Consider the following 72,089-nt stretch of genomic DNA (forward strand, 5'->3'; position numbering starts at 1 on the left):
GAGAAGTGCTTTTGTAATGCCTGGGTGATTTTGTAACTGCATGGGAAATGCTAGGGTGATTGCATGAGTTTATAGGTAAAACTTGAAAAGTTGCATTAGTGTATAAGCAGTGCCTGGGTGATTGGTGGAGTGCATGGGTAGTGCCTGCATGATTTTATAAGCGCTTGGGTAGTGTGGAGTAATTGCATGAGTTTTTGGGTACTAAGTGAATGATTGGAGGATTCCATGGGTGCTGAATGGGTGGTTGCATTAGTGCATGGGTAATGTGTGGGTTATTGCATGAGGGCATGCTTAGTGCTTAGGTGATTGGAGGAGTAAATGGGTAGTGCTTGGATGATTGCATGAGGGCATGGGTGGTGCCAAGGTGATTGCATGAGTGTATGGGTAATGGCTGGGTGTTTGGAGTAGTGCTTTTGTAATGCCTGGGTGATTTTGTAAGTGTATGGGTAATGCTTGAGTGATTGCTTGAGCTTATAGGTAATACCTGGATAACTGAATTAGTGTATAAGTAGTGCCTGGGTGATTGCATGAATGCATGAGCAGTGCCTGGGTGATTGGAGTAGTGCATGGGTAGTGCCTGGGTGATTGTTGGAGTCCATGGTTAGTGCCTGGGTAATTGAAGGAGTGAGTAAGTAGTATCTAGGTAATTAGAGAACTGTATTGGGTAGTGTACGGGTGATTGGAGCAGTGCATTGGTAGTACCTGGGTTATTGCATAAGTGCTTAAGTAGTGACTGGGTGATAGCAGGAGTACATGTGTAGTTCCTGGATGATTTTGCAACTGCATGTGTATTGCTTTGTTGATTTTACAAGTGCATGCTTAATGACTGGGTAATGGCATTAGTTTATAGGTAATGCCTGGATGTTTGCTTGAATACATGGTTAGTTCTTGGATAATTCCATGAGTACAAGGGTACTGCCTGGATTATTAGAGGACTGCAAGGATACATCATGGTGATTTTATAAGTGGATGGGTATTTGCAGAGTGATTGGATAAGTGCATGGCTAGTGGTTATGTAGTGCCTGGGTAGTGCCTGGTTCAGAGGATTAAATGATTAGTGTCCAGATGATTAGAGAGCTTCATATGTATTTGAAAAATGATTGGAGTAGTGTATGGGTAATGCCTGAGTTATTGCATGCGTGGATGACTAGATCCTGAGTGATTGCAGGAGTAGATGGGTTGTGCCTGGTTACTTGTGTAAGTGCATGGGTATTCCTTGGGGGATTTTCTAAGTGCATGGGTAATACCTGAGTATTTACATGAGTTTATAGTTAATGCATGGATCATTGCAAGAGTGTATGGTTAGTGTCCAGGTAATTGGAGGAGTACAGAGATACCGCATTGTGATTTAATAAGTGCTTGGGTATTGGCAGAGTGATTTGGTAAGTACATGATTCTGCCTGGGTGATTGTAGGAGTGCATGGGGTAGTGCATGGGTGATTGGAACATTACATGTGTGGTGCATGAGTTATTGCATAAGCGGATGAGTAGTGCCTGCGTTATTGGAGGAGTACATGGGTAGTGCTAGGGTGATTTTTTAAGTGCATGAGTATTGCTTGGATGATTGCATGAATACATGGTTACTTCTCTGGTGATTGTATAAGTGGAGAATAAATGTCATTCCTTAGAGGAGTGCATGGGAAATGCAGAAGTGATTGGAGCAGTGCATGTGTAGAGCCAGTGTTATTGCATAAGTGCATGAGTAGTGCCTGGGTGATTGCATGAGTGCATAGGTAGTGCCTGAATGATTGGAGGAGTATAACAATACTGCATGGTGATTTTAAAAATGCATGAGTAGTGCCTGTGTGATTGAAGGAGTGATTTGCTACTGGCTGGGTTTATTGAAGGAGTAAATGAGTACTGTCTGGGTGATTAGAGGAGTGAATAGGTAGTGGAAAGGTGATTGAAGCAGTGCATGGGTAGTATCTGGATTACTGCATGAGTGGTTGAGTACTGCTTAGGTGACTGCAAGATTACATGGGTACTGCCTGTATGATTTTGTAACTGCATATGTATTACTTGAGTGATTTTGTAAGTGCATGATTAATGCCTGGGTAATTACCTGAGTTTATTTGTAATGCCTGGATGATTGCATGAATGCATGATTAGTATATTGGTGTTTACATAAGTTCATAGGTACTGCCTGAGTGTTTGGAGGAGTGTAAAGATATTGTATGGTGATTTTATAAGTGCATGAGAAGTGACTGGGTGATTGTTGGAGTGCATGGGTAGTGCCTCAGTAATCAAAGGAGTGAATGAGTAGTGTCTACATGATTAGAGGAGTGCATGGGTAGTATATGGGTTATTCCAAGAGTTGATGAGTACTGCCTGAATGATTGCTGAAGTGCATCGGTACAGCCTGGGGGATTTTGTTAGTGGATATGTATTGTTTGAATGATTCTGTAAGTGTATAGGTAATGCCTCAGTGATTGCATGAGTGTATGGTTACTGCTTGAGTGACTCCATCAGTCCAAGAGTAATGTGTAGACAATTGAAGGAGTTCACAGGTGATACTTGGTTGATTACAAACCTGTAGAACTAATGTCTAGATTATTGCAGGAGTGTATACGTACTGCCTGACTGAATAAAGGTGTGGAGTAGTAATGCTTGGGTGATTTTATAGGTACATAGGTTATGCTTCAGTGATTAAAGGAGTGCATGAGTACTGCTGAAGTGATTGAGAAATGAGATGATTGAGTTTGAGAACATGAATAACTGCAATAAAAGTGATTGCAAACATTAATGTCTATTAATGTATTTATTCCATTCTTTAATCTTACCTTCTGTATTGAAGTAGACATTGTAAAATAAATGTATAATGTTTTCAAACTTTAGTTTTACTTTCTGTGAAAGAGAAGAAAATATACTGGTAATTCAAATAATATTATAGGTTTAAGAACACAACATAATTTTACAATTACACAACATATTCAGGTTTGCTTTTTTGCTGTTTTCAGATTCCATTGAATTTTACCATACATAGTGATTTCAATGTTTATCATCATAAAACAGCAGACAAAAAATACAATCAATAAGATTAGAAAAAAACAAACAAATCTATATTCAAAATATTTTCAATAAAATCAACTATCTATTTACATTTTGAAAAATAAACACTCTGTTTTACATTAAATATAATACAATGATCTAATATATGAACTCATTTTTTCAAACACAATTTTCCAAATGCAATATCAAAGAACAGAAACAATAATTGAAACACTAATTGTTGACATCTTCCCAATAGGCTGAATGATGTTTCCAAAATCATTTCCATTGAAAATATCCAAAATAAACTTGTTAATTCATGTTTAAATCTTCCCAATAGGCCAAATGATGTTTCCAGAACTTTGGCATCAAAAATATCAGATAAGAATTTGGTAATTCATAAGGCAACCGACATTTGAATTCCAAATGGGCATCATTACTAAGCATGGGCGCAAAATCCCTTCCGCTCGCGGATTTTGCGGATTTTCGGCAAATTCGCAATCCGCGAATTTGCTGAAAATCCGCGAGCGGAACGGATCCGGGGGGCAAAAGTTCAAGCTTCAAGCTTTGTAACTATTTGAGAATGGTGCTGGCAAGCTGCCAGCGCCATTCTAAAATAGTTACTAAGTTAGCTTTAACAGGAAGCACTAATAGAAGCAGGTGCTCGAGTTTAACTGACTTCGAGCACCTGCTTTATTTTATCTATTAGTGCTTCCTGATGAAGCTAACTTCGTAACTATTTTAGAATGGCGCTGGCAGCTTGCGGGCGCCTTTCTGAAATAAAACAGGAGAGGGGCAGAGGGCAGAAGGGCTCCACAACGAGTGTGGCAGAGGGCAGAAGGGCACAACAACAAGTGGGGCAGAGGGCAGAAGGGCACAACAACAAGTGGGGCAGAGGGCAGAATGGCACAAAAACGAGTGGGGCAGAGGGCAGAAGGGCACAAAAATGAGTCGGGCAGAGGGCAGAATGGCACAAAAACGAGTGGGGCAGAGGGCAGAAGGGCACAAAAACGAGTGGGGCAGAGGGCAGAATGGCACAAAAACGAGTGGGGCAGAGAGCAGAAGGGCACAAAAACGACTGGGGCAGAGGGCTGAATGGCACAAAACGAGTGGTGTGTGAAATAAAATTCCTAGGCAATCATGTATTGGAAAAACAGGTGGCAAACAATGACAGTAAGGAAGAATCCAAGAAAAATTAAAAAGGACTGAATTTTAATTAACAGGTTTAAAAATCATATAGTAGAACAAATGTAAATACTAAATGATAACAAATAAATACATATTTTTATACAAATTCATACATTTAATAAAAAGACACTTAATCATAAAATCATGGACAACCAAACCAAAAGAAATATATATAAATGCTGTCCAAAAAGGCAGTGGCGATTGAACTTTCAAAAACGAGTGGGGCAGAGGGCAGAAGGGCACAACAACGAGCGGTCTCGCACAAAAAAAACCCGTGAACACGCAAAGCGCCCCGCGAACACGCAAATCGCCCTGCGAACACTCAAATCGCCCTGCGAACACGCCCCCAAAAAAATAATACGCAAATTCGCCCAAATTCACGAATTTTGCGGATCGCGAATTTGCAAATCCGCAAATTTGCGAATCGCGAATTGGCAAAATTCGCCCATACTTAATCATTACAATGTTTTCATCCTTTATTGCATCTTAAATAAGCATGGGTGTAAATTTGTTCCGCTCGCAGATTTTGTGGATTTTTGGCAATTTTGCGATCCGCAACTCGCGCAAAATTGCCAAACAATCCGCAATTCGCGAGTTGGCGAATGTGTTTTTGCTTGGTCCCGCTTCAAAAATACAATCTCGCGTGCGGCGTTGACTTACCGTGAATCTGAGTTCGCCGGGTTGTTTTCGTCCCGGTTTGCGTGCGTTGCGCCATTTTGGATATGGCTGCATGATCGCGCAATACTTTTTTTTCGACCGCGAGTACGTCATAGCATCCCGCCATCTAGCACTGCGCAACTTTGAGAACGCGAATACGTCATAAGTGCCCGCGATCACGCATCACAGGAGTAAACAATAGCGAATACGTAGGTGCGACGCGCAGCTGACATCCGGTGGGAGATTTGAACAGCTCGCTTTCCCGAAATTGCAAAAATTGTAATTCTGCACAAGAAATCCATCGCTGGCAGCATAAACCTTCTGAAAATGATGATTTGAATCAGAATAGCTCCTCAGATTGATATTTGGCTGCACTTTTTTTGTGCAAGGAGTCCATTTCTGGGGGGGGTGGGAGGAAGTAAGTGCTCCACAGTCTCTAACTTTCTGTTCCTGTCCAGCAGGCTCCTCCCAGTGCTTTGTCCATGTCCTGGTCACTTTTCATTTGGATCTGGAGATGGAAGAATTACTCTATGTGACTGCTGCTGGATATTTGTATTTGAAGACTTTTTTTGGATCACTTTTGGATTTGAGATTTTACAATTGGGGCATTGCAGTTGCTGCAACTACAATTTATAAACTTTTTCACAACTTTTAAAAAAACATTATATTGTGGGTAGCCACAGTATCTAGTAGGCCCAGGGTTAGTCATGGGTGCATGATAAACTGTTTCTTTGAGTTTTGTTGAACTTAAATATCATTCACGGCATGGGTGGCATGTTATTCAGTAGCTCACTGTTATATGTGGAAGTTTTTTTTTCATTTTGGGGTGCGTGTTAAAGCCACACTAGCCAGAAGGCCCAGGGTTAGTTAGTGGTGCATGGACCAAGTCTTTCTGTGGGGTCTCTTGAATTTAAACATCATTTCGCGCATGGATGGCATGGGATTGAGGTGATTTTTGTATGTATTTCGATTTTTTGGATGTTGTTGTTTGGACCTAGTCCAGGGTCTGGTCATGTGGGTGGGGTGCATTTTCATGCCTGGTCCAGGGCCTGGCTATGTGGGGAGGGGGCATTTTGAGGCCTGGCCATGTGGGTGGGGGTCTAGGGGCCATTTTGAAGCCAGGCAGTGTGCTTTGTGCCTAGGCCTGCACCCAGTCTGCCTTGCTTTCATCCATTATGCCCAGGGGTACTCAGTGGTACATGGACCAAGACTTTATGTGGGTTCTCTTGAATTTAAACATCATTTAGGGGATGGATGGCATTGGATTGTGGTGATTTTTGTGTGCATTTATATTTTTTTGGGTGTTGTTGTTGGGGCCTGGTCCAGGGCCTGGCCATGTGGGGGGGGGGCATTTTGAGGCCTGGTCCAGTGCCTGGCCATGTGGGGGGGGGGGGGTTGAAGGACTGGGTTCTTTTGGACCCAGCGGTGCCAGGGCACAACACCTGAAACCTTCGTGGGTAACCTGCTCCGGCGTACAAGTCACAGAGACACGGGACACTTCCTTGGGCGTCAAAGATTCAAGGTTTATTTGCTGCAGGGAACACAGAAGTCACAGGAAGTACATCGAGTGTAGTTCGGGGAGACTGCTTCAAATTGGTTCTGTGGATCGCTCCTTTTATACAGTTTTTACCCATAGGATAACATTGAACACAAAAGTTTACAACCCGGTTCCCACATTTAGCTCCCAGAGGGGTCGCTTTGGTCACTTTGAAACACACAAGGTCCGGAACATAAGTGCGGAAACATTTGGCGGTTCCCAACTGTAAAAACCCATCTTCCCACCATTAGCAAATTCCAATCAGCAGTAAAGTAAATCGAAATAGGAACGAAGACAGGTGCAGAGGAAGACGGAGACAGTAGGGAGATCGGAAAGGGTGTAAAAGGGGAGGTAACGGAAAACACGAGATACAGGCATCAAAGGGACGTGCCTAATGAGATGCACGGCTTGAGACAATAAGCCCGTGCGGCAAGATGAGCCTCGAGCGGCGCCACCTGCCTTACAGCAGCAACCCCCTCGTCATAAAGACACTTACAAAGAACATGTGTCTTCCGCAAATATCTTGGGAGTCCCAGGGTCGCGAAGCGGACAGCGTCCGTTCGCTGGCTACTTGAGGGCAAGAGACAAAATGGATGCCGTATCTAAGATGGAACCCGTGGGTACAGATGAAAAGCCCACATAACAAACGAACGGTTTAAGTTTAGCACAGCGAAACTGCGCACACTTACTAGACTCGTCATTTGCGGTTCGTAGATACCAGACTCGACCATATTCGTGCGAGTCGAAAACACCACTTACAATTGTCACGGAACCTCAGACGCTCCTTTTGCCCTCATGTAGGCAAGCACTAGTCGGAATCATATTCGATATTCATCAGACCATCAAGATGTCGTTGTAGCATAGCTCTGTCCAATCGAGTCCCCTTGGTAACAGATGGTTGTCTCATACACGTTGTAGCACAGAGGCCACATAAGGCGGGACCACACTGCACACAAAGGCAACACGTGAACAGGAACACTACCACAACTCCGATGATCATCAGAATCTTCCAACCCCAAGTCGATATCAGGCCCCAAAACCATCCAAGTAGCGTCCAATCCCCTACATCCACGTGTATGGATTCGGAGATCTTATGCAACTTCGAGATGGCTTGATAGACAGTAGGAGCATTATCTGGAATGAAAATGCAGCAGCTCGAATGGATTGGAGGCGAGCTTTTAAGCTGCTTTTCATTAGTGAACATACTATATTCCCCTCTACTTAGGACCCTATAGGCTTGTACCTCCTCTTTAGGGATAAGAAAAGGATCATGGATCTCATCTTCCATATCCTCTATTGCCATCGATAGCAGCCTCTGATACGAGGTAGGACCAGAGTTGGGGGAACGTTGTTCTTGAATGGGGTGGAAACCCAGTGTGCTTCGAAACATCGTTTGGAATGCTCGAGCTGACCCTTGGGAACTATACGGTAACACCAGATATGGAATTCCCTTACCCGCAGTATGTGGCATCAACCCACACACCCAACAATTAGTAGTGTTAACCACTAACTGATGCTGATGGAGGAGCTGAATAAAGGAATTGTTGCGGAATTCTACACGTCTAGCCTGCTCGTGTTCCGGTAACATGTGAAAGGAATGGGGAGAAGCAGTAGTGGTAAGATTAGGGTGAGGAGTAGGAGTAGGGGTAGCAGGTAAGAAGTAAGACATAGTGTAATACACCCCACCCGCCAATAATGCAGAAGCAGTCAAAAACAACACAAACAATTGAAATATGAAACATTTGGTACGACTGAGTTGCTGCAGCTTGAATCTGTATGCCTGAGCTCCTTCCAAATCACTCAGCTTTGAAAATGCCATTCCCTACGACCGTCCGCAACGTTTCTTGACGCACTCCGTTCTGTGCAGCAATAGTCAATCCCCAGGAGTTCCTAGGAACCGACGGCCTTTAACCTAGCGTCAAGACCTACTGTCCAGAAGGAAGTACGCGCGCGGCCCTACGGCCCTTAATACACAATATGTATATATATAAGCACAATATCTCTCAGCTGTGGAAGTAAAAAGATACAAGGAAGAAGCTTGATATATGTACAAAAAAATTTCAATAATACGAATGTTCAAAACTGATCATGGGAAACGAAGATATTGCAGTTGTCAATTTCAGCAAAGCAAGAAGATTTTATTTGTCCTTAGTGTGAGATCGCAAAGAATATCGATGTTTCCCGGGACGTGTCTGCTCGTCGAACAAAGGATCCGTTGAAGAAACAGCGTCCTGCTGATCAGTTGGTTGATCTGGTCCTGAGTCTTTTGCTGACAAGTGTTCAACAGTGGCTCTCTGCTGCGCTGAGGGTTCTCCAACAAGCTGTGCGTCGCTGAAAGGTACAAACGCCGACAATGTTTCTGTTTCTGTTGACGCAATGCCTTTCCTTACCCACGGGTCTGCCGGCAAAGGAATAGGGACTCGCTTACAATGGGTAGCATGTACCCAATTTTTCCGCCCCTCAAGACGAACGGCAGTCCTCGTGGCCAGGAGCACCTGGTAAGGTCCGACAAATCGGGGGTCCAGATTGTTCTTGCGTGAGAAGTTACGAGTGACCACCCAGTCCCCGGGCTGGAGCTGGTGGCCTGGACCCTCCGTCTGCGTCGGCAAGGCGTCGTAAACCTGTTGGCGAATTAACCTCAGTTTAGCAGTCAAGTCATGTAAGTAGTCAATCAACATTGGATACTCAAGATCAGAGAATATTCCTGGCCTAGGAACCCCCCACACATTCGCAGGACGGCCGAACACTATTTCATAGGGACTAAGCCCTATTCGGGAGTGTACAGTCGCCCTAGTTGACAGTAATGCTAGAGGCAAAGCGTCAGGCCACGAAAGACCAGTCGTAGCCTGAATCTTTGCTAGTTTTAGTTTAAGGGTACCATTGTACCCCTCAACCAATCCAGCTGACTGGGGATGATTGGCGCTGTGGAATTTCTGATTTATTCCAAGGCCCTTACACACACTCTTCATTACACTTCCAACAAACTCACTTCCGTTATCTGACCACACGACTCTAGGCATTCCATACCGAGGAAAATATTCCTTCAGTAGGATTTTCGCAGTAGACAAAGCAGTATTGTCTTTGAGGGGATAGGCCTCAATCCATCGGGAGAATGCGCAAACCACAACCAGAACGTATTTCAGGTTATTGCATCGCTCCATATGGATGAAGTCCAATTGGATCACCTCAAAGGGATACGAAGGAGGAGCAAAACTGCCAGGGGGAGTTGGGGTTCCTTTGCCAGGATTGTACATTATACACACCATACAATTCTTCACCAAACGTTCAGCACATTTCGTAATTCCATCATTCTTCCACACAACAGCCAGCAACTTGCAAATGCCTTTCGCGCTAATATGTGCTAACCCATGTGCCATTGTCACAACGGCCAGCACATACGCATCAGGCAACATCCATCTTTTCTGATCCGACAAATCAATCCAACAACCATTCGCATCCAACTTTCCCGTACTTTCTTTCCACTTCGTCTTTTCAGTCTCAGTGGCCTCATTCTGAATTGCTTTCACGCTCTCTATGGTATCTTCACACATACTTGATTCTGTAGGCCACCTAACCGAACTCGTCACATACATTCGAGTGCTAAGGTTCCGGGCAGTCTCCTTAGCAATCTCATCTGCAAACGCATTACCACGACCAACATCATCCGTCACTTTACGATGCGCACTACACTTAACAATTGCAACTTGCGCAGGCAAAGTCAATGCATCCAAAAGATCGTTCACAAGCTGGCCATGCTGTATTTTCGTGCCATGCGACGTCAAGAAACCACGCTCTCGCCACAATCGTCCAAAACTATGCGCTACACCGAAAGCGTACTGGCTATCGGTGTACACATTCACACGTTTCCCTTTCGCTAACACACATGCTCTAGTGAGAGCAATCAGCTCTGCAGCTTGGGCAGAATTCTGATTCAATCTTGCAGTCTCAACAACAGTATTCAATGTTACAACAGCATAAGCAGTAGTCACATCGCCATTCGGCAACTTAAAACATGACCCATCCACATACAGAGTGCCATCCGGGTCTTCCAATGGGGTGTTTTTAAGGTCCACTCGACCTTTTGTTTCCTCTTCTGTCCGCAAGTAACAGTCATGTTCTGCTACTTCATCTGACTCTGCACTAATTGGTAGCAAAGTTGCCGGATTTAGGACATTACAACGTTTTATCTGAATGTGGCTTGCCAAGAGCGTCAATTCGTACCCAGACAACCTCGCACTCGTCAAGTGCTGAGTTTTCGTACGATTCAAAAGAGTATCGACTGCATGCGGAACCATCACCGTAAGCATATTATCCATGACCAATCCTGCTGATTGTCGGATGGAGACCGCAGCTGCCGCAGTTGCTCTCAAACAACTCGGCAATGCTCTAGCTACTGGGTCTAAGGTCGAGGAAAAATATGCACATGGACGTTGCTTACCACCAAAAGGTTGCGTTAAGACGCTCAAAGCACAACCTTCCCTCTCGTGAACATATAGCGTAAACGGCTTACTGTAATCAGGGGTACCTAACACAGGAGCCGAACACAATGAATCACGCAGTTCAGAAAAACTTTTCTGACATTCTTCCGTCCATGGTAAAGGAGTTGAAACATCCTTGCACGTAAGAGCCACCAATGGTTTCGCTAGCAATGAAAAATTAGGAATCCACTGCCTGCAGTACGACGTGATACCTAGAAAGGCACGCACATCTCTTTGGGTTTGTGGCACAGCCATTCGCGCAATTGCTGTAATTCTCTCAGGGGTCAATCTCCTTCCCTCCTTTGACAATAAGTGACCTAGATAGGTTACTTCTTGACAACAATATTGGAGTTTAGAAGGTGACACCTTGTGATTTAACTCACAGAGATGTTGCAGCAACGACACTGTAGCAATTTTGCAAATGTCCTGAGTATCAGCAGCCACCAATAAGTCGTCGACGTATTGGATTAAAGCCGCACCAACCGGCAACCGAAACGCATCCAGTTGACCCTTCAAGGCTTGACTGTAAATCGATGGACTTTCACAGTAGCCCTGAGGAGCGCGTTTGAACCGGAAGCTACGTCCACCAAGAGAGAAACCGAAAAGGTCCCGGCTCTCTTCGGCAATCGGGATGCTGAAAAATGCATTTTTCAAATCAATCACCGAGAACCATGAAGCAGTAGCTGGAATCAGAGTCAGTAGCGCCGTGATGTCAGGCACAACAGGAAATTGAGGAACTACAATTTTATTTACCTCCCGTAAATCGATAACAAAACGATAAACAGGCGGTTTGGTAGGATCAGTACGTTTAAGAATGGGCAGTACAGGGCTATTGCACACGTTTCCCCGAGTTTCTTCAATAACATCTTTCTCGATCAAGTCATAGATGATCGCTAACAAAGCTCGCTCACCATCAAGGGAGATACGATATTGGGGAATACGTGGCAATCGCACATTAGCTTTCAACTGAACAACATAAGGGGAGATATCAAGTAGGCCCACGTCATTTGGACCCGTCGCCCACAAAGACGCAGGAAGAGAACTCAATTCCGGTGGAAGCTTATCGAGAGACAAATACATGGGAGAGACTACTCTCTCTCCTAACGTAAGCTTTACACCCGCAGGAGAACAATACAAAGTTGCATACAAGCGTTTAAGCAAATCCAGGCCCAAAAGATTTTCGCCACAACCAGTAGTCAAAATCAACGGAGCTTCTAGCTCACGTGGCCCAATTTGAAGGGGCAAAGGGCGCGAAACTGGATTGCTAACGGGGGCGCCAGAGAATCCAACGGAAACATTTGTTAAGCCAGACAAAGGTGCGCCAGGGAGTTTCGAATGCATGATAGAACTTTTCGCTGCACCAGTGTCCAACAGAAAAGGCTCAACGACGCCCGATGTAGCAACTGCGACGTAAGGCCCTCTCTGATCAACCGGAACTGATACCACTCCCTCTCCTTGTCTTTGGCTGTCCTAGTAATTACTGTCGTCAGTTCCCTGATCGACGTAATAATCGTCTACATTGTACTGCGCAGATCGTCCTTGCGATGATCCACGTTGATCGAAACAATTATTAGAATTTGATGAATTGTCTGAGCGGTCGTTCTGAGCACCACGACCTCTACCACGTGATGCCTGTTGTGAACCACCACGACCTCCTTTAGATGCATTACCGCTATTACGTCCATTTAAAGCAGGACAATCAAATTTAATATGTCCCTCCTGTCTACAATAAGCACATTGATTGTACCCTAACGAGGATCTTTGGAAAGAGGAATCATTACGCGGCTGCGATCGATTCGATTGCGACTGCGATCTATTCTGTTGAGGCGCATTCTGATTAGAACGCGGCGGATACGCTTGTTGCAACAACACTTTAGTTTTTAGTTCTTTCGTCTTTTTGTCAGCACGGTCATTTTCTTCTTTTTCTCTATTCTCGTAATATTGCGCCGTAGCCAATATCTGAGCTGAGGTAGAAACGGCCCATGCACTTTCTGAATTCTTTAATTTATTGCTTAGATCGGGCAACAAGTTCGACACGAATTTATCCACAAACAACCGTTGTCCACCCTCAGTACCCATATCTTGCCCACTATGATCAATGAATGCTTCCTCAAACCTCGTAAAGAAGTCTGATACACTCTCATCTTTCTTCTGCTTACAGGCTGACAACTTGTCCCAATTGACTCTCATGGCTGGCATAAGCGTTTTCATTAATGTTATTATTCGCTGAGGAAGAGCAATAATCAATTGATCGGGTTTAGTAGCAGCCACTTGTCCAGCATCTGCCGCTGTAATGGCAGCCCAATCACCACCTAATTCATTTGCGTGATCTTGGTGACGAATCTTAGCCCATACCGGTTGCGGTACGACGTTGCCAAACAACATGTCGATATCGGCAAGATTCATTACCGTAGCATCTACGAGCTGCGATAATTCCTTATAATACCCAGTAGGATTTTTACGAGGATCGGGCAGAGATTGTTTCACCTGAAGCACTTCCGATCGTTTCCATGGGAGGTGTATCCACACTCTCTCAAAATGCGCCAATACCGGAGGTTGAGCATTAGGATCAGCTGGTATCCAAACCGGCGGAACTTCACGCATAGGATATTGGCCAGACTCGTCTTGTCTTTCAATATCCTCAACAAACAAGGCATGAGGTATGGGAGCGGGACGAAGAGATAGCAATCGCTCAATAGCACGTCGAACATTAGTATCCACTATCAGTCCAGTTGCGAACTGAAGCCGAAGTTCAGACAGGGCGGTCAGCACCTCATCAGGCGCATCGGCCGCTATCTGATCATGAAGGAACTTGCACATTTCGTCAAACACATATCTCTGAGTTGGTATGTTGAATTGACTAAATGTCTCGAGAACAACACGGGGTGGATTTCTAAGGGGGTTTACCATCCAACCCATCGCCATATTATATAGCGCAACACGTTCTCTGTTTCCAGGAAGCTGACTACGTCTCTGAGGACCATCAGAACCAGCGGACCCATGAACAGGTCCGAGCGACTGAAAGAAGCTTGTCGCAAGGGGAGAATTACGATTACGGGTAGAGGGAGAAGAGTAAGACACAGGACTAACAAGAGAAGGAGTAGAAACAGTAGCAACAACAGGGGTTAACAACACAGGAGCAGTAGCGGGAGCAGGAGTATGTGGAAGCGGAGGAGCAGTAGGAATAGAAACAGACAAAGGAGCAGGAACAGGCGGAAGAACGGGTGCAGGTTGAGGGACAGGTGGAGGAACAATAGGTGGAAGAACAGGTACGGCAGGGACCACAGGAACTGCGGTACCCTGTACGTACGGAGGAGGCGACTTCATAAGATAGGACATTAAAGGATCCTCAACTGCCTCTTCCTTCTTATCCGACTCCATAGGCAAAGCAGGATAACATTTATCTATGGTCATACGCTGTAGCCTCTCAAACACTTCCTTATCCTTATCCTCCTTATCACGCTGGAACTGCTCAGCTTTCTTCACTATGGTAGCAACAGTATCTCGCTGACTACGTTTATTTTGTCTGATCTCTTTCTGTCGGGCTTCTTTGCGCCACAACCGAAAGGCATCAAACATGGCCGGCCTTGATTTACGTTCGAACAATTTTATTTCAAGATTATCTAAGATCGACGCTTCGAAGCTACCGTGAGGTGGCCAACGAAGGTCGCCGTCTTTCTTTGTATATTTAATCCAATAATCGTTAAAAGCAATCGGGCCTAGCCCATGTTTGCTATATAAGTCATAAGTAGGAGTTCCAACCGGAGGTATCGGACACGAGTCCTCCAGCAGGGAATCCGCACCACAAGGTCTGAAACAACTGAACAAAGTACTGCGACCAGGCATCTCGCACACTAGCCGAGTTTCACAAACTTCAAGGGTTACGGGATTTACCAAGTCCCAGCAAAGAACAAAACCCTCGGTTTTTGGCGGCTGCAGTCGTCAAACAAATACAACAACAAAGTACGCTAGCAAAGTGTCACCGACAAAAACACTCACACAGCGTGAACAACAAAAACACTCGCTAAAGTGTCAACAACCAAGAACTCTGGGAGCGACCCACAAATACTTAACTCAAAGATCGATGGCGTCCTCAGGAAGGCCCGTCAATCGTCTCGCTATACCAAGGTCTACGCCAGGCGCCAAAACAGGTCTACAGTCAGGGCAGCAGTCCGTCGCAGCCGTCAGGAGGCGGGAATCTTCGCGGGAAAAGTCTTCGGGCCACTTATTTCGACAACAAGATCGATGAAGCGGGGTGCACCTTCCCTCGGAGATTTCACACGAAGTTCCTCACGATCGTCGGGCTTGGACCGGTACCACTGATGCAGCCCCACGTTGGGCGCCAACTGAAGGACTGGGTTCTTTTGGACCCAGCGGTGCCAGGGCACAACACCTGAAACCTTCGTGGGTAACCTGCTCTGGCGTACAAGTCACAGAGACACGGGACACTTCCTTGGGCGTCAAAGATTCAAGGTTTATTTGCTGCAGGGAACACAGAAGTCACAGGAAGTACATCGAGTGTAGTTCGGGGAGACTGCTTCAAATTGGTTCTGTGGATCGCTCCTTTTATACAGTTTTTACCCATAGGATAACATTGAACACAAAAGTTTACAACCCGGTTCCCACATTTAGCTCCCAGAGGGGTCGCTTTGGTCACTTTGAAACACACAAGGTCCGGAACATAAGTGCGGAAACATTTGGCGGTTCCCAACTGTAAAAACCCATCTTCCCACCATTAGCAAATTCCAATCAGCAGTAAAGTAAATCGAAATAGGAACGAAGACAGGTGCAGAGGAAGACGGAGACAGTAGGGAGATCGGAAAGGGTGTAAAAGGGGAGGTAACGGAAAACACGAGATACAGGCATCAAAGGGACGTGCCTAATGAGATGCACGGCTTGAGACAATAAGCCCGTGCGGCAAGATGAGCCTCGAGCGGCGCCACCTGCCTTACAGCAGCAACCCCCTCGTCATAAAGACACTTACAAAGAACATGTGTCTTCCGCAAATATCTTGGGAGTCCCAGGGTCGCGAAGCGGACAGCGTCCGTTCGCTGGCTACTTGAGGGCAAGAGACAAAATGGATGCCGTATCTAAGATGGAACCCGTGGGTACAGATGAAAAGCCCACATAACAAACGAACGGTTTAAGTTTAGCACAGCGAAACTGCGCACACTTACTAGACTCGTCATTTGCGGTTCGTAGATACCAGACTCGACCATATTCGTGCGAGTCGAAAACACCACTTACAATTGTCACGGAACCTCAGGGTCTAGGCCATTTTGAAGCCAGGCAGTGTGCTTTGTGCCATAGGCCTGCACCCAGTCTGCCTTGCTTTCATCCATTATGCCCAGGGGTACTCAGTGGTGCATGGACCAAGTCTTTCTGTAGGGTCTCTTGAATTTAAACAGAGGACATGGATGGCATTGGATTGGGGTGATTTTTGTGTGTATTTTGATTTTTTGGGTGTAGGGGTTGGGGCCTGATCCAGGGCCTGGCCATGTGGGGGGGCATTTTGAGGCCTGGTATAGGGACTGGCCATGTGGGTGGGGGGTCTAGGGACCATTTTGAAGCCAGGCAGTGTGCTTTGTGCCATAGGCCAGCACCCATTCTGCCCTGCTTCCACCCATTATGCCCAGGGGTACTCAGTGGTGCATGGACCCAGTCTTTCTGTGGGGTCTCTTGAATTTAAACATCATTTAGGGCATTGATGGAATTGGATTGGGGTGATTTTTATGTGGTATTTCGATGTTTTGGGTGTTGCTGTTGGGGCCTGGTCCAGGGCCTGGCCATGAGGGGGGGGTCATTGTGAGGTCTGTCCAGGGCCTGGCCATGTGGGTGGTGGTCTAAGGGCCATTTTGAAGCCAGGCAGTATGCTTTGTGCCATAGGCCTGCATCCAGTCTGCCTTGCTTTTATCATTATGCCCAGGGGTACTCATTGGTGCATGGACCCAGTCTTTCTGCGGGGTCTCTTGAATTTAAACATCATTTAGGGCATTGGATTGGGGTGATTTTTGTGTGGTATTTTGATGTTTTGGGTGTTGCAGTTGGGGCCTGGTCCAGGGCCTGGCCATGAGGGGGGGGGGGGCATTTTGAGGCCTGGTCCAGGGCCTGGCCTTGTGGGTGGGGGTCTAGGGGCCATTTTGAAGCCAGGCAGTGTGCTTTGTGCCATAGGCCTGCACCCAGTCTGCCTTGTTTTCATCCATTATGCCCAGGGGTACTCAGTGGTGCATGGACCAAGTCTTTCTGTGGGGTCTCTTGAATTTAAACATCATCTAGGGCATGGATGGCATTGAATTGGGGTGTTTTTTGTGTGTATTTCGATTTTTTGGGTTTTGTTGTTGGGGCCTGGTCCAGGGCCTGGCCATGTGGGGGGGGGGGGGGAGGGAGGGGGACATATTGAGGCCAGGCAGTTTTTGCCACAGGCCGGCAAGCTTGAGGGATAGTAGGCCTAGGGTTATGAATGGGTACATGAAACAACTCTCTCTGTGTGGTCTCTCTTCTATTAATTTAAACATCCATTTTTGATTAGAATTGCAATTTTTATTTTGGGTCTTTCCGTTTGTGGGTGTGTTGTGTTAATAATAATAAAGGCCTAGTTGCAATAGTATTAATTGAAGTACAACATATGCAACATTTATTTAACTGATGTTCCTCTGGCTTCTTTGCTTTTAGGTGCACAAAGACTGAGAACCAGGAATCATCCTCATCATCATCACTTGTTGTAGTGCCAGGAAGAAGTCCTGCTGCGGTGTGTGCACAACGTCACGTGACATCACGTGTGGCCACAGACAACTCTGCAACTCTGCAACTGTGTGCTGCTGTTCTGACATTTGAAGAAGATGGGCCCAAAGAAAGGTGGACGTAGCTCCTCTACCAAGAAAGTTGCCAGTGCCACTGTCAGTAAGAAGGATCAGAAGAAGCATGTGGCACCACTTACCAAGGAGACTGGTGTGCCGACAGATCCATTTTTGGGGAAAAAAACTACGCCTACAGTAGCGGTGTCCACCGGGGAACAAGCTGGGAGCAGCACATCCGCTTCATTGGTCTCAGTGTCACCACGCCAAGTTAGGCCCAAGCCCATGAGTGCTGCAGAGGCAGCCACTTTAATTGCTCTTTCACCATCGACCACTGATGTTGGCGTTGACTCATCGCAAAGTAGCATCCAAACTCATCTGAGGAGTGTTCAACCACAGCCGCAACGACAACCACAGGTGCAACAAGGAGAGGTGCAAGTAGAGGCGCAAGGAGAGGTGCAGGGTGAGGCGCAAGGAGAGGCACAAGGAGAAGCACAAGGAGAGGCGCAAGGAGACGCACAAGGAGAGGCACAACTGCCCACAATGCTTGTTCCTCCAGAGCACATCAGGAAATCGAGATTCATGTGGAGGTATCAGCTGAGCAAGCCACTCCTGATGATCCATTGTCTTCCAGATCCCCAGCAAGGAAAAGGATGGCTTGTACAAGTTCTTCTTCAAGCCCCCTTCCATCTGATGATCTAGATCTTGATTGGCACCTGTTAATTCAGTCTGAGAGGGAGGCACACCATGAGCCGACAAAGCTAGGTAAAAGGAAGGTTTCAGCAAGGCTTTCACTTATGGGTGATGACGAAGAAGTAGTAGAAGTGTTGTATTCTGCTGCTGATTAAAAGTCTGACGATGATGACCCAGTCATCACAGTCGTCACTCCAACCCCAGCGGGCATGCAGCAGACAGACATTTGTACCCTATCCGGAAATGCTGCACGGGATGTGGGCGGCGTGGCACTGGTACCACCACCTACACAGGTAACTACTACACCAACATGACCTACAGCTTACATATTTTCTCCTCAGAAGGGCCGGCAGGTACCTCCATCCAGCTCGACCTACATTACCTCAAGTAGTGGTGCTGTAAGTGCACAACAGACTCAAATTCCACCACGCCCATCCTCCACTTCATCTGGCATTGAAAGTGGTACCTCCACCACCACCAGAAATCTCAACTCCTCAGTTTGGGACTTCTTTAGTATTAGCAACAAGACGGAAAACCTAGTTATTTGTTCGATTTGTAAACAAGTAGTTAGTCAGGGTCAGCTTGGTACCAACTATGGTACCGGAGGCCAGAGAGGTCATCTCCAAAAACACCACATTATCCAGTGGGAGGCACACCTAAGTAACATCCGGAAAGCCAAAAGTACAAATCCAAATGTAGCTATTGATATTGCATCTGATGATGAGGAGCTGATCGTGGAGGGGGGAGGTGAAGAAGCAAGAGACATTTTTTGTGGCACACACATTACCCCTGGCAGCAGCACTGCAATGATAGCGCCCACACCCTCTACCCCAGCAACATCTAGGAGGCACAGTAAGATTCTGGTAGAGACACCAATGCAAAAAAGTACATCAATGAGCCCAACTGGTTTGAAGAAGTCTGGATCATCATCACATATGAAAACGGTCCGGACCACCATTAAAATTATGTTTTGGTCTGAGGCATCATTTGAACACAACCACCCAACGGCATGTCTGTATATTGCAATGCTGGCTAAAATGTTAGCGCGGGACCTTCTCCCTTTTTCTTTCGTGGAAGAGGTGGGTTTTCTAGAATTTGTGGCAACAGTCTGCCCTAAATGGAAGGTTCCTAGCCGGTCCTATTTTGCTAGAGCTGCAGTTCCAGCACTCCATGAAGATGTGCTGGACGTGATTGGGGCAGCTTTGCCGAAGAGTGCTGCTCACACTATCCACCTGACAACAGACATGTGGAGCAGTTGCCAAGCCATTGATTACATGTGCATCACTGCACACTGAATCTCTTTTATGGGGGTTAGAGAGAATATAGCTGCAGGTGTTGACAGTGTCACAATTTTTCAAGCTACTCGGAAACATGCTACAGTAGCCATGTTTTCCATGGAGAAATCTCATACTGCAGTAAACATTTTGGAGGAGTTTAACAGTAAGGTCTTTCAATGGCTGCATCCAAGAAGGTGCATAATTGGTTATGTTTCACTGGATAATGGCAGTAATATAGTTAAGGCCATGGCTGATGGTGGCTATTTCAGAGTGCCGTGTTTGGCGCACAGCATTAACATTATTGTTCAAGATTTCTTGAAAAAAGAAAACACAGTCAGCAAGTTACTGACTACCTTCCAAAGAATCTGCACACATTTCAGCCGTTCTTTTAAGACCCGGAAGCAGCTGAGGATCATTCAATGTGACCGTAGAGTGCCAGTCAGAGGACTCATCCAGGAGGTGGCAACACGTTGGCACTCAACCTTCGACATGCTTGAGCATCTGTTTGAGCAGTACTTGGTAATCAATGAGTATGTCTGTCACGCACGGGCTGCATCTATGAAAGACAGGAGGCTAGAGGTGGAGGAATGGGACCTAGTTAAAAGTCTGACAGACATGCTTCATCCTTTTGAGGTCTTCACCCGTGAAGTCAGCAGGGAGGACTGTACTTTGGGCAAAGCTATCTCATTGTTACACATGCTAGAGCACCAACTGAAGGTCGTGTCTTCAACGTTCCGAATTGATGCTGAAAAACAAGACGCATATCGGTTGGCGGAGAGCTTATTAAGCCGCCTAGTTGACAATGCAAGGCTTAAAGCAATACATTCAGAACAACATTACATTTGTGCCACTATTCTGGATCCACGGTACAAAAAGGCACCTGCCAGCAATACAATAATTCCTTTTTATGAAGAAGATGTTTCCAAGTGCATACATTGGCTAGCTTTGTCAGCCACTCGGTTCGAAAAAGAGCGGCAGGAAATTTAAGGAACCACCACAAGTACTACTGAAGCAGCAGGTCATCCGGCGCCAAGGTCCACTTCTGTGGCCGAAGGCAGTCACTTTCCCTCAGAGCCGTTACCGACACCAGCAACCGTATCATCACCTGCACCAGGCCCAGCCATAATATTGTCGGAAGTGGATTGGATAACTCATCAAGGGTTTGCTCGTTCCAGTGTTGATGCAAAGGCAACAGATGGTACGCAGAGTGGAGAACCCCTGGAGGACCTTGAGTGGATGGTGCAGGCCTATCTGGATGACCCAACAGAGGTCTTCTTTGATCAGAACCCATTGGTGTATTGGTATGGGAAAAGGCCTCAATAGACACTGATCACCAAGCTGGCTATAAATTATTTGGCTTGCCCACTCGCAAGTGTGTCTTCTGAACATTTTTTCAGTGCTGCTGGTGCCATTGTAACTTCAAAAAGGACCCGCCTCTCGCCCAAAATGTGGAGAGGTTAACAATGATCAAGATAAATCAGCACTTCATACCACCAGATTACAAAATACGTGAATCCACGCAGGAAGAAGAGGACACCGACTTAAGTGACGGAAGTTGTTCCCTGTTAGCTGACCTACTCCCGGTTCAATTCACAGAGTTTGAGGACGAGCTCTACTTCCCTGACACCTAGGCTTGAAATACTTACTTTTTTTCCCCGTCCTTATTCACTTTTATTTCGGTGTGTCTTTCTTTGATTTGCAACTTTTAGCACAACAAAACTTTAATCACAACAAATCCATCAGCAGCACTGTCTTCGTCTTATTTCCATATTGAAGGTGCCGCAGTCTGCATTCCTGAAGTTCGCAAGTTCACAATCACAACTCAGTCATGCTCCTCTTCCTCCTCCTCCAGACTCCCCTATCCATTTCCCTCAAGGCAGATGGCCGGACTACACAGAATCAAGAAACCGTTGCTTCGTAGACGAGTCCCATCAAAAGAAGTGGGACTGGAAAGACTGACTATGCAGACTGTTACTTCTGAAATTGACACGAGAGGTTGCCCTGTGGCCCTTCACTTAAGAATAAGATGCTGAAAAAAAGTGGAACAAGTAATGAATGATGAAACTGCAGCGGCCACTACGTTGCATTTTTTAATATGGAAAATGTCCTTGGACTCACTGTGTGTACTGTAGACTGCGACTGCATGAACAACATTGAGTATGCCAACATCAGTATGATGATGAGTCATGATGACCAAAGTTACATAATATCTTCACAGTCACTCACTGGGGTGGATGGATCATCATCATCGATTTACGGAAGAACTATGGCCATTTTGTGAGTGGCAAACAGGTAAACAAGTCAACAACAACCACAGCAGACCTTCATGTCTGTCTAGTCGTGGTATGGAGTGGTCGATCCAGTGTATTGTTATGCCAGAGTCCGGTTCATGAAAAATTGCAGCTATGTGGCTTGCTGTATAAAATTAGATCTGCTTTGTCTGTCTGTGTCAAAGAGGTATGCTGAATGAGGTTGGCTCACTCAGTGGTGCCTGCCTTGACCATCTGCATGGCCCTGGCCTGCTGTGTGCTAATTATTATCATGGAAACAGAGACTCAGAGTAAGCACTTTAGAAATGATGCATGTATGTAATACTGTTGCCTCTGAAAGTGACAGTGTTATTTTTGCACTACACACCATACCTTATATTTTTCCTCCGGGTTGTTTTAATATCCCTTTCTGTTTTTCCATCGACAATTACAGGCCGTCACTTACCCTGTGCGATGGGAAAAACATTAACTAAGGCTTACCATAGCAATCCGCAATTCCGCATCCGCCAGGCAGGCAGTGGACAGTGTGGTCACCAAGATTGATCGAAGGAGCGCCCGATGGAATGGAGGAGTACCGCTAATAAAAGGAATGGCTGGATGCATGCAACTTTCCAATTTGACCAGGACAACTACAAAATACAGTTACAGTATCCACTTCACTTGTCCTTATATTTTAAATAATGTTATTGTTGTGAACTTCTATGAGTGCGACTGTGCGTTTGCTCTCTGCTTCAAATTCATCCCTACAGCTATTTGATAAGTTTCTTTGCTATTTTTAAAACTAATGTAATGTACTACTAAGTGTTTATTCTGAGGGCAGATAGGCAACTGAAATTGCGTAATTACTGCAGCCCTGTACTGTCTAATTGTTTAGTACTAGTTAGTAAGTTGTAGTATAAGTACTACTTTTCAGTAACCTAACCATCCATTTAGCAAACAACTTCATGCATGCACTTCCTTTATTTCCCTTAAAAGATGTATGGATAAGTTCGTATCCAGGGATTTGTTTTTCTTCATTTGTTGTCCATGCTGTGTTTTTTTTTTCTCTCCCAAAAAATTTCCCAAAAACCCTTATTCCCATCCATTTTTCAAACCCTAATCCTCTTCCCCTGGGCTGTGTAGTTTTCATTGAGGTGTGACTAAATGACACCAATAATTGCACACCCTTGCTGGGCAGGATAAGGTCAAAAGCAACAGGAAATCAATATCAAGGCAGGTCAAGGAATCCGAGGATATATATTCTTATTCTGCTTGACACACACCCATGAGTATTTGCAAATTAATTCAGAATTTCATGTCCGCCATTCAGTGGATTCATCAACAACATCCTCCTACACGTGACGAAAACCTACGGTGCTGTCTTTGGTCTTTAATTGGTAAGGGTTGTGGGGCAAGGTTGAGTCCCTCTCCAATTCCTATAGAGAAACGAATCTGGGTTGAGCATATTAAAAATCTGTATGCAAGAGGAGGAACTACGCGGGCATCCAAGATGGTCGCGTGAGCAGAGAGCTCCCGAGACCCGCGCCGCCCTTATTGATCTATCCTTCTGCTATCCTGGTCACTTTGACGGGCTTTTGAAGTGCTGCTCTTGCTGATGCTGCTGTACTTTTTGGGGCCGAAATCGGACTTCGGGGACCATATTTACGTCGTCACAAGCTTTCTGGCCTGGCCCTGGACGGGACCGGGGACTCTGCTGCTTTGGATGGGCGAGCAGTAATGCAACAACAACGGCTGTCTGGCATCTGCTTCACCGATGGTGTGCCACTTTCACTTTCGGTTTCTTGTCCATCCTTGAACTGACTGCCTAGGACCTACTCTACACTCCTGGTTTTGGTGGTTTCACCAGCAGCACGTCTCCATCGCAGTGCCGGCTCAGTGATCTGTGACATTTTTTTGCAAAACCAAACTTTCGAGGTCCGGAGGGTCGCTGCCGTTGTATCGCACCCGGGAGGTCCCAGTGGGGTGCTGAATCCAACATGGTGATGAAACCCGAGATGGAGAAGCGCAGGAAAGCCACCACTCGTGGGGGATCGGTCCAGTCTAATGTGATCGATCGCTATACACAGCCGAGAGGTTCTCCCAGTGCTACCAGCCGCGGTTTGGAGGACCCAAAGACGGACATGGCGACCTCATCGGATGTGTCACTTCAAGACCTACTGGCCGCCATTGCAGGGCTCAAGGCTGATATGGGTCAGCAATATGAGGCCATCGTGTCCAAGATAGACACGGTGGCGGTCGATGTTACCCTTATACGAGCCGATTTAGCCAAGACAAACGAGAGGGTCAAGGCACTGGACCTCAAAGCTTCCAGTCTGGTGATGGACATGGCGGAAGCGCAGTCAGAGATTGGGAATCTGCGATCGTCGCTGGACCTGCTAACCAGACGTATGGAGGAGTACGACAACATGGCCCGACGAAACAACATCCGCCTGGTCGGGCTGCCGGAGGACAGTGGTGCTGCCTCGATCGATTTACTGGTTGAGGAGCTAATTGTGGCTAAACTCGCTCCCGCAGGCCTCAGTAAGTTTTTTGCGGTCGAGCGCGCCTTCCGCTTCCCAGGTGGACAGGTTAAGCCGGGGGGACCCCCGAGGCCTATAATTACTAGGCTGTTTCATTTTTGAGACAGGGACGCCATTCTTCAGGCCGCCCGCAAACACGGCCCGTTGAAGTTCAACAACAACTCTGTCTCGATCTACCCTGACTTCACTTCTCAAGTACAGCGGCAACGTTCTGGATTCCTCGGAGTGAAGCGTCGCCTGTGAGATTTGGGACTAAAATATGCGATGCTGTTTCCTGCTCGCCTACGTATCGAATACAGGGACCGTGCTTACTTCTTTGATCAGCCGGACAGTGCCAGTGACTGGTTAGACTCGTTGCCAAAGGACAACGCCGAGAGCGGAGGCCCCGGGGTGCGGACGGAGGCGCAACGGCGCAGGACTGACTTTGGGCCCTGAGGTCCGGTTTTGGATCGTAACCTATACAGAGTAACTTATATCATGTGCTTATTTCTATGCCCGGGGTGGGGCGGGTTGGGGTAGTTTCTCCCTTCCTCCTCAGGGGTTTCTTTGGGTAGATTCATATGGGGCGACAGGCACACTGCAGTTTGGGGTGGCTTCTTAGTCAGCAGGGGTGCAGGGTGGGGGGTGTTGTAACGGTTTCATGGTTGGGGGGTGGGTGGTGGGGACTTGGTTATGTTTCGTGTTTTCTGTTTCTCTTTTCACATGGTACTATATTGCTTGTGTGCATCCTTGATCTGAGGTTCCGGGAAGGGGTCGGGCTGGGATTCTTTTTGGGATGGGGGGGTGACGTGAAGGTTCTTTCTTGGAACGTTAATGGCTTGGGGGATAGGATCAAACGTGGTATTGTGTTGCAATTTATAAGACGTCATGCCCCTGATGTTGTTCTACACCAAGAAACCCATTTGATTGGTAATGCCTGTAAAGCTCTTGACCGTCGAGGCTACCGACTTGTCGCTCACGCTGGTTTTACATCCTGCTTCCGAGGGGTTGGTATAATGGTAAAATCCTCTTTAGCCCTTGAAATTGATGACGTCACCCTTGATGATCGGGGTCGTTATGCTGCTGTCTCGGGGAGATGGGAGGGGAAGCTAATTGTAATTGTTGCTGTTTATGTTCCCCCGGGACTGCAGGCTACCACTTATGCTGATCTTGGCAAGACTCTCCTGGGGCTCCCTGATGGACTGCTGATCATGGGTGGGGATTTCAATTCGGTGATGTCGGGCGAGTGTGATCGACTGCCCCCTAGGGTTCTGCCATTGTCACAGATGTGGCTGACTGACATGACGGAAACCTTCGGTCTGGTGGATGTCTGGCGATCGTTACACCCCTCACAAACTCAATACACTTTCCAATCTGGTGCCCATGGCAGCCTCTCAAGGATTAATTATTTTTTTATGCTGACTGCTAACTTATCCTTGGTGCGGGAAGTCCGACATCTCCCCAGGGGTATCTCGGACCATTCCCCCTTGCTGCTCGAGGTTTCGGTGGGTGGTCTTTCCGGAAGAAGAGTTCCCCCTGTCCCGCCCTGGCACTTTAGGAACCCTCGGCTCCGCTCGGATTTGATTAAGGCGATCGATTGTTACTTCGATGAGAATGTAGGTTCGGTTGCTTCCCCTACGGTTCTTTGGGAGGCCTTCAAAACTGTTATACGGGGTTCCACACTGTCTCTTATTGCAGCTGACAGGAAAGCTAGGAGGGAGGCTGTGCTGGCCCTTGAGACCGACATAACTACACTCGAAAGTGAGTTGGGTGGGGATGATACGCCTGCACTTCTACACTCCTTGGAACTGAAGCAGGCGGATTATAGAGCCTGTGTGACTGATGCTGCTAAGGTGATGCGTGTGAATCAGCTGGGCCGTTTGTATGATGTGGGTGACAAGGCTAGCAAACTTCTGGCGTGGCTGGACAAGGCTGAAAGGATGAACCGCGTTGTGCCCGTCATCACCCGTGAGACTGGTGTATGTGTGTCTGATCCCGGTGAGATTGTTGACTGTTTCGTGGACCATTTCCGGACAGTTAACAGCCCAGTGAGTGACCGTGATGAGGCCGACTCCCGTTTACTGTTGCGTGACATTGCACTTCCCTGTGTCTCAGAGGAGGATAGATTGGCCCTAGAAGCTCCTTTTACGGTGGATGAGATCGCTCTTGCCATCAGATCCTTGCAATCGGGTAAAGCGATGGGGCCCAATGGTTTGCCTATCGAGCTCTATAAACTTCGACCAGACAAAATGGGTGCTCACTTGCGGACCATGTTTCTGGATGCATTTGAGGTGGGAGTCCTTCCGTCTGAACAGCGCTTGGCTACCATAGTAGTCACTCATAAGGAAGGCAAGCCTCGTGACCGCTGCACCTCTTACCGCCCCATCTCATTACTCAATGCCGAGCCCAAAATTCTTGCCAAAGTCCTGGCTAATCGGCTGTTGTCTGTAATCTGCGACTTGATCCATCCGGATCAATCCGGTTTCATACACCATCGAAACACAGCCCTTAATCTGCGTAGACTCCACGGCGTTCTCGCGAGAGCTGGAACTCTCACTGAGCCTGCGGTGGTGGCCTCCTTGGACGCTACAATGGCCTTTGATACCATAGAATGGCCATACTTGTGGGCGGCCCTTTCCAAGTTTGGCTTGGCCCTAGTTTCATTGCATGGGTGAGGCTCCTGTAGGAGCAACCGTTAGCTCAAGTCGTGGTGAACGGCAGAAGCTCCGATTTGTTTCCATTGGGACGTGGCACCCATCAGGGGTGCCCGCTTTCCCCACTTCTTTTCGCATTGGCACTAGAGCCCCTTGCGGCGTGGCTTCAATGGGAGCCCTCGATTAAAGGGATCCGGTGGGCACCGGATCTGGAGGATCGCGTCTCGCTTTACGCCGACGATATCCTTCTCTATTTCACCTCACCCCAGAAGTCTTTGAACGTACTTTTCGACGTTCTCACTTCCTTTGGTAAGAACTCCGGGCTGGTTATCAACTGGACTAAGTCTTGTGTCTATGTCATAGTGGGGGTATTGCCTCCGCTGCCCCGCAGGTTTCCTATCCAGGTGGTGGAAGATGGTTTTAAATATTCAGGGATCTTTGTTTCCATGGATTCCTCTGTGCGATACGATCGAAATCTCTACGCTCCCCTCCGTCGCCTCAAGCAAGATGTGCGGCGGTGGCGTGAATTGCTCTTGTCCCCATTGGGACGAGCGGCACTTTTTAAAATGATGTCGCTCCCCAGGTTCCTTTATGCCTTGCAGAACTTTTTCGACCCCGTCCCCGCTCGCTATTTCCGTGAGATTGAAGGCCTACAGAGGCAATTGATTTGGGACGGATGTTCCCGTATCGCTTTATCTAAACTTACACTCCCCTGGTATGATGGCGGTATTGCTTTGCCCGACATTAAACGATACTACTGGGCCTCACATTTAAGTGCAATCAACCATGTGACATATTCTCCGGAGCCCGCTCCCGCTTTTGCCCTGGATAAACTCCTGTTGCCTGGTGGCAACTTCAATAGGGCTTTATACTCGAAGTCACCACTCTGTCTCCTGACTGGTCCTACGAAATGTGCTGTGCGTGCCTGGAAGGATGCTACTGTGGCTACAGGTTGGGGCGGTAGATTGACGCGTATGACCCCGTTGTATGATTCTGAACGGCTGGGCAACCTGTGGCGGACGAAAGGGTTTGATAGATGGGATATGATTGGGATTAGCAAGGTGGAGGATCTCTGGGCCAGGGGAACTGTGAAATCCTTTGAGGCCCTAAAGGTGGAATATCAACTGGATGATAAGGAGTATTTTCGGTATCTTCAGGTACGACATGCCTTATCCTCCGCTTTTCCCCCCGGGACTGACATCCCCCAGTCGTCCCCGTTGGAGGATCGTATTCTTGATGGCCACGTCCCGGACAGTACGATCTCCTTAATTTATAAAAAACTTATTAACAACAGGGCTGACCTGCTGGAGAAGCTTCGTGCCTCCTGGGTGGCGGGCGGATGGGCTCGAACTGGATGACGAAGACTGGCAAATGGCTATCTCTTCCCCTAAGGAGGTGGCTATTCCGGCTCGGCTTCGTTTTGTGCAACTAAAGATCCTCCACCATGTCTATGTGACTGGTATGCGTCTGGTACGAATGGGGCTTGCGACGGACGGACTGTGTAGACGTGGCTGTGGTATGGATGGTACCTTTCTTCATGTCTTGTGGGAATGGCCGGTTATCTCAGCTTTCTGCTCTAGGGTCCATGATGTGATGGGGCGTGTTACTGGGGTCCCCCTCCTTCCCGAGGCACAACGCTGTTTGCTTAATGTGTGGGAGCATACGGACTGTACGGCTGCTCAGACCTTCTGGATCACTCTGGGCAACATGGTCGCCAAGAGGGACATAGCTCAGCTCTGGGGCTCCAATAGACCGCCTAGGCTCAGTGCCTGGAAAGATATTGGATTGGTGCATGTTTCGGGAGAAGACGGTGTACGAGGCACGGGGTTGTCCGAGGAAGTGGAATAGGATCTGGGCGCAATGGAACGCATACCGGGGTGACATTTGTACCCCACCACTTGACTATGCCGAGGCCATTCCCTTCTCCCCATAGATTACATTCCTTTCATTATTTTCCATTCTACACTCCCTTCATCGTTCCCCTCTCATAGTAGACTTGCTTCCATTCTTGTATACTGTTTCCCGTTTTTCCTCCCCTCCTGTGAGCCTTACTATTGATCTACCATGTGTTTGTTTCTTTGTTTGTTTCACTTCGACAAAATCACAAAATTGAACCTTCGATATCCTTTGATTGCAGTTTTATGCACTACACCATAATGAAACGCGAAGCGGCCTCCCCCGCTGTATACTGTGTTCTCCTTTTTGACTGCTTGTCATAGCGGCCGGCCCAAAAGGGTTGTAGGCAGACGCTGTGTAATGTGCATTTGATAAATAAAGGTTTTCAAAAAAAAATTAAAATCTGTATGCAAGCAATGGGGATTATTCACTTCAGGGAAGTTACAACGTGGTGCATTTAGCTCATGTGGAACCTCCTTCGGAAAAATCCATTGAGTTGGCCATCCGTGAAATGCGTACATCTGGGGCCATGGGCCCAGATGAGTTGCCTATTTCTGTCTTAAAGCAGAGTAGCACAAAGTGGAGTAAAATCTTATTCCCTGTATTTGCTCGTTGCTTTTTGAATAGGGCTGTTCTCCCATCTTGGAAGGGGAGTATTTTGGTTCCCCTCTTCAAGAAGGGTGATCGACTTCTGCCTCAAAATTACCGCCAGATTGCCCTCCTGGATGCCGTCAGCCAGGTCTTTGCCAAATGCCTTTTGAAATTATTATCTGAATGGGTAGACCAGAACAATATTCTCCCCTTTGAGCAAACGGGTTTCCGTAAAGGACATGGAACTATGGATAATCTAACAGCTTTACAAGTGATTATGGACAAATACATCAGAGTACGGGGTGGAAAGGTGTATGCTGCCTTTATAGATTTTTCCACGGCCTTTGATAAGGTTGACCGGCATCTGCTGTGGAGGAAACTATTATTTTTAGGTATCCCCCCTTTACTGTTAGATTTAATTCGGGATCTCCATACGGATACCTGGTGCAGAATATTGTTGGGAGGAGAAAGAGGTTTTTCAGATCCTATTCCCTCGGCCAATGGACTTAAACAGGGCTGTTTGCTGGCACCATTATTGTTCTCTCTTTATGTTCATGATCTTCCTCAAGCTGTAACTTTGAGTGGCGGAATTGCTCCTGTATTGGGGGATAATGCTATTGTGTGTTTAATGTATGCCGATTACATATTATTGTTAGATTTGACACCCAAAGGATTGAACAAGCGTCTACAGGCATTACATACTTTCGCAGAGGCGCACTTTCTTCAGATAAACATCTCTAAAAGTAAAGTTATGTGAATATCGGGGAAGAGAAAATCTGCTCATGGGAGCTTCATATGGACATTCGGTGGCCAAAAGCTGGAAATCGTAAATTCTTACCTATTTTTGGGGAAAATAATTTGCGGTAATAAGAGTGATAAGGCCCATATTGAGAACAATAAGCGTAAAGCTCTGATACAGGGCAAGGGTCTAAACGCTCTTTATAAAGCCACCGGAAAACATCATTTTCCCTTCCTGCTAGAAGCTTTCCGAGCAAAAATCCCCGCCTCATTACTGTACGGAACTGAACTCATTGATGTGAGTAACTGGGGTTTTCTCCATATTATTGAAGGTAGACTCTTGCGACAATTATCCTCCATTAATTCCTCTTGTTCTGTGGCCTCTCTTAGGCTTGAGTTTGGCTTAAGAAGTAGCTGGGTCCAAGGACTAGCTGGGATAGTCAGATGGGTCTTCTACCTAGCTAAATGCGAACCCTTCACGCTAAGACATTTCATTCAAAAAGAATTATTGGGCCCTTTAAAAGAACTTTCTCCAATCGAAAAAACTTTAGAAAGGCGGTCTCTTTGTTGCGACTCGAGGAATCTTCTTTGTTTTCACTCTCTTCATGCCAATTAAAGGCATTATTAAAAACAGCATCATGGAGGTTAAGTTTTATGCTGGATAGAGACTCTATTGTATCAAGGAAAAGTAGTCTTCCGGTGATTAATTCCTATGTTTTTAAAACTATGCAATGTTACGCATCTTGGAATCTTCCACACGGCATTAGGCGCTTTTGGTACTTGCTAAGACAAGATATGTTACCCTTGAATAATCTTCTATCCAAATGGTATGGTTCTTCCAACATATGTACCTTGTGTAACCATTCGACTCAAGACCTCTCTCATGTTCTGTTTATTTGCCCAGCTCTGTTATATTTGCGGCGTAAGTGGATAAGACCATTTTGTTTGAAAATAGGTATCTTATCTGTTAATGCATTTACTGAAGCGATTCTAAGCCCCCCTAATGAAATGTTTTGTTCTAGAATATTTACCTTTTTTAAATGTTTTTTGAACTTATATTAATTTCTGGTCTGTTATTTTTTACCTTGTCACTACTGCATGATTTTATATACTTGTACTGTTTTGTAGCTGTACTTTTTATGTGGACCTCTCACGAGTTCCAAATCATAAAATAAAAAACTTGAAACTTGAACTTACGGTGCTGTGTCCTTCAGTACTAGTTCTTGTAGTAGCCATAATCAACGCAACTAGTAGTTAACTTTTGTTTGAATACTTTAGCATTGCTTAGGCTACAATTTTCTTGGCACTGTTCTTGTGTACTGTACTATGTACTATAGTACAGTTCTAATGCTCCTCAGGCCACTCAATGTCTCATTTCCTTTTTTCTCATATGCTGCTACTGCCAGTGTATACCACTACTACTACTACCACCACAACAATGCCATTTCACCCGTACCGGATTCCATACCAACCTTAATCGCCATTTGCCATGCAGCCAGCCGTGTGCCTAGCCCTATTCTCAAACAAGAATCATAAGTAAGATAAGCATTTTGGGGGAGGAAGAATAATGGAGTAGGAGCAGAAGACTGAGGAGAGACTGACGATAGTACTAGTAAAGTAGTAGGACAATTGTATTCACTAACTCTGTCAGTGGCACTTTTGGACAAATTTGGGCGATTACTTAGACAATTTGAATCAACCAGCCAGTTAACTTTCAGGAAAACAAACTTACAGTTACCCCCCCTGCCTCCCCCACAAAATAGTAAAATCGCGAATGCTATGTTTAAGTGGAAAATTAATAATTATTTTGACTCTAACATAAATAAACTATCCCACAAGATCCGAACCCCCCCCTCCCTAACCCCAACCAATGTCCATAAAATGTCCTAAAAAGTTCCAAAACCCCAACGCTCAATTCCCTTCCCCCAAAAGTCTTTAAAAAAGGGGCAAGGGACAGTCTCTCTACTTTGGTTGGCCATGTCCTGTGGCCAGGTGGTCACGCAACTCTCTCCGGAGGGCCTTGAGCAGGGCTTTCTGCCTCTCCACCTCCTGCTCAAAGTAGGCCACTCGCAGGGTTATTTGGTGCATACGAGCCTTGCAGGTACTGTGGGGGGCAGCTGTTGTTTACGCTGCTTGGCGGCGGCGGGTGGCTGCCGGACCACGGTGCCGTACCGCTGGAGGATTGCGCTGGCTGTATGACCCAGGGGTAGTGGAGGGGGAAGCAGCTGTTGTTGAGGTTGACTGAAAGGCATCCTCCTCCTCCTGAGCCACCAGCCACTGATATTTGGCGACAATTGCCTCCAGCTTTCTTTGCCTGGCCCGGATAGCCAACTCCTTCCTTGATAGTTTAGATGGAGTATCTATATGAAGAAAGAAAATATACTGTAACCAATACTCTTTAAGATTAACACAAAATAATTCAACAGACAGTTGTGTCACAGTAGCACTAGCAACTTGCAGGCACAGTATATAACATTTGTGGCATGTATCTATCTAACCTCCCACTTCGTCGACCTTTGCTCTAATATTAGTGGGAGTTTCAGGAATTCTACTAGCACTATATGGACTCACTACATTAGACTCAGACAGTACACCAGTCTTCTTTTTCTCTCTTGTTTAGCGAAATGAGTACGTAAACTTGTGGAAGCCGGCATAATGCCAGCGCAGTCAGCTTGCACCCAAGAAAAACAGATGCAAGTCAAGATGACACAGACTCACGTTACTGTTACCAGTCCAGTACATGCAGGTGGGGAAGCTCTTACTTTTCTATTATGGGTGGCACTGGCGATACTCTGTTACAAGGGCTACTGCTCAATTATTCTAACTTTCACCCTTCCCTGACCCTGACTACTACAAAAGGAAAATGAACAAGATAATATGATCATCTATCCCTTCACAGGATATTTGCTTTTATAAGGGATGACTTTAGGTACTTTGTTTTTATTTTATTGATGAGTGAACACCGATAGGTCACATGAATGACAGAGTTGAAAAAAAAATTATTAACAGAGGTAGTGAGTGGTCCCCGTAATAGCCGGAGGTAGGCACTTGTGACTTGACTTGATAATGTGATCTATACAATATAGATACACAATATATGCTGTGCTTGCAAACTACTGTTAGTCAAGGAGCATTCAGAAAAATTACAACTTCTACTTTACTCGGCTTTGCTACTCTGGCAGGGACGTGCAGTGTTACATGCTCTTCAAAGTAACACTCTTCATCCAGTGACCGTCTACTCTGTCTACTCCACATACACCTATGCTATCTATGAGGAAGATACCATCCAGGCATCCATCCATTCAAAGTAAATGTCAATCATTCTTAACGTCTCGACTGGACAAATCTTACTTTTTTTCACCAAAAAACTCCCTTTACTTGCATTTGAATTTGACCCAAAGGATTTATTGCGCACACATACAGTTTCTGTTTCACCCACCCAGGTAGTCCACTTTTGTTTCTCCTTCCACCCATCCTTTCTTCAGCCTTCAACCGGCCATGCATCAGATTCCCAGCCACCTGTGCCTGCATTCAAAAGCATTTATTATTCTTTGCCAGTCATTAATTTAACTGGCTCATCGTTCCTTACACCCTTCTTTCCCTTTTCGTTCATTCCATCCATCAAGTTCATCTCTAATCTGACTTGGCTTCTGATAAAAATTTCACAGCTGAGTTGAAGTCAAATTTAGAGGAGGCCATTGGTTACTCGTCAACTCCCGCCGCTAATGCTATTGCTAATGCGAAGTCAATGGTGACTGTCTTCTACCTGGTTGACAAAAACTTAGATCTAAATTTGTAAGTCTTCTTAACAGTAGTACAACATATACACCCCTGCAACAAGCCTACTCTGCAATCTCAAAAAGTAAGGAATATTAGAGCTTACCACTGCCCGCCACTACTGTGGCATCCCTCACAGCAGTTCCTTCTGGCACCACCTCCACCCCTGGAGTGACCACCTCCGCGCTGGCCCCGGCACTGGTGGTGATGGTGTTCCGCCTAGAAAATATATTTCATATTTTTAGATGCCATATACACCACTCCCTATTTTGTCTAGGAATGAAAACATTTGACTACATAAACAAATTTAAATATTTGTGACTCTCTAGTCTAAACTAAAAATTCCGCTTTCGGAAGGGGCAGTGTTTTTATTTATGCCTAGCCATAACATGCTACACTTTTTGGCACAACTGATGAATGCTTGCTTTTTAACACACACCATTTTTCTCATAACAGACAGAAGCTTCCCTTCTACGAACAAGAGCAATATGTTGAGTCAACATTATGACCACCAAGACTTTAAGTTCCAACCAGGTGAGGGCTCTCCCACAATTAAATAATGTGTAAAATCAGCCACTGTTCAGTTTTCAAGAGTTCACCGTTGATCTTATAAGAAGTTGATTTTAATAAATGTTTTTATATAATGCACAATTGAAATTTAATATACAGAGTATACACAGAGCTATTTGTTTTACTTTTAAAAAAGCTTTAAAACATACATAGACTCTGTGGTTTTTGGTCATGAGTGAGTGAGTGAAAGGGTTTGCAATTAGAAACCATGATTCCGTGACTCTTAGAGTTCGGGACTTTGACTCCGTAGTCTTATGTTCTGGGTGGTATAATCATTGGGGATCATCGCTGCATTTGGGAGCTAAATAATGACTCTGACACATTAGCTAGTCAGTAAGGAGATTGGGGGTTCAACTTCTGTTATGACTGAGGTATGTGGAAAGTCTAACTGTGCCTATTATCACCACTGCCCTATTTCTTGTCCATAGTTCTGTATGTGCAGACTAGTCCCTGCAACAGTAGTAGTATGTCCTCCTATTCAATCAAAAAGTGAACTAGATAGGGGGCGTGGCTAAGGCGGCTGACATGGCGGGCGCAGCTTAGAGTAGCTCCGTCCCACCGTGCAATCCATCTGACATTTATCCTGCCTCCCCCCTCACCTGTGCCCATCCCTTGGCAGTGACGAGTGGCCGAGAGTGTCCGGCGGATGTGTGGCGTGATTTTCGGCCAAAGCTGACGACACAGATCGGGTGCAACCGGCCCCGGAGGCGGAGCGGCCTACACTGGGGTTTGGCACTGGGACCTCGATTTCGAGGGCACCCAGAGAGGAAGCAGGCAGACGGCGGAAGACGGAGCAGGGCTGCGTGATGGCCCGGCCCTAACCGGGACATAGATACAGGCGAGCGGCCACCGTCCGAACACTACATTGGGCCTGACGCTGCACTGAGAGGGCCAAACAGCGGCTGGGAGGCAGCGGCCAGCGAGTCATTGACCAACGGGCCTGAAGTGGCGGCCGGGACCCCGGGAGAGGCCTGAGCCCGGTGATAAGACCCCAGTGGTGAGTGGACGCTGGGGCGCGCGGCGGCAGCCTTGGAAGACAGAGAAGCGGAAGGGGGAACGCGGAAGACCCGGTGGTCAGGTCGGACCACGGTGGACTAAGTCCCTGGCACGCGAGTGGGCTGAGCTGGAGACCGATTGTGATGCTTGGTGCCCTTTTTGAATTGCGGCCGACATCTCGGCAGCCGGGACGGCCCGCGGACGGCAGGCCTCCGCGTCCATAAGTAAGACTCACCTGGTGGGGAGAGACAGTGGCGTACGCCCTGGGTCGGGCCCCTGCAACGGCCATTTTGCGGAGCAAGTAGCGGTGGGGGCTGCGGGGGGAACAGAAGCACGGAGGACCACAACAAACCTGTGGCGGCCTACAACCATGTGTCCACGCAGCCTTGGATGTGCGAGTTCGGACCCTCCTGGCCAGCGACGGAGGGGCCCTTGGTGGATAGACGCACTTTGTAGTGAACTGTAGCGAGTCCGGAGGGAGAACGCCAGGGGCAGAACCTGTGACCGTGGTTGGCGGACGTGGCCCGGACTCCCTGCGGCCTATCATCGGAACCTGTGGAACCGGGGGTGTAGGGCTGATGGGCCCCGAAGGACGACTCCTTGCGGAAGACAGGGACCCCCCCCCCCAGAGGCGAAAAGTGAGACTCAACGGCTGCCCTCTCAATCATCGGCCATGACCAGGGGCGGGAGTGGCGGTGGTACCTCGAAACAAGGGACTATTGATAAATTCACGGGCGCAAGTGGAAACTCCGGGGCTTCGGGTGGCCACCAGGCCAACGGGCCGGACAATGCAGCCCTCCTAGCGGCTATCACCCAATCCAGAGACACGCTAGATGCGAAAATTGCCTGCATTACAGACGCAGAAACCCGGATTACAGGAGTGGAGGGCGAACTGGCGACCCTGAAGAAAAGAGTGGCCAACATGGAGGGCATACAAAAGGGCCTGGCTCTCCGGGCTGAGGATGCCGAAGGACGGGCTCCGCGCAATAACCTACGCTTTGTTGGCTTTCCAGAGGACTGTGAAAAGGGAAATGTGGAAGCCTTTCTCACCGAGTGGTTGGAGGGCTGGCTCCCGCCGAAGTCCCTCTCCCGCTGCTTTATCATCGAACGGGCCCATAGAGCGCTCACTCAGAAGCCGCCGGTTGGTGAACGACCGCGGCCGGTGATAGCCAAGCTGCTCAGCTACCATGACCGAGACACAATCCTGAAGCAAGCCCGGTTGAAAGAACCCTCCTGTGGAATAATCACCGGATCATGATATTCCCGGACTACACACGACTGTTGCAGCAACAACGGCAGTCCTTCACAGCTGCTAAAGCTCGTCCGTGAGGCCTCAAGATCCAATATGCCCTACTATATCCGGCTCGGCTACGGGTGGTCTATCAGTCCCGCACCATGTTCTTTAACTCCCCTGAAGAGGTATTTACATGGACAGACAAGACAGTGCGTATCAGACCACATACACCGCCGGCTCGAGACTCCGATTCATCCTTCTCGGCAGTGCCGCCGCGGACGCCCCGACGCTCGCGCAGCAGAAGCAACTGGAGATCCCGCTCAACGAAACGTTCCCCAGCCAAAAAGGGAAACGCAGAGGAGACTAATCCCCCAGACTTACCGACAGTGGATCCGTGAAGGGTGAAAGGACACAGGGTACCTGTTTGCTTTTTATACCACAGTACAGGCTGAGTGGCGGATATTGCAGGCCTGGTTGGAGAAGATCCACGCTTATGGTAACACCAACACTGGCAGGCAAAAGTAGACTTACAGACACGGGGTGCGGGTTGGGTGGGGAGGGATGGACTAATAGGCGGTAACCCTCAATTTAGAGGAGTTGGTTGGGGGGGAGAGTTGGAACAGAGAAGGTAGTTCATTGGGATCCATTGGGATAGTGGATCTCTGACCTCCCGTTGGGGGCCAGAGACGACCTATACCGCGACAGGTACTTCAATGTTACTGAGGTATGGGGTGGGGGGTGGTGGGGACATTGTTGGAGGGACTTGGGAGGGAGTGATCATAAAAGTTCCATTGAAGCAAAATGTGTGTGTGTGGCCTCAGATGCTCGGGCTATCCATATTTCTGCCCTTCGATGGCGGTTGATACTCCTGATTTGGGCCTGCAGAGGGCATTGATGCGTGTTGTGAGCTGGAATGTACGGGGGATGTTAGACAGGATAAAGAGAGGGGCAGTCCTGCGACAGGGGAAGAGAGATAAGGCGGATGTGTTACTGTTGCAAGAGGCTCACCTCATGGGTACCAAGACTCTTAGCTTACAGCGCTACGGCTTTCAGCAGGTGTATCATGCTGGGTTTGCGAGGGGATCTCGTGGGGTGGCCATCTTAGTACACCGCAGGCTGTCCTATGTTCATGAGACTCAGTGGGTGGATGCACAGGGCAGATATGTGTTTGTTCAGGGTAAGATAGGCACTGAATCAATAGTCTTTGGGAGTGTGTATGCCCCACCTCCGCTGGAAGGAGCTATTATAGAAAAATTGTTTGGCGTTTGGGCTGAGATACCTGATGTTATGGCAGTGGTGGGTGGCGACTGGAACGATGTAATGAATGTGTGGATGGATCGACACAGGCTGGGAGGAGAGTTACCCCCAAACACAACTACTAAACTTAACGGCATGGTGAGAGGAATGGGATGGGTGGATGAGTGGCAACACCAACACACCCAAAGCCGCGAATACACATATGTCTTGGAGGTGCATAAGTCCTTCTCCAAGATCGATTACCTGTTTGTCCTTCATGCCTGGGTTGGGAGGGTAGACTCCAGGTCCAAACTGCCACGAGGTCTGTCAGATCACTCCCCGATAGCGATAGACCTACTTCTAGATAGACGACGGCAGCCGTTCAGATGGCGTCTTTCCACATGGCATCTGCAACAAGAAAATTATCAGACACACATGAGGGAGGCTATTGCTCACTACTGGAGCGACAATGATAAACCTGACACGGATGCAATGACCCTCTGGGAGGCTCTGAAGCCCATGCTCCGAGGGCTGGACATCGCTTGGTGTGCAGCTGCCCGTAAGGCATGCAAGGAGGAGATAGTAAGAGCTGCAGACCGGGTCAGCGAGCAGGAAGAAAGATGCCACGCGGGTGGGAGTGAGGAGGATGTGGGTCAACTGCTACTGTCGCAGCAGTCGTACGCCTCCTTGCTGTTGGATGAGGCTAGGCAGCTGTGGCTGGTGACTCAAAGTAGGATCTACCAGTGGGGCGATAAATCTAGCTCAATGCTATACAGGCTCTGTCAGAGCACTTTCCATGCACAGTCCTTACCGTGTCTTCGTGATGAATCGGGGATGCCCATGACAGCATCAGCGGCCCTGGCGGCCAGCTTTTCACGGTATTATACGGCCCAGTATGCCCCCCGGGAGCTCCTCCCGGCGGAAGATGTTGACAAGTTTCTCGCTGACCTTCCGCCACGAGCAATCTCAGATGAAGGGCGCGCTCGACTTGAACTCCCCTTGTCGGCAGAAGAGCTGGGTGCAGCCCTTGGTGAATTAAATGTAGGCAAAGCCCCTGGACCCAACGGGTTCCCTTGTGAATTTTTCAAAAAATTCCACCTCCAACTGGGAACATACTATGGTAGGGCACTGGAGGCAGCCAGAGAGGGCGGTCGCCTCCCGAGAGACTGGCGGCATGCTGAAATTGTGGTCTTTTGCAAACCAGGGAGGCCCACTGATCTACCCGAGTCCTATAGACCAATATCGCTATTGAATACCGAGGCGAAAATTCTGGCGAAAGCACTGGCCAATCGCCTCCTCCCATACATTACCGATCTTGTCCACCCTGACCAAGCCGGGTTCATGCCCCATAGAGCAACAATGTGAAACAAAAATGAGGTTGGCTCTAATCAGCAAGGCTGAGCCTACATGTCTAATAACAAAGGGAAGTGCCAATACTACATTCAATAGAGACCAGTTGAGCCATGTCTCAACTGGTCTGCTTGAGCATCTAGGAGTTATTACTACTCCCAGACTCCTTACCATCTTCTGTACATTACCTATCATTGTATTAATCTTTAATGAATGGTGCAAAATTCAAAAATCCATTGGAATGTACTGTTTTCAAATAAGTGTACTAAAGTAGTGTATAATTTGTGCAGATCCAGTTTGTATTTCCTTTTCACTGTAGTAGCAGTATGTGGTATGTGTGATTGAGGTATGAATGCGGTGAATGCTTTTGACTGTGACATGATTGAGGTTTTGGGATGTTTGAAGTCTCTATTGAATGTAGTTTGATGTGTTCCTGATTTTTCTAATGCTTCTCTTTTTAATGAAAAGATAAATTTTGTAATGACTGTTGAATTTCTATAAAATAAAATTGCGACTAAGCAGCAATACCCTATCTTGAATTATTTTTCTTGATAAGGATGATGAGGTCAACCATTGAATAAATGTTATCAGTTTTGGCACTTCCCCTTGTTATTTGCCATAGAGCAACTAGACACAATATTAGGCGCGCACAGGTTGTGGTGGAAGCGGCCCGAGCGGCGGGGATCCCTGCGGCACTTCTGCTGGCCGACATAGATAGGGCTTTCGACTCAGTAAGCTGGGTCTACCTCCGCGCACTTCTATCCCGCCTGAATCTCGGGCCCCACTTTCTATCATACCTTCATCTACTGTATACATACCTGACTGCGTCGGTGAGAGTAACTGGGGCAGTGTCCGATTCCTTCCCTATAGGCCGGGGTACCAGGAAAGGATGCCCCCTATCGCCCTATTTATTCGCCATGGCCATGGAGCCATTGGCGGCGTGGGTGTGAATAGACGCTCAGATGAGGGGTGTCGAGTGGCAGGCTGGACCCTCCGATGGAATCGCACTTTATGCAGACAACGTCCTATTCTTCCTCACGGATCTGAACAAATCTGGGTCGCGGGTCCTTGACATAATGCGGATATTCGGGGAAGTGTCGGGCCTCCACCTGAACCTACGTAAATCTGTGCTGTGGGTGCTGGGGCAGCGCCGAGGCCTAGGTCTTGGGCGGCGACATTGCAGGAAGCGACGGGAGGCCTTAAATACCTGGGTGTATTCCTGACAGATTTGTGTGGAGTTTCCTGGTCGCGCAATGTTGCGCCCGTATGGGAGCGAGTCCGCTCTGGCATGACCACATGGTCCCGCATGCCCCTGAACGTGTACGGCTGCTCAGCCATATTTAAGATGGTAGCCCTCCCGTGCCTCTTATACCAGCTACAAAATCACCCATATCCCATTTCACCGCAGTGGTTCAAGCAAGTAAACTCGACACTCAGTCAGTTTCTTTGGGCCGGGGGAGTGGCAAGAGTGGCTCTACGCACATGCTTCCTCTCTACATATTGTGGCGGCCTGGCGACGTCGGACATTTTGTCCTATTACCAAGCCTCCCATCTATTGATATTAAATGAGTGGTGGTATGGGGACCGGGGCGACCCGGCTTATGCCCTGGAGAGGCACCTGATGGACCCCGACACGCTACACACTATACTCTACTCGGCTAGTAAGATAAAGAGGCTCCCAATGGTCACTCAAATAGTGTATCAAATATGGCGCGGAGCGCTCCCCCGCATGGGGTGGTGGAACAAGCTCACGAGGGAGACCCCTCTGTGGCAGAATGGGCTCCTGCCGGCGTTGACGTCCCTACAGGGATTCCGTGGCTGGGATGCGATTGGCGTGTCAGCCTTGGGCCATGTTGTCAGGGGCACGACCCTTAAGTCGTTCCAGGAGTTACGTGAGGAGTATGATATGCCCCAAACCCAGTTCTTTAGATACTTACAGTTCCGACATGCTATTGCACCCACCCTAAAAGGACTGGACTCATTGCCAGAGTTTAGCCCGCTGGAAGCTAAGGTCTTTATGGGGGAATTAGAAAGCAAAAAGATATCTACTATCTACCAAACACTAGTTACACATTGCTCATCTTCCCTAGACGGCCTGAGGACTAAATGGGAGAGTGATGTGGGTGCATTTGAGGAGGAGGACTGGAGGGAAGCGCTAGAGGCCCCGAGAGGAGCGGCCATTGTGGTACGCCTGCGATTCATTCAGTTCAAGTATCTACATAGGGCTTATTATACAAAGGAACGATTGTGAAAGGCAGGCCTGATTGTGTTCTCTGATTGTTTGAGATGCGGTAGAGAGGTGGGCACCTTTATTCATACAGTATGGTCGTGTGCCGGGCTGCAGAGGTTTTGGTCCGGGGTGTGGAACTGCCTGTCGGAGGTGCTGGGCTGGGAGCTCCCCCACTTGCCGCAGTTGGGTCTTCTCCATGTTATAGAACAGGGGGGGGTAAATATCTATAAACGACATCTGCTGCTGTTGGGCCTCACTGTGGCCAAGAGAGACGTGGCTCAAGCCTGGAAGGACCCTAGGGCCCCCCTAGTGGGAGTGTGGAAAAGGGGACTGGACTTTTAGATGGGACTGGAGCGCCCGATCTTTGCAGCCAGGGGCTGCCCTCGGAAACATTATAAGATTTGGAAGAGATGGGCAGATTATAGAGGACTATGGCTGAAACCACCAGCACATAATGGATCTGAGGAGGGTCACTTGGACGCTGATCCCGGGCCATGAGGGATACACACCGAATGCTTCTTGCTATATTTGTGTTTGTACACTACTTAGACACTGTGGAGGGGCGGGAAAGGGATCTAGGTAGGGGGAATGGGAGGGAGAGGGGAGGGGGTCATTGTTACATTACCTTACCTTAAACTGTTGATTGAATTGCCCGAATGTGATTTTTTACTCTAATGCTCACAGCTCCTCCAGTTCCCGGGGTGCTGTGCTTGTTATGCAATATTCAACAACATAATAAAATATTGTTCTGAAAAAAAAAGTAAACTAGTATCTTATTCTTGGTGGCCATTGACATTTTATTGTTGGGAATTGTCAAAGCATAAACATTAAGAAAACTTCAATAGAAATTATGGACAACCCAGAAGACTGCACTCAGTGCCTAAAGCTATTGCTGAATAGGAGTTTTGTTTAACACCTTTTACCAACTGTGCAAGCTTAGCTAGCTACACAGGCAGACTAATAAAATAGTAGTAGCACAGAGAGTCATAGTAGAGGCAGGATAGGAATTTAAAAACAGTCTACAAGAAGATCAAAGACGATTTAGGAAAAAATCGAATTATGATGAACGTTTGGAATAAATAGGTGCTGTAAAAGTTAGGGAAGTATAATTATTAATATTAACAGGAAAACTTACTGGGGCGAGCAGAAGAGCCCTCGGCGGACCGATCCTGGCCTTCCTGCTCCACCAGCGCCGCCACTGCCACCTCTGTCCTCTTGCCCCTGGGTGGAGCTGATGTACATATAAGAAAGGCACAAACATGGATGATTGTTGTCAATGAAATAAAACATTTCAAAAAAACAATAACAAATTATGTCGGGGAAATAAACGATTGCACTAAATTTATTGACCTATCTGATGTGGTCTACTAGGATATCATAGTACTGCTGGATTCGCGGACCGTCTACTTGGAAAGTTATATAACTCACTAAACCAACTATAAAAAAGTTCTACTAGGACTGGCAGCACTCAGCAGCAAGCGAAGTGACAGACACAGTCCGTCATGATTGCATACCACCTAAACATTTCCTACTAAATAACAAGTCATAATTTACTCAACCTACCAATCCACCAGCACTATCTCTTCTTACTGGCAGAAGTACAAAGGAAGGACTGGATTTGAGTCTCTAGTCTCTCTAGCATTACGCAGTTCTGTAAAGTACACTCATAAATAATCAAGTAAGCATAGTAGCACCGCCATTGAGCAGGCGAGCACCTGCTATCACAGAAGCTTTTGAAACATAATTTACCTGCAATGTAATCAGAAGCATTCTTGCTCTTTGGAAAAACATATATTTGCAATATTACACAGAGCAGAAGAAAACAAAGCAGTTATTAAATAGCTAGTAGTAATCACAAAGCCCAGGGATCTCAATGCCAAGCAGGTCGAGCAGGTCTTGTTCCCGGTCCAGTATGTCGGACCACCGGTGTGTCACCTGGTTGTAGGTGCGCCAGACCCTTGACTCCCGATACATGGCCCGGCACACCTTACCCCATAGCTGGCGACGCTCCCGGAGGCCGTACCCGGTACCAGACTTGCCGCCTGCTGCGACAGTCTTGGGGAGGAGGCGCTGCACAAAGAAGACCAGTGCGGCCACCTCTACCGCGCTGAAGATCTCCCTAGGACTTACAGGCTCGCCCTTAAACGCCCGCAAGGGAGCCGGCTATGTGGTGCGGGACTCTCCCCCTTGGACTTGCCGGCCTCTCTTTGCCATGGTCCTGTGTGAAAGAAAGGAAAAATAAGAAAGAATAGGGAAAAAGTAAATAAAAGAAAAGAGAGAGCTAAAATAAAAAGTAGTTATTAAAGTAACAAAAAGTAGAAAAAAACACAAAATATAGATGTAGAAAAATAGAGAGATAGATAATGAGTAAAAAAGAAAAAAAAGTTCAAAGAAACAAAGGATTACAAAGATTGAAACAGGATAGAAAAGGCATGCCCAGAACCATAGCAATGAATGAAAAATAAGATGGCTGCGCCCATTGCAACCACGTGGGTAAGTTTGCGTGATATTTCCCTCGCAAGCACGCAAAAACGGACACGAACACGCATTTACGCCCCCGAACTGGAAATGCACAATGCGAGCATGCAACTAGCAACCCGAAACGGAAATACACAACGCGAACAAGATGGCTGCGCCCATAGCAAACAGCATGGTTAAGTTTGTGGTAGCTGCGGTAAAAAAATCCTGCGAACTCGCAAAAAAAAAATCTGCATTAAAACGAAAGTTGGTGGATTTTGCAGACCGCGAGTCCGCTTTTGCGGACCGCGAATTCGCAAAATTCGCCCATACTTAATCTTAACTGCACAGTATAGTGTCCAGATGTTGTGCTAGGTCCATCATGGAAAATAATAGCCACTGCTTTAAAAGTTCTTCCTGAAATTGACACTTGACTTGCCACAAACATTTTTAATTTTGGTTTCTAATTTTCTTCCATCTGCTCTACAATGCTGTAACATTAAAATTAGATACTGTCCAAGTCTTTCTATAAATAATGTTTACAATATTTCAGCTTTGCTGTGAGTACATTTTCTACCTTGATTAGCTGATTTTACTAATTTGTTAAAAGACACTGTTTTGCAATCTGGTATTGTCAAATATATGAATCGTTCAGTGTCTATTTCAGTGGTCGAAGAAAATTAACAGTCTTCACATTTATGATCCCATTTGTAACGAAGTCCAAACAGATTTTCAATTTGTATTCCTTCATTTTCCAATACTGCAAGCATTAACATAAGAAATTCATGAGCATCTTGTTGTACATTAAGTGTAAATTGTGAAGAACCAGAACATATATCCAAAAGCTGATGAATGCCAGAAGCAGTATGAATTTTTGTTTTATCACTTGTCAATTTTTCAAAAATATAATGCAACAAAGAACAAAATCTTTTTTCTCGATCCTTCATAATTTGATAATGAAGATTTTCTAGCATAGCTGTCATACCTGAACTATTTTCTAACTGGTATCCTACAATATCATCAACAGGGTCCATTTTCATTTTCTTTGCAGCTTGAACATTCTCTTGAATTGTTTTCTTTTTTCCAACCTCACTAGATTGCTTCTCATATCTTCGTTTTGGACATAATAAATACTTTTCATGCATGGGATATTCACCTAAGATAGGAGCATACAGTCTTCTTAAACAATTATACTCTCTTACAAAATGTGCATGTTTACTAACCTTTTTCTCATCAAAATCAATAAAATACAATCCAGATGATGTTCTTATTTGAGAGAATGCAACATATGCTAAACCCTCTTTTGAAACTGTACTTTCAATGTTTACCAAAGCACTGTCTACACTAAACCCTTGAGATTTATGCATGGTCACTGCATAAGCTTAAGAAAGAGGAAACTGTTTTCTACAAATATACAATTCTTTAACAAGAAAAAAATGAACATCACAACGTCCAATCTGTTTTACCTCTTCAATCTGATCAAATTTAATCTTCAAGAATTCAATTCTATCTCTGTTTAGATCATCAACAATATCAACAACGTTTCCCATTACTCCATTTCCTAAACCTTTTTCTACATCCAAATTACTGCGCAAAATTACCCGACAGTTTTCACAAACATATAAATTATTTTCTAAACCAGCAGTCTTAGATATAGATTTTATTCAAAGAATCTAAATTAGATTTAAATTTTTCTGACAGAATAATAGTAATTCACTTGTGCTCTATTTTATCAATGGCTTCCAGGTTAATTATTTGTTGTTTTTCTAGCATCAAAAGATCTTCATTGAATGTAGAACACTCTTGCAGTGTTGGCATTAGGCTAATTATAGATGTTTTTTCTCAATTTTTTTGTACATTATTTCAGGACCAACATTTTCATTTGAAAACAAGTTTGTAAGTAGCCGACTTTGTAGAGCTTCTTTGCCATGTTTTGTCAAAACACCAATTCTTATATCTTGAAGAATGCTTCCATAATATTCACCACTTTCTTGCTGCATATTCGTAACAAGCTCTTTATATTCAAAATGAGACTAAATGTTGACATTTCCAATACTTCCCAAAGATTTCCTAGTGTCTTAATGCACAAGTGTTTTAAAAACCTATTTACCCTTTTACAGAAGTAGGTTGCAGTAGGCCACCAAATACAATTACAAGTGTTCCTCCAAATAAAACATCATAATCAGTTTTTAAAATCTGCTGCATTCTTAAATGTACAAAGGCAAGCATTAAGTTTGAGACCATGCTCATCAATGATCAGAAGTTCATTTTCTTTAGTACTCTTGAAACTTCATAACAAGCTTCTCAAGATAGCTTGAGATAGTCCAACTTGTTTTCGTGTTCAACTGGTAGTATCAGTAGACAATGTAATGTAATATCATTAATGTTGTGTGCTGCCAACCCAGTTGGAGTGGTTACAACACAGATAAGTGTGATTCAGTGGTTTTCTGTAGATAACTGGTCAAAACTTTAAATAAGAAACTTTTTCATGTACCAGTTTAACCACTGATATACATTCAAATAGGCTTAAATGATGTGCAGTTGCATTCTTTTTTACATGTAGTAAACCATGCTCTGTCTTGTGTATAACTTGCTGATATATTTCTTTCTTTAATATTTAGTTGTTCTTCCAAGTTTCCCAACTCCATAATATCCTGTTGTGCTTGTTGCATTGCCGTTTCTACTTCACTCATAGCTATTGCTGCTTCGTTTTCAAGAATTGGTTCTTCTAGTGAATCTTGACTCAGTGGAGCAGAACTTTGACTATCTTGAGAACTATCTCTAGCAATTTCAACTGCAATAGTAGTTTCTTGTTCAATTTCTTCGTTCAACATTTGCAGATAATTTGGAAAAACTGTGCATTCAATGCTAACTTTACATGCATTAAAAGAATATTCATAGAACTCAAATTCTCCAAGTAATTCCATTTCAGTCTGCCATGGCTTGAAGAGTTGCAAAAGTGCTAAATAGAATAATTCCCTTTTATCTGGAGTATCACAACTGAGTTTCCTGTGATTAATAAGATTTTCTTTAGCATGTTTTACCAAATATCCATCACATCCAATTACTGCATATTGTTCTTCATTTATATTTTCTGTAACATTTCTCTTAAAGGTGAAATATTGCAGTGTTTCATAGAGACAAATGTTTTCCAGGTGTGGACTTCTTTTAGGATAATACATATCCGACATGTTTGTTTCAACAATTTCTGTACTTTTTGGTTCATTTAATGGTAAGTAATCAATTGCTTGTACAGATTTCAATACTTGATTTCATGTTGCAGCAAGACCTAGAGTTACCCAAATACTTCCTCTTGACTTAGAATATAAACTTGCAGATATCAACCGATCCAAACATTCGTAGGATCCAATCTCTTGATTGGAAAGCATCATCAAACTAAAACTGTACAATTTGTTACTAAGAGTTTTCTCTTGTGAAATTTCTCCCCACATTTCTTTCAACTCTGTCTTTTCAGATTTTGTTATGTTTGATGTAACATAGTGAGCAACAGCAATGGAATTATCTGCAACATACTGGATATCCGTATCAGCATTCCCCATTGTCAAAATCACTGGATTGTAATCGTTAATATACTTTGAATATTCACTCCTTTTTATATTGTATGTATTCTTTGGAGATTTTCGAGTTATAGTATGCCTCACTGCTGACATGAAACTGTTGACTCTTCCTTTAGAAATTACTGGACGTGGGAATCCAAAACGACATTTTGTATAACATTTTTCCATTGACTTGTATTTTCGTCAGCCATATTTCCCACATCGATGACTTTGAAATCGTAAAACTTGTTGTCTTAAGCTATTGTGTTTTGCTCTTTTTGCAATAGCACAGATAACATAGTCTTCAATAAAAGATAAAACAGTCTCATCAGAATCAGTTCCAAATTTAGGTGCATCCTTGATCCATAATAGCATCTGTACACATGGAACACCTCTAGCCTGGTACTCCTTTCTCCAAAATAAATCAATGACCTCTCCAAGAGGTAGGTTATTTTTATTGCAGAGAAAAGATATCATAGCTTGAAACCTATGATTACAATATCTGCACACATTTACAGGATCCAAAGAACACAGTTCTCCAGGTGCCTTGAATTCAAAGTTTTTAATTTTAGAATTTGCCTCTCGTAGAAATTTAAGAAAATCATTCCATGCGTATTCAGCACAGCTTAGTGTAACAAACCATGTAGGGGTTCCTCAGTTCCTTAACATACATTTAAGTTCTCCGTCATTAGATTATTCAACTGAGATTCTAAATGATCGTCTCTTTATTGTACTTTGTCCAGGAATTCCTTTGCAGAAACATGTGAAAGATGAATTCCTGTTTTTAATATATGGTTCACTGCATATGAAAGTCCAGACTAGTCACTTTCAAACAAAAGATGAAATATATATGGAATACATTGTCGAAATCTTGGATCTTCTGAGAACAATCTTGTTGTACGATATTCAAAAGCAGGAATCTGCACAGGTCGATCATTATATCGTCCACCTTTTCCAGTAGGGAAGAGCTGTGGAAAACAATGGGCTTCTAAACTTCTTTCCCAAACATGCATCGGAGTTCCCTTTACTTTCATCATTTGGAATAATCCAATAGTATTTCCAATAACTTCTTCTGAATGTAAGGCACGTACACTATAATGTTCATGAATTTCTTCACTCTTGGAGTTGTCCACTTTTTCGATTTGGACAGTTGAAATTTCGCTATCATCTCCTAGAAATAATTCTTGTTCTTCCAGATATATATTTTTATAATAAATATTGTTTTTTATGAGATATAACGTAGCCTTTACAACTTTGTTAACATCTACTAACTCTTTCCATATTTTCCGACTCTTCGTTGGAACACCATTATCTAGAATAACTACAGGTTCAGTTTCCTCTATCTCTACACCAATAGTTTCAATATTTTTCTTTAAATCTAAAGGTAAATACACAACCCTTCATTTTAATTCTCTTTGTAAATCTATGGGAGGCAGCTTTCCTGTTTTAGGTTCCATACGAACAATAGCCTAAAAGGGGTTCACAAATTGAATCCGAATGGACTCATACGTATTTAAATCTATCAGATCGGGAGGAATAGCTAACAACTCTATGTTATTATGTACAGCTGTAGCTGGCATTGGTTTCTCTTCAAATTTTCTGTAACAATATTTACAAATACGTTGATCACTACCCAACTCAAACAATCTTCCACCAACAAATAAGCACCAAATTGCATCTCCTTATCATTGTTTTCCTTTTAATTTGTAAATACAGAATGGCAGAGGTAGGTACCATTGTCCAAATAGGGACCCTTGCTTCTAGTCAGGGTAAGGAGTAAACCCTCTGAGATAACTCCTCCTTACCCCCTTGGTAGCTTGGCACGAACAGTCAAGGCTTATCAAAGGCAATGTGTAAAGTATTCATACTGACACTCACAGTAACACAGTGAAAACACCACAAACTGACTCCACAACAGTTTAGAAAAATAAAGGTATTTGATCTAAACTACACAAGACCAAAACGACAAAAATCCAACATACACAGTTCAAGAATATGGTTTCAAAAGAGTTCTTAAAGTTGCGATGAAATAATCCACAGTTGCGTGAAAAGTTCACAGTTGCGTCATGTTTAGCCAACAGTACCTTTAAATGCGACAAAGTTCCAAAGCTGGTGCAGTGGAAAACAAGCGATGCGTCACTCCTGAGACCCTGGGAAGGCAATGCGACAACCCCGCTGGATGTAGCGGGCGTGTTGCGGTGACTCCGGTCTGTATGAGGAGGGAGGCGATATCTTGTATGGAATGGATTCCGGTACTGAGGTTCCGTAGTGAAAAAGCTTGCAAAGGCACGATGCGATGATCTTTGGGGCTGTGACGATATCTCAGGGGCGACTAAGCGCGGTCCAGCGGCGACCTTCCTCTCGCAGCTCCTCGATGCAATGGCTCTGCGACGATGTTCGCAGCGACGTGATGTGGTCCGCAAGCAAGCAGTGCAACAATCTCACCCAGTGATGACAGGCTCTGCGGCAATACTCGCAGCGATGGTATTCTTCCCTCACCGGACTGGTGCATCCCGCAAATGAAGAATGCGGTGACTCTGGCAGTGGCAACAGGCGCTGTGGCGATCTCGGCCTCTGTAGCGGCGGGAATTTCCTCGCACTGACAGGGATGTGCTCCACAAGCAAGCGATGCGATAAAACTTACAGACAGTCTTTAAAAGCTTGGTTTTCAGCTTCCCAAAACACAGGTACAACTTCTAGAGGCACCACACATGGGCCACACACTCCAGGAAGGACAGAACTCTCTCAGCAGAGTTCAGGGAAGCTGGGGGTGAAGTCCTTTTGTCCCTGGGACTTCTTAACAGGGAGCCAGCTCTTCTTAAGCCCTTGGAGATTCCTTCAAGCAAGGGGACACAGCACAAAGCAAAGTCCTTCCCCTCTCCTTGGCAGCAAATTGACATCAGGTCAGTCCAGCAGAGCAACAGCAGGACAGTCTTCCTTCTTCAGTTTCAGCTTTCTCCTTGGCAGAGGTTCCTTCTTGATTCCAGGATGATCTAATTTTCTGTAGTCAAGGGTCCTGTACTTATACCCCAAACATCTTTGTTCCCATTGTGAAGGAGGACTCTGAGCCCGGTCTGAACCAGTTCTGGGTGTTCCTTGAGCACTTTGTTTTCCTGGCCTCTCCTTTCCTTTCAGAGAGAGGGGCAGAGTTGTCAGCCGCCCAGCAGGAGGTGGAGCCAGCATTGTGGAAGGCAGGCACAGCCCTATTCAGGACCAGGTGCTATCCCCTCCCACCTCTCTAGATGCAGATGGAGCTATTCAGCCCAGGGATGGCCCACTCAGACCCTGGGAGCCACCCAGCCCCTGCCCCTCAAAAACCAGACAGTCAATTCACAGACAGGCCAAGTCACACAGGAAATTCAGACAAGAGAACAGCAACTTTCTAAAAGTGCTGTTCTCAAACACAGGATTTAAAAATCACCTTTCCTAAAAGATGTGTTATTAAATTCTGATTTCAGGGATACCAGACTTTTACGTCCTATTGTGCTCCTATGGGAAGATATGCTGGTAGCCACTGTAGACAGCATTCCCCATGATAGCCTATGGGGCAAGATAGCCTTACAATAGTGAAGAACGAAAATGGCTGTAATTCACTACCGGAGCATGTCACCTGCACTAGTACATGCTCTACCTTTCACATACACTGCACTCTGCCCAAGGGGGTACAGTGGGCCTTCCATAGGAGTGACCAATGTGTACAGAAAGGGAAGGGTTAAGCCTGGCCAGTGGGGACACTGACCGGGAGGACATGGCAATTCAAAGACTTCATACAGGCACTGCAGTGGCAGGCCTGAGACACCATTTTAGGGCTACTCATTTGGGGGGCACAATCAGTGCTGCAGGCCCACTAGTGTTGTTACAAAAAAACAAGGGAACCCAAAAGGTATAGTATAGGGACCTTGGGCAGTATCATATTATAAAGAACATTGGTCCCTATTTTCAAAGGAAGAATCACATTTAGACAATAATCATACTCTAAATAGGTAGTATGTCTTTCGTCCAGCCGTACAAGCATTTATTTTCCATATATATAAGATTAAATTGTTTGAGACACTTGAGGACAAGTGGGCACAGCCGTAACCCACGGAACAATGAGACAAAACAACGAAAAACAGAATGGCCAAAGGGCAAAGTGAAATATGTCTGCACATTCGTATTTGAAATTTTTTTTACAGACTTAAATCATTCTTTAGTACAGCATTGCACATTACAATATTGTTTAGTCATATTGCATATGGCGTTTTAGGTGTCGACGACGTTTCGATGCCACCACTAGATACTGGGCATCATCCTCAGGACAACTAAATAACTCATTGTTTTCTTTAGAATTATCATTACACTATGCCTTAATCGCATTACTGTAATAAGGTTCTGGGGCGTGCGCGATGGCTCGCGTTTGAAAGTTGGCAGTGAGCCAACTGGAAAACCGTAATATTCCCGGAATTCCAAATGAATTGTAGAATTAGCAATTTCATTTGAGTGCGCGATCGCACAATTTCAAGGGCAGGAGCGCAGTGGCTTGTCTGGCTGCACGGGGAGCTCCTGCGCATAGTCTGTAAAAACAAAATTCAAATACAAATGTGCAGACGTATTTCACTTTGCCCTTTGGCCATTCTGTTTTTTGTTGTTTTGTCTCATTGTTCCGTGGGTTACGGTTGTGCCCACTTGTCATCAAGTGTCTCAAACAATTTAATGTTATATATATGGAAAATAATTTTGCCGGACGAAAGGCATACTACCTATTTAGAGTATGATTATTGTCTAAATGTGATTCTTCGTTTGAAAATAGAGCAGGCCCACTAGTAGCATTTGTTGCCACCAGCCCTGACACACTCAGTGCACTTTACTAGGGACTTCTTGGTGACACAAATATGCCAATCATGGATAACCAATCACGATAACAATTTACACAGGGAACACTTGCACTTTGACACTGAACAGCAGTGGCAAAGTGCCCAAGGCATCTAAACCAGCAAAAATGAAACCCAGCACAGCATCAAAAATACAGGAGGTAGAGGCAAAAGGATAGGGGCAAACCACACCAAATATGCCAGGTCTAACACGGATCAACAATCCTAGTTTTTTTTCTATAGTGAGTACGTCAACAACAAATACAAACTTAATTTGCTTTTTCACAACAAATTACCTTAAACTTTGTTATTTCTTCAATAAACTTCTCAGTACTAGTATCTTCCGCCTCTTCTTCAACACCTACACTTATAAGACTCTCACTTTCTCTACATTCCTCTTCAGTACCAAAGAAACAAAACCGTATATCATCACAAACTTTTTTTACATCCAATACTGCACCATGCAAAATATCAGTGTTTATTTCAGTGCAACATAATGCAGGACTCTTTACATAGTACAATCTTCTTACTAACTTCCGCATTTCTCTGTGATGTGCTGCTAACATTGTCAAATACTACTTCAATCTCACGTATACACTGGAGCTTGTGGACGTCTTTCTTGAATTTCTACAGCTATTACTTTTACATTTCTAAGATACCATCTTTTCTTTTTCAATTGCACAACCGTTCTTAACCTCATAAGCACAACCACTAGTATCAACTGCGTAAACTAATGTATTGTTTTGAAAATAGCTCTCTTCATTAAAAAAGGGTCTGAACTAGAAGTGTGCTTCCATTCACTCAAAAACAATTTACAAATGTTAGTTCTTTTAATCGTTCTTTTACTTTTGCTTTTCCCCTTCATAGAATGCATTCTTTAAACTAGTATAAGCAATCTTTGCAACTCTGGAGTGTTTTCGACCACACTTTCAATCTCTTCTTTTTTCTTGAAAAATGCAGATTTTTATTATATTTCTTGCAATGTTTCATAAAATGTTGCTCTATTCTACTTTTAAACATATGTTTCCTAATATCCTTATACTGTTTTATTCTTCTTTCATCATAGTTTTTTTCCCAAAACATGATCTTCTAAAAATATCCCCTTTTATATTTTCCTTCTGAATGGTTGTACTACTTTTCTTTTTTTTTCCATTTTGTGACTTCGTAATCTACTTGAAAACTCCTTTAACAATACCTTTAGTTCTCTTACCAGAAGCCTTTTCCTTCAATGTCACATGTATTTTGACTGATTTTTCCTTTGCCCTTTCTTTTAAATAAGACTCTTTTCTTTCTTTTCTTTTCTTTTCTTTTCAGCTTTTATTATCATATTTCATCTTTAGTAATACTAATGGTCAGAATCTGAAAAGAAAGAAAAGTTTGAATACACTTTTTAAATCATGTAATATTAATAAACTCATTATATACAAAGTTTATGAAATGTAAATGAAAAAATATGTTTATTTAATTCCAAAGGTATGTAACACACTGCAGAATAACTACAATTAGAGGACATCACAACATATCCAACAGTAGCACATAGCACAACAAAAACACTTCTCTTCTGCTTTCCAAAAGTACATAGAAAGTATCTCATTGATATTATAAGTGCATATGTACTACCTGGGTGATTGGAGTCCTACTATGGCAGTATATGAGTGATACATCATGACATATGGTGAGAGTTACACTTGAACCATGTTATAAGTGCAGAAAGAAGTAAAAGAAGTACAAAAAAACAATGCAGAAAGAGGAAAGAAGGGTATACATAGAGGGAAGAGAGGTGGAAAAGCAAGCTAGAGAATTTCAAAACAAACCAGAAAAGTACATAAACAATTTACAGACATACAAAAAGGAGTAAGTGGGGTGCAGAAAGACACAAAAGGGATACAGAAACAAACTACAGAGGTGCTGAAAAAAACATAAAAGTGCAGAAAAAAGGACCAAAGATGCAGAAAAAAGGCAAGAGGGAAGCAGAAAAACCCATATGGGGTGTCAAAGAGTCATGGGTGATGCAAAAAGAAGCAATGAATGTGTATCAAGATGCAAGAGGACTGCAGAAGAAAGAAGCAACAGGGGTGGTGAAAGGGACAAAAGGTGTGCAAAAATAGAACTCAAGGGTCCAGAAAGAGGCATAAAGTGTGCAGAAAGAACAAGCAAGATATGTACAGAAAAAAGAAAACGACTTCAACACCAATAAAGAGAGGTGTTGAAAGAAGCAACAGGGATGTAGAACAATTAACAGTCTGGGTAATACGCTGCTGATTACATGAGTGCATAGGTAGGTCCTGGGTAGTTGCATGAGTGCCACAGTGATGCTTGAGTGATTACAGCAGTCTATATATATTACCTGCATTATTAGCAAACTCCATCAGTACTACTTAACTGTTTTTATAACTGCATAAGTACTGAGCCTAGTAAAATATAAAGCACCAGAGAATTACATGACTCAGCTACAAATCTCTACATATTGTTAGAAACATGCATATATATGTGTCTATGCTTTCAAACCAACATCACATCTAAACGAAATATGTATTGAACATTTTTTATAATAACATGAGTACTACCTGGGTGATTACAGAAGTAGTAAGGTACTACCTGCCTGATTACAGGCGTGGAAAGGCAATGCCTGGATGATTTTATAAGTGCATGAGTAGTTCTTGGGTGATTGCAGCACTACCCAGATACTACTTGAGGGAATAAAGGAGAAGTGCAAACAAACTACTTGGGCGAATTCGTATCAACAAAGAAATTGCCTACATGATTACATGACTGCAGGTATAGTACATAACTAGTGCTTGAGCACTTCTTGGGTGTTTGAAAGACTACTGAGGTAGTACCTGAGGGAATAAAAGAATTCAAAGAAGTCCCTGGGTGATTTCATAACAACATGACTACTGGCTGAGTCATTACATAAGTACTGGGGTAGTGACTCCGTGATAGAAGGACTGCAACAGTAGTGTCTGGCTGATCATATAAGTGCATGAGTAGTGACTATATGATTAATCACAGAGTGCATCAGAGATTATATAAGTACATGTGTAATACCTTAGTGATTGCATAACTCCATGGGTAGTGCTTGGGTGATTGTGTGAGTGCAAAGGTAGTCACTGGATAATTGCAGGAGAAGATGGATAGCGACTGGCTAAGTGCGAACATACACATTGAGTGCACGGATAAGTGTATAAATATCACCTGAAAGCATAGATGAGTCTTTGAGTAGAGCCTAGGTAAATAGATAAATGCAACAATAGGCCCTGGATTATTGTATGAATGCAATGCTAGTGTGAGGGTTATTACAAGAGTGCATAGGCACAGCCTCCATGATTGCATGATTGTACAGGTAGTACATAACTAGTGTCTGTGTGATTGCATGACTGCAGGGATAATATCTGGGTGATTACTCAAATACAAAAAAGTACTTAGGTACTACCTAAGTGATTACAGGAATGCAAAGGTAGTGCCTCGGTGATTTTATAAGTGCATGAGTCCTGACAGAGTGACAACATAGTATAAGAGCAGTCACTGCGCCATTAAAAGAGTGTCTGGGTAATTGAAGCACTGTATAGGTAATGCACTTGTGTTGCATGAGTACAGCAGTAACGTCTGTGGGATTAAAGGAGTATATAGGTAACACCTGGGTAATTGCATGACTGCAGGGGTAATAATGGAGGATTTAAGTGACTACATAGGAAGTGTCTGGGTGATTTTATAAGTCCATGGGTACTTCTTGGGTGATTGCAACACTACTGAGGTAGTGCCTGTGTCAGAATTAAGGAGAACAAAGTTAGTGCATGAGTGATTTCATAACAGCATGACTACTGACTGAGTCATTACATAAAAATAAGGGTACTTTCAGCATTATTGAAGGAGTACAACAGTAGTGCCTGGGTGTTTATATAAGTGCATGAGTAGTGCCTGCATGATTGAAAGAGTGCTTGTTGATTCCATGAGTGCAGCACTATTGCCTGTGTTACTACAGCAGTGCACATGAACTGCCTGGATCATTCAAAGACTGAATGGGTAGTACTTGGGTCTTTTTATAACTGCATGAGTGTTGGGCATAGCCAAATATAAATCAGCACACTATTACAACAATCAATATTGTTAAAAGTGTGCATAAATACTTTTCTACCTTTTTGAATCATCATCATATCTAAAAGAAACATGTATACAATATTTCTGGAATGGTAGTACTTAGGTGATGATATGAATGCATAAGTAGTGCCTACATGTTCAAAATATTGCATGAGTGCATAGATATAGCCTATATTATTGCATTAGTTATGCCTGAGTGATTACAGCACTTCATATGTAGTGCCTGCATCCTTGTAAGACAGCATACCCAGGACTTGGGTGTTTTATAACTGCATGAGAGTTGGGCCCAGCCAAGTATAAATCAGCAGACTATTACATGACTCATCCTTAAGACTGTCCATATTCTTAAAAGCATGCATGCATTTGTCTCTCCCGTTTCAATGATCATGATATCTAAAAGAGATTTGTATACAATATTCCTGAAAAATAGTAAAACCTAGAAATAGAGATATGTACTACATCGCTTGAGTGATTCCAAAACCTCCATGGGTAGCGCTTTTGTCATTGTATGAGTGCACAGGTAGTCACTGGATAATTCAAGGAGAAGATGGATAGTGACTAGCTAATTACATGAGTGCACACTTGCACATTGACTGCATGGATAAGTGTATAAATAGCACTTGAAGGTACCGATGAGTCATTGAGTACTGCCTAGGTGATTAGATGAATGCAACAGAAGGGCATGGGTTATTCTACAACTGCAAGGGTAGTGTGTAGGTTATTACATGACTGCATAGCTACAGCCTGAATGATTGCATGACTGGAAGAAATATACATAGCTATACCCTGGGTGATTACATGCCCACATATATAGTGCCTGCATCATTGTAAGACTGCATGACCAGAACTTGGATGTTTTTATAACTGCATAAGAGTTGGGCCTAGCCAAGTGTAAAGCAGCAAACTATTAGATGACTCATGTATAAGACTGTCCCTATTCTTAAAAGCATGCATACATATGTCTCTAACTTTTAAAATCATCATATCTAAAAGAAATGTGTATACAATATTTCTGAAACAGTAAAACCTAGAAAATGAGACATGTACTACATCTGCCTGAGTGATTCCAAAACGCCATGGGTAGTGCGTGGGTGATTGTATAAGTGCAAGGGTAGTCACTGGTTAATTGCACGAGAAGCTTTCTGGAATGGTAGTACCTAGGTGATTATATGAATGCATAAGTAGTACCTACATGATCAAAAGAGTGCATGAGTGCATAGATATAGCCTAAATGATTGCATTAGTTTTGCCTGAGTGATTACAGTACTTCAGAGAGACAGAGAGCTTTTGCAGATCCTGATGTGATTCACTCTTTCTGATCTTGGAGGTATGGGGTCCCCTATTCAAGCTTAAGAGACCTTCTATATTTTATAAAACATAGTTCCTAGCTAGGGAGGGTGGCATACAAGGCGCTATATCAATCAATCAATCGGAGTACTTATAAATTGCGCTACTTACCCGTGAGGGTTTCAACGCGCTGAGGGGAGTGGGTGCTGCTACTGCTCGAAGAACCAGGTCTTGAGGAGTCTTCTGAAGGTTAGTAGGTCCTGGGTCTGCCGTAGGTGGGTAGGGAGGGTGTTCCAGGTCTTGTCTTGGCGGCAAGGTAGGAGAAGGATCTGCCACCGGAGGTTGTTCGCTATAGGCGGGGGACATCGGCGAGGGAGAGGCTGGCGGAGCGGAGCTGGACGGGTCGGGTGTAGAAGTTGAGTCTGCTGTTCAGGTAGGCTGGGGAACTCAGGACTTCAGTCTTCAAAGAAGATAGTTTCCCAGATAAACCAGAAAGGACTGGGTATCAAAGTAATGACAAAAACAAGATTCCTTTCTGTGTCGTACTGCAGCTTAGTGACCAACTAGTCTACTAATAATGTATTATGTAACTGGCTGAACTGACAGGTTATATAGGCACTAATTTTTACTCCACACTAAGATAGTTTTCTTTGTCTCAGTTTTTTATTTTATGGTTAAAAAACATTCAAGTAAAATTCACAACAAAGTGTATCATATCATGCATAAAAACATTTTTTTGAGCGTTCCCTAGTCTAATACAGCATAGATCCTATTCTTGTTATCGCTCAAAAACATAAATTCAAAAAATGCAAATTAAGTAATAAAAAACCAAACTTTTCGCATATATTCAGTAAAAACTCATGCACTGTGTATTGAGTTAAGCAGTCCTGCTTAACTCAATACACAGTGCATGAGTTTTTACTGAATATATGTGAAAAGTTTGGTTTTTTATTACTTAATTTGCATTTTTTGAATTTCTGTTTTGATCTATGCTGTATTAGACTAGGGAACGCTCCAAAACATGTTTTTATGCATGATATGATACACTTTGTTGTGAATTTTACTTGAATGTCTTTTAACCATAAAATAAAAAACTGAAGACAAAGAAAACTATCTTAGTGTGGAGTAAAAATTAGTGCCTATATAATCTGTCAGTTCAGCCAGTTACATAATACATTATTAGTAGACTAGTTGGTCACTAAGCTGCAGTACGACACAGAAAGGAATCTTGTTTTTGTCATTACTGGGGAACTCAGGACCCAGAGGTGCTATGAACGATAGTGCTAGGTTTAATTCTAATGTGCGAGTACAAAATGGGTTCAATACTTTTGATAGGTGCAACCAATACCAGATGTCTGATTATGTGCAGCCTGAGTCGCATGATTCTGCTTATGCATAGAATTGCGTAGGATGGGGTAAGGAATCAGTTGAAGTTCCAGTAGATCAGAGGGGTCCTTATGTTACAGCACATGTTTTGGGTTCTACTGATTCGTTTCTGGTTGATACAGGAGCTACTCGTAGCGCTTTGTCTAAACAGTTGGTTTCAAGGGCTCCCCTGTCTGGCTTAACGATTACATCGATAGGGTTCGATGGAACACCTTCCCATAGCCCATTGTCACAACCACTTGCATTTCATGTTGATAAGTTTGCTGCTCCATGCCCGTTTTTGCTTTCCCCAAATACACCAGATAATATTGTGGGTCTTGATTTGCTCAAGTATTTCAGAGCCACAATAAGATGTTCCCCTGAAGGAGTGTGTGTGATTTTGAATGACAATTATCCAGTAACAGACAGAGTTTGTATTGTTCAAGAGGATACTGCATTATCCTCCCTACCTAAAACTCTGTGGGCTACCTCAGATACCGATGTGGGGCAGATGGTTATTCCACCAGTGCATATTAGTGTAAAGGATTGAGCTGTGTTGCCACGCCTACCTCAATATCGAATTTCACAGGAGGGTGAGGAAGCACTCATACGAATTTTACAAGATCTCATTGAAGTTGTTGAGGAAGTTCCATTTAAAATTTGTAATAGTCTGATCCTCCCAATTTTGAAGAAAGACACTGATACCAGGATCTTCAGAGTAATTATTGATTTATGGGAGGTGAATAAGATAGTGGTGCCACAGTATCCTATGCTTTCTGATATCACGACACTTCTTACTTTAGTTCCACCTACTGCAACTATGTTCTCTGTTATAGACTTGAAGAATGCTTTCTTTTCGATCCCTATTCATCCTGATAGCAGATATTTGTTCGGTTTCACTTTGAATAATCTATCGTATAGATTTTGTAGAGTTCCTCAAAGCTATACTGAGAGTCCTAATATTTACAGCCAAGCATTGAAAAGACAACTTGATTCTTTTGTTCTACCCGAGGGTGTGGCGCTCATACAGTATGTTGATGATATTTTGTTGGCAGCCGATACCCCTGAACAATGTGAGAAGTGTATTCTGCCTTTGCTTTCTTTCCTTGCCTTACATCACCATAAGGTATCGAGAAAGAAACTGCAGTATTGTAGACCAAAGGTAACCTACTTAGGTCACCTTTTGTCTAAGGAGGGGTGTGCACTCACATCAGATTGCATTCAAGCAATTCTAGACACACCAGTACCTTCCACACAGAAAGAGGTTCGAGCATTTTTAGGTCTTACTTCTTTTTGTAGGCAATGGATATTAGGATTTTCACATATCGCTAAACCTTTGTTAGCACTTTTGACAAAAGACACTCCAATACCCCTCCCTTGGACAGATGAATGTGAGAGTGCTTTTCGACAGTTACGACAAGCTCTTTGTTCAGCACCAGTGTTAGGTACTCCAGATTACACAAAGCTTTTACACGAGAGGGATGGATGTGCATTGTCAGTTTTAGTACAGACACATAGTGATAAGCAACGCCCTTGTGCATATTTTTCAGCAGTACTTGATCCTGTTGCTCGAGCGTTGCCTGGTTGTTTTCGCTCGGTTGCAGCAACAGCTGTGTCAATACGCCAGAGAGAAGGGATAGTCTTATCACATAAACTGTTGGTATTGGTACCCATGCTGTTTATACCCTTTTGAATCAAACAAAGACGCAGCAGTTAACTAGCGCTCATCTGACAGGATACGAGTTGACTTTGTTAGCTCCTCATATTACATTGAAGAGATGTGCAACACTAAACCCAGCCACGTTGTTGCCATTTCCGGCGACTCAGCCTAAGGCGCAGCAATCCCATGATTGTATATTCCTGACTGAGGAACAGACAAAGGGTCGTATTGATTTGCAAGATACGCCCCTTCCAGATGTGGATGGAGAATTGTGGGTTGATGGGTCTTGTCTGAAGTTACCGGATGGTACAACTTCAGCCGCATATGCAATTACTACGCTTCACACGATAGTAGAGACAGCTCGTATACCACAGAAGTCAGCTCAAGCAGCGGAACTAATAGCTTTGACACGAGCGTGTGAGCTTAGTACAGGATTCTGTGTGAATATTTATACAGATGGCTGCTATGCTTTTGGAGTGGCGCATGATTTTAGCCTGCTCTGGAAGGAAACAGGCTTTTTGACAACACACGGGGTGCACATAATGCACGGAGAACTAGTGCATAATCTTTTGACTGCATTAACATATCCAAAGAAAGTAGCTATAGCAAAATGCAATGCGCATAAAAAAGTGACAGATAAGGTGGGACAAGGAAATGCTTTTGTAGATCGAGTGGCACGTGAGACTGCGATGCAACCTGACACTACTTCTATGTATGTAGTGAAGTCACAAGCTGAGCGGTGGCACGATGCTAGGAAGGAAGTACTAGAGATACAGAGGACCGCTTCTGACAAAGAACAAGAGCAATGGTCCACGGATGGAGAGTTGGATGATGAAGGTTGTTGGCGAAACAGGCAGATGGATAGATGGAAGTTGCCTATAGCTTTTGTACAACCTATGGTTCAGATGGCACATGGGCTAGCACATGTTGGAGCTTCAGCATTAGTGAAATTGCTTACACAAGTTTGGGAGCATCCAGAAATTGCTAGCACAGCTAAGAGAGTAGTACAGTCTTGTGTGATCTGCCTGCGATTTAATCCTGGAAAGGGGATACGAACTCGAGCAGGAGGATTTGCTACACCGTCTGCACCTTTTGAAGTTTTGTAGATGGATTATATTCAGCTTGAATGCTGTAATAATCTGAAGTATGTCTTAGTGGTGGTATGTGCCTTCAGTAAATGGATTGAGACGTACCCCACAAAGGACAATACTGCAATTACTACGGCAAAGGTGCTTTTGAAGGAATTCTTTCCACACTATGGTGTTTGTAGATTTTTGTGGAGCGATAACGGACCTCATTTTGTAGGGGACGTTATAAAGTATGTCCTGAAAGGATTAGGGATCAAACAAAAGTTTCATGCAGTGTTCCACCCACAATCAGCAGGATTGGTGGAAAGATACAATGCTACTCTGAACTTAAATTAGCTAAGGCTTCTACTTCTCTGAATTGGCCAGATGAGTTGCCACTAGCATTTTTGTCAATTAGATCAGTGCCTCATTCTCGAACAGGTACCACACCCTAAGAGGTCCTGTTTGGTAGGCCCATGAATATCTGGGGAATTCCTAAACCGAGTTCTGTGTACGATGTACCTTGTGTCTTAATGAATGACTATTTGGCAAAATTAACTGATAACTTGGTTTCTATCCATCAACAGGTTCGAGACGCACTTCCTGACAGATCCACAGGTGAGGGCCACATCCTCCAGCCTGGTGACTTCGTCCTCCTGAAGTCCTTTGAGAGATTGAGCAGTTTGAAGCCAAGGTAGCGTGGACCAGAGCAAGTGCTACTTGCCACGAGAACAGCAGTTTGAGTCACGAACCGGAAAAACTGGGTCCATGGTACCCATTGTCGACGGGTACTTCTGACTTTGGTGGAGTCTGCTGTTTTGACCGACCATCAAGAGTTTCTGACTGCGGAGAAAGGCCGTGCTGTGACACCTGACGGATCTGAGGAGTTCTTCCCAGACCAGACAGTCCCTGGAGCAACAAGATATAATTTGAGACCGAGAGAGAAATCTGCAGCATTTGTGAAAGTTGTCTGAGCATTCCCTGGGTCAGTGAAACGGAGAGCCGATGTGGCAAGTGGGGGGATCAGCCCTGCATTAGAGTAGTGACACCCGTCTTGGCCCGTGGTGAAGAAATCAACAGCTACCCAGGGGTAAGAGCTCTGACAACTACTTTAGTTTCAGGAAGATTTGTTTTGCGTTGTGACTAAAATGGAAAGGAAGAAGAAGATTTTTTGTGCTGTAGGGTTTGTTGTTGCTTTGGTGATTGTGGCAACAATAACATGGTCCTTTGAGGAGACAACTCCTCCTTGCGAGTTGTTTGTTGTTACTACACCTAAACCAGAGGAGCAGTATTTCTTTACGCTCCCATATCAAGAATTGAAACATCGACAATCTAATCTCAATAATACCTTCATTCAAATGTTACATCACACCCACATCGCTACGAATGCTACAAACTGTTGGATTTGTGGGATGATACCTGCACATCAAAAGAAAGGAGGTACACCGTTTATACCTCTTCGTTTTTCGCATAATGGCTCTTGTCCAGCCTGGTATACTTTGCTCTTTGCGACCAGGAACCCTACAGTGGGCAGACTGCTCATCAAGACAAAGATGGGTATCCCCAGGTGAATGGAATTAAATGGGAGTGAGAAGAATATCGACCAGACAATATTTAAACGCCATATATCTTCACCAACACAAGAGACTCATCCAATGCTGAACATTTTGTCATTTCCGTTACTCAAACACAAGCAGACCTATGTGTACAGAGCATTGGACATATCACTGTTGGGATCAGTGACTGTATTACTGTATTGAATATAGATGGCTTAAATAATAGTACCTTTTTAGCTTCACATAATACTTATTTCGTGTGAGGAAATCGTGGATAATATCGATTGCCAGCCGGCTGGACCGGCATCTGTTATGTGTCATTTTTGTTGCCCCCTGTGTTTCTGGTACCTCCATTGTATCATCGAAATCTTAAATTGTTCAACAATATTACTGTAAATAGATAAAAAAGAACTTTGACAACTGATAGCATTGATCAAACCGTACACTAGCCTACAACAATATAAAGATTTTAATTTAGGATTGTTCTTTTTTTGTAGGTGCTGCATTAAACAGCAGAAAAGTGCGACGATTGACTAGAGTAGTGGAAGCTGTCACAGATCAAACAGCTGTAGCTTTAGGAAACATCACCGAAGAATTGCAAATGGCTACCTCCTCACTGTACTGCCCATTGGTTGACTTATAAAAACTTTTTCACAAGAAATTTGAATCGTACGCTTCTTTTACAACCTTACTCTGCACAAGTAGATAAAGTAGTCCGTACAATCGGACCATCAACCAAACGTGCGTGTGCACAGGAACCACTTTCCTCCACTGCTCTAAAGATCTCCCTAGGACTTACTGACTCCCCCCTTAACCGCCCGCAAGGGAGCCGGCTACTCGGTGCGGGTCTCTTCTTCTTCAACTTGCCAGCTCCCTTTGCCATGGTCCTGGGTAAAAGAAAGGAAACATAGGAAAAAATAGGGAAAAAAAGTAAAGAAAAGAAAAGAGAGAGCTAAAAATAAAGTAGTTATTAGAGTAACAAAAAGTTGAAAAAACACAAAATATAGATGTAGAAAAATAGAGAGATAGATAATGAGTAAAATAGATCAAAAAAAAAGTTCAAACAAACAAAGGATTACAAAGATTAAAGCTGGATAGAAAAAGCATGCCCAGGACCATAGCAATGAATGAAAAACAAGATGGCCGCACCCATTGCAACAACATGGGTAAGTTTGCACGATATTTCCCCCGCGAGCATGCAAACACGGCACGAACACGCAATCGTGCTGCGCAAGAAGGAAATGCATAACGCGAGCAGTGCATATAGCGCCCGGAAACGAAAATACGCAATGCGACACTGAAAACAAGATGGCCGCGCCCATGTACAACCGCATGGGTAACTTCGCGGTAGCCGCGCAGAAAAAAAATCCTGCAAACATTAAAAAATCTGCAATGTGTCAAAAGTTCGCCAATTTTGCGGACCGCAAGTACGCTTTTGCACAAATTTGCATACCACGAATTCTCAAAATTCACCCATACTTATTTGGCACCTCACTTCCTGAAGAAATGCCCTCAATTGCGGGCTCCTACAACCCTGAAGAAACTACAATCTTTGCTGGGTTTTTTGAACTTCGGGCACACTTACATTCCCGATTATGCCCAGCATATCAAGCTGCTTTATGACTTGGTGCAACCTTCTTTCCCCAAATCTTGCAGGCTGCCTGAACATTCTGCAATTTAGCGATCTTTGCAGTCTGGTCTTCTTGAATCTAAATTTTTAGTGACCCATGACAACCACACCAACCTGGTAATAGGAATTGTGCCTGGGGCGGTTGGTTTCATGTACCTGACTTTTAATGAGGGTGACACAGTCCCTATTGCTTACAAGTCGCACTCGTATACTTCGGCTGAAATTCATTTTTCCTCTGTGGAAAAAGTCTTGACTGAGGTGCAGATGGCGATTCTGAAAGAACATTCACTGTCGCAGGGGAAGCACATGTTGGTTGATACACCGTATCCTGCCTTGGAGGCAGTAACAAAAGCCAGTGTACCTAATTCGAAAGCTTTACATCCTGGTGGATATAATGGGTCACATCTTTGACATGTCTGGATGTCACATTTATTTTTGATTCCTCTTTGCAGACTCAAGAGTTCTTTCAGTGTGAGTTTGAGGGTGAGTGTTTGTATTGTCAACGCTCCGTCCATCGCCACCTTTGGTTTTTCTTTGTTTGCCCTAAGTTGGCAGGGTATGCTCAGACGTGAGTCCCTTGCTCACATTGCCACTGGAGTCAAGCAAGCCCGGCTGAAGACGGCTGTAATGCCAGAAACCGGTCCTGGGAAGCTTTATTCCAGTCCAGGGAAGACATGGCTTGGCAGTTCGGGCTGGACTGTTCCCATGAGGCACAGGGTCAGACTGATTTGCATATGGCCATGTCTGAACTGGGGTGGTGGAGTGAGCTAAAGAACGGTGATGGATTAAACCCAGATCAGTTGACTGGGGGTGAGTGTTTGTATTGTCAATGCTCCGTCCATCACCACCTTTGGTTTTTCTTTATACTTATCCTACAGACTTGTCAATTCCTGATTTTCAAACATCTGCAGTTAAACAGTCACAGTTTTCATTTGACACTGAATCGACCACATCAAGGACGCCCTCAAAGTTTCTATTTTTGCTGTTTGGTTTAAGAACCATTTTTTGATACTCCCTTGGACTTACATTTGGCTGGTGATTTTCTCAATTTTTTTGTTCATGTCCATTGGATTTGTGGTATATTTTTTCCGCTTTGTGAACGGTCATTATGTTAAAGAACGATCTACAATTAGACCTATTGATGGAACTTTGGCACCCCACTCCTCATCTCACATGATGAAGAGGGAGCAGACTTTTGTTGATATCACTGTGTGGCCTGTATTAGATGGAATTGTATGGGATGCTGTCAGATTTCAAATCCACAACCCTACAGAGGTTGTTAATGTTCCCAATGTTTGAATTTGAATTTGAATTGGGATTTGTAAAGCACGTAGCTACCCTAGGGCGCCCCAGCGCTGACATGACCTACATTCCAGAAGGGGAGTAGAAAAGTGACAGTTTATGGGAAGAGCCAAGTTTTTAGTTGCCTACGGAAGGCCAGAAGATTGTGTTCTCTCCGCATGGCAAGTGGGAGAGAGTTCCACAGTTTTGGGGCGTTGTAAGAGAAAAAACGCTCCCCGGAGCGGGACTTTTTTATTCTAGGAACGCTGGCAAGGGAGAGGGAGTCTGATTTGAGTTGTTTGGTAGAGTGATGGGGTTTGACGAGGGATCTCAGAATCGGGGGGCCTCTGCCTTGCATTATTTTGTGTGAAATGCATAAGGCCTTAAAGGTAATCCTTTCTTTGACTGGAAGCCAGTGCAGGCTTTTGAGTGCCGGTTTAGCAGAGCATCTCGATTTGTTTCTGGTTAGGAGTCTGGCCGCAGCGTTCTGAGCGCATTGCAGTCTGTAAATAGCTGATGCCGTTGCCCACAGGTACAGGACGTTGCCATAGTCCAGTCTGGAGTTCACCAGCCCCTGCAACAGTAGCTTCCTTGATTGGAAGGGAATCAGATGAAGGATTTTTCGCGCCATTCGAATGAGTCCAAAGCAGGTGCCCGTGGTTTTTCTGGCCTGAGTTTTGAAGTTGAGATCTTGAACCAACCAGATGCCGAGGCTTTTGACTTCGGGTTTGGGGGTAGGAGGCATTCCCATGCATGGCGCCCATGAAAGGGATGAGGGGAGTTTGTGTGGGTTTCCCAGGAGAAGAATCTTGGATTTTTCTCCGTTTAGTTTTAATCGAGATTCACACATCCAGTGGAAAACGCTCTCGAGACACCTTGCCAGATTGTCTAGGCTATTGCTCAGCTGGTTGAGAGAGACCACCAGCTGGGTGTCATCGGCATACATGACTGTTTTTATGCCCAATGGGGCAATAACGTCCTCTAAAGGGGACATGTAGACGTTAAAAAGTGTGGGGCTCAGGGAGGAGCCCTGGGGGACCCCACACTGTAGTGTCAGGGCTTTGGACACGGCTGTGCCATCCAACACTTGGAAGGTTCTTTTTTCCAGAAAGGATTTGATCCAGGACAGGGCGGAGCCAGAGACTCCTATCAGATTTAGCCGGTGGATGATGATGGCATGATCCACCGTGTCGAAGGCAGCACTCAGATCGAGAAGGATCACTGCCACTGATCCTCCTGCGTCTATGATGGTTCTTGCCTCTTCGACCACGGCTAGCAGAGCAGTGCCAGTTCCCTGTCCAGGTCTAAACCCTGTCTGAGATTGGCGCAGAAGGTTGTTGGTTTCTAGGAAATTGGAAAGTTGGTGGTTGACAATTCGTTCGGCCACTTTGCTGATAGCAGGAAGAAGAGAGATGGGTCTGAAGTTGGTTGGGTCAGTGGGATCAAGGTGGTGTTTCTTAAGAAGAGCCCTAACAGTGGCTTTTTTCCAGTTGGCTGGAACAGAGCCAAGTGTGAAAGAGGTCTTAATGAGGTGTGTTAAAGGAGGGGCAATAGTAGAGGCGACCAGTTTTAATTTGCTCATGGGAGCTGGGTCTGATGGAGCACCACTTTTTACGGTTTGCAGAGTAGACAGAAATAGCTCTGTGGTAATCTGGGGGAAAGTTCGGAGGCATGGAGCCTCGGAGCAAGGGGGGGGGTGGCTTGGATTTGGAGGAAATTTAGGGCAGGAAGTGAATTAAGAATTTTATAAATTTTTGATGAAAAGAACTCAGCAAGTTGGTTGCATCGAGTGCCCAATGGGTCGGGTGTAGGTAAGGGGTCTGGGATTTTGGAGAGTGAGCGAACAATGCGGTACGTTTCTTTCGCAGAGTTGGCTGCCGTTGATATTTTTTCCTCGAAGAAGGTTGCCTGCGTATTTTTTATACAGTTTTTGTAGTTTTTGATGGCGGCCCTGTACTCGTTTTTGCTTTCCGTCGTCCAGTTCTTTCTCCACAGGCGCTCGAGTTTTTTGCATTTCTTCCTGAGATTGCGTAATTCTTGGGTGAACCACGGGGATTTGGCTGTTCTCTTTTTACTGGGGAGGGGTTTGACTGGCAGGGTGACGTTGAGGGATTGGATAATCCACTTGTGAAGTTGGACGTCTGCTCTGGAGGGGTCTGGGTCCAGTACTGGTATGGTGGAAGTAAGTACTTGTGCCCAAGAGTTTATATCCAGATTTTTCCACGGACGGGAGGGTGCTTGGGGAGGGGGTCTATCTGGTGTCTCAGCCGAGATTTTTAGCACAAAGGGGACTAGGAAGTGGTCAGACCATGGGACAGGGAGGGGGTTATTTACGACCAATCTCGTGAGGTTGGTAAATATAGGGTCCAGCAAGTGGCCCTTGTTGTGGGTAGGCTGAATATTTTGAAGGTGGTGATTCAGGGAGGCTAGATCTGCTTTGAGATCAGCGGCTGTTTTGTTAGAGAGGTCATCGAAGTGGAGATTCATGTCTCCCAAGACCGTGAAGTTCGGGGATAGACAGGCGAGGGAGGAGATGGTGTCCATTAAGGAATCACAGAATCACCGTTGCAGTCCTGGTGGGCGATAAACTAGTATCCCTGAGATGGTAGTGGATGGAGGCCGATGGATAGAGAAATGTACGTTTTCACAGTCCAGGATGGGGCTTTCCTTAAACTGGCAAGATAGGAAGTCTCGGTAGATAATCGCTATCCCACCTCCAATACCGGACGGTCTGTCCTGGTGCTTTATAAGGTAGCCAGGGGGGAGTGCTTGGATGATATCTGTCTCCGAATCTGAGGTGAGCCAGGTTTCTGTGAGAAAAAGGGCCTCGATTTCCGAATCTTGCAGGAGCATGTTGATTTCTGCCTGGTGCTTCGGGAGGGATCTGCAGTTAAGCAGGGCCATCCTGAGCCAGAGTGGTTTAAGGGGGAAGTTGGGGGTCAACCTGTATGTAAGTTTGAGCAGCGGGAGTGTCCCTCCTCTAAGGAAATGGTACAGCGACAGGGCGCGGGTGAAAGATCCCTTAGCCTGTGCAGGGTTTCCTGGGTATATCTTAGTGGTGATGAAGTAGGTGCAGCAGGGGTCCTGGGCTCTGGGCTCGGTCTGGCACGGACGGGCGCAGACGGGCTTGCCTTAGGCGCTCCCGCTGCGCTCGTCCGCTGCGCTTCCGGCCAAGGCACATGATATATGCGGCTGCCGAGGGGGTGGTTCAGATGGGCGTGGCCTAAAAAGGGGCGTGGCCTGAGTCCTCGCGGTGCTGGCGTCGTGAGGAGTGCTCAGTTGAAGGCTACACGGCAGCGCTAAAATCCGCTACCCGTGCCGATTTCGTTCTTGGTCAAGTGCCCTGCAGCGTGGTGAGTTATTAAAAGATACACAAAGGAATTCAAATGACAATAGTACGTTTTTTAAAAAGCTGTGCTTAGCGCGATTCGCTCTCCCGGCTTCCGCCTCAGGAATGTGGTCAGTTCTAGTATATGGCGCTTGTAGTCAGCGTCTTATACTCGTCCCAGTGGGCGTGGCCTAAAAAGGGGCGCGGCCTGAGTCCTCGCAGTGCTGGCATCATGAGGACTGCTCAGGTGAAGGCTACACGCCGGCGCTAAAATCCGCTACCCGTGCCGATTTCGTGCTTGGTCAAGTGCCCTGTGGCGTGGTGAGTTATTAAAAGATACACAAGTATTACGTGTTTCGATGGGGGATGTGGTTAAACAAAATATATGCTCTGATGATTCGGATGTCCAGGCCATAGAAGCTGTGTTTTCTGATTAGAAATATCATGCTGCTTTTTATGCTGAAGATTTGTACTTGGACTCTGCAAATTATGCTGATTTGTTTTGCTACCAGCACTATGGCAATCATTTTCTGCACAAAGCAAGCACATTTACAAATGTGATTAATTACACACAATGTGAACTGTTAGATTTGGGGGGCCTCTAGTTGGTACAGGTAGGTAATTGTGACAAATAGGGATCCTTGCCTCTAGTCAGGATAAGGGGATTACACTCCTAAAATAACCCCTGCTCACCCCCTTGGTAGCTTGGCACAAGCAGACAGGCTTATCTCAGAGGCAGTGTGTAAAGCATTTGTGACCACATACAGTAACCCAGTGACAACACTACAAATGGACACCACACAAGGTTTATATAAAAAATAAGTATTCTTTTTGTAGACCTAACACAGGACCATTAAACAACAAAAATCGACAATACTATACCTAAAGATGGTAGTTTTAGCTTAGTTCAGTTCAGTTCTTAAGATACAACACTTTGCGTCAATGTACCTTACGATGAGTTGCGCTTCCACAACATGTAATGTTGAAGCGATGGAAATGCAACAAAATTCAGGTGCAAAGAAATAAAGACATGAAAGATCTTCTAGATGCGGCACGCTTCTCCGGGGATGCGAGAAGTTCAAGGTTCAATGCGTGGACTGCAGCGGCAAGACCCTTGTTCAGAAGTGCGACAGCAACAGTTTCGGCTGCGACACTCTTCTCCCACGTTTGCGTGAAGCTTTCGCACAATGCGAAAACTACAGCGGCGACATCCTTGTCGTCTCGGGGATGCGAGCCGCTTTCCTCAATGCGGTGCAATGTGACAGTTCCAGTGGCGACACCCTTGTTAAGAAGTGCGATGCAGAAACAGTGACGGTGACCCGCTTCTTCCTCGTTGCGAGACTCTTCTCTCGATGCGGTGCAATACAACAACTCCAGAGACGACACCCTTGTTCAGAAGTGCGACGGCAAGCAGCAGATATGGTGACACACTTCCTCCTCGTTGCGAGGCGCTTCTCTCGATGCGGTGCAGTGTGATAACTCCAGCGGCGACACCATTGTTCAGAAGGGCGACGGCAGGCAGCAGCGATGGCAACACGCTTCCTGTTCAATGCGGCACGCTTCTCTCAATGTGGTGCAGTGCGACAACTCCAGCAGCAACACCCTTGTTCAGAGGTGCGACGGCAGCAGCAGCAGCAACGGTGACACGCTTCGGTCTCGTTGCGTCGCGCTTCTAGCTCCTTGCGACACGCAGTTCTTCAGAAGGCCCAAAACAGCAGCAGGAACTTCCAAAAGAACTCTGGGGAGCTGGGGGGTGAAGTCTGATGTCCCTGAGACTTCAGCAGGAGGCAAGCTCTTTTTCAAGCCCTTGTAGATCCTTCACAAGTTAAAAGCCAAGTACACAAAGTTCCTTTCTCCTTCCTTTGGCAGTAAGGCAACCACTGCAGGCCAATCCCCCAAACAGCACTTCAGCTTGGGAATAGTCTCTCCTTAGTTTCTTCAGGTTTCTCTTCTCAGTAAAGGTCTCTTCTTGTAATCCAAAAGTGATCTAATTTCTTGGGATCAGGGTTTCAATATTTATACCCCAAAACCCTTTGTCCTCTGAGGGCAGAGGGGCCTTTGCCTAGTCCAAACCAGTTCTGGAGCACTCTGTTTACAATACTCCTTCTTTCCTTTCACAGTGCAGGGCAGAAACATAGGATGCCCCACGGGAGGTGGAGCCAGCATTGTGGAGGGAAAGCACAGCCCTGGAGCACTTTGTTGACATGATTCCTTCTCTTCTTTCACAGTGCAGAGCAGAGACATCAGACACACCACAGGGGGTGGAACCAGCACTGTGGGAGGCGGGCACAGTCCTATTTA

The sequence above is a fragment of the Lissotriton vulgaris genome, chromosome 4_1, assembly GCF_964263255.1.
Source record: "Lissotriton vulgaris chromosome 4_1, aLisVul1.2, whole genome shotgun sequence".
NCBI lineage: Eukaryota > Metazoa > Chordata > Amphibia > Caudata > Salamandridae > Lissotriton > Lissotriton vulgaris.